This window comes from Telopea speciosissima, chromosome 5 (assembly GCF_018873765.1).
Source record: "Telopea speciosissima isolate NSW1024214 ecotype Mountain lineage chromosome 5, Tspe_v1, whole genome shotgun sequence".
In the NCBI taxonomy this organism is placed as follows: Eukaryota; Viridiplantae; Streptophyta; class Magnoliopsida; order Proteales; family Proteaceae; genus Telopea; species Telopea speciosissima.
In genome coordinates this window covers 12,863,432-12,929,529 of record NC_057920.1, presented here as the reverse complement: position 1 = coordinate 12,929,529, position 66,098 = coordinate 12,863,432, and the positions used below count along the sequence as shown (strand labels likewise).

Here is a 66,098-nt window from a genome sequence, read left to right as displayed (position 1 = left end):
GGTTTGATTTTTGCACCTTATTTTAGTGAAATAGAAATCAAGTTGAATAGAAATTTAGAAATAACTGAGGAACTGTTTCAGAATTTCTATTTCATTTGATTTAACACTCATGCTCTTGAATGAGCACATGGTTAATTTCATAGGCAAGGTAGTAATTTTATGCTAAAAATAAAACACCACCCTTCTTTTCCTAATGGTCGCACGACCACCACCCCACTCCCACCATTGTCACCGCCACCACCACCACTACTACCCTGTTAGTCGTTACCACCACCACCACTATCACCACTACAACCCCGCTACCACCACCACCACTACTACTCCGCTACCGCCACCACCACCACTACCCTTCCATCACCACCACCGCCACCACCACCACTATTGCCATTGCCACCACCACCGTCACTACTTCCACAACCACCACAACCACAACCACCACCTGTCACGCCCCTATTCCAGACAAGGAATATAATATCATATAAAGGGTGACTAGGACGACGCGTGTCATCCTACTAAACCGCTCGGATCACTGACACAGTGTCCCAACGCACAGTCATATCCAATATTAACACCATATAATATTAGAATGCAGAAAAGAGGAATATTACATTCCAAGGATCAGTAGTATTGCGGAAGCGTATAAATCGAATAGTTACAAGATGTTCAAAGCTAGATGATAAATACGGTAATTAGTTACATTTCCAATGATCATCTAATAACTATCAAAAATGGTATTACGATAAGTATTTCACCATAGGCCTTAGCCTCAAAAGTAATCAAAAAGGGATCGAGTCCCGAATATCCTCACGGCCCGTAGGCACAATCATCGCAAGGACACCCGTCGCCATGTTCCTCAAACACGGCGTCCGGTTCCTCCTCACCGATCTCATCGTATCCCGGGTGAACTCCAAGTCCCGCGAGATATCCGTCACCGCACCATAATCTAAAAAGTGTGCGCACGAGGGGTTAGCTCCAGAGCCAGGTGAGGGGATGGGAATGCACAAACACGCAATTCACATAGTCAATGATGCATGCACATGTTAAGTCCATTTTTCCACCTAACAAACAAACTAAGTCAATGGCATATGCTCTGTGACAACTCGGAGACACTGTGGGTCACTTAACTTATCGCCACAATGAAACCTCAATTGTCACGTGGGACCCTCGCCGATCGAAGCCTCCAAGACCACTCGGTGGCGGACCCACGATAACCAATACTACCATGGCGGCCTCTCCCACCTCCACGAGAATCCGGTGTCTTGATTACCCAACACCTAAACCCCTGTTGGTAAGGGTCGTAGCATAAGGGTGTGAAATCCTAGCCACAATATACTACATGCAAGTCCTATCGTCCAGAGGTAATCCGGGCGCATCAACTTTTCATCCGGTTTAGTGCCCTTACGGCCGACGGCCGCAGCATCTGATTCAACATGACATTCAACATAATTTCTTCATAAATGTTTATAGAGTTCGGGTTCGCACACAGGTACCCCGATCGAGACCCATCAAGATACAACATTACCAATCAACATTATAACAAATAGATATAAAATTATGCAATATCGCAAACATGCTTATTAATTATAATGAGTACATAATATATAGTGCAATAATAATAACAAGCCCAAACAACCAAACCCACTCACTACGTATACGCCAAGCACCACGATTATCGGTTGTCGCCTCGATCAAGCAATAAGCCACAAAAGTGAATATATTAACCTATACAAAGAGTGGAATAAGGCTACACGACGAAAGGAACGGATCCCCAAAAGGTCTCCCATAAACACTTAAGTATAAGGTTTCGAGAGGCGAAGTGGTTGCGGGGAGTGGTTTCATGCCCAAATTCTGCAACCACATGTAAATCCTAGGAAGCCGGGGTTCGGGACGGAGTTTTAGTCAAGGTCGGATGCGGATGTGGTTTCGGAATCCGAGTGTAAATCCGAGCTTCACGGGGGCTCGGGACAATTTTTGTCAAGGTCGGATGCGAGATGTGGTTTGAAAAAGCGAATCCGAGTGTAAATCCGACCTTCACGAGATCCTTCTCGGGAAGGTAATTTCGAGGTGGTTTCTTGCAGTGCGAAACCACATGTAAACCCTCACACCTTCAGGTCCAAAATCGAAGGATTCCCCTCCAAGGACCCCATTTCAAGTGGTTTTAAAGCACAAGGACTTCTAGAAAACTCCATCCTAAGCTCATTAGGGTCCAACCTTAAATCTCCCAAAAGGCAATGAGAACCCTCACATTAGAGCTCATAATGGAGTGAACTAACTCCATCATAGCTTGGCTTTAAAGCTCCATCTACTCCTAAGTTCCAAGAGAGATCTAGGTCAATCTCTCCCATTACCCAACCCCTTTTAAAACCCAAAATAGAAGAAGGAAGAAGCTTACCTACCCCCAAGATGAGAGCTCCACGATTTATGGCCCAAGAAATGGGGTCTCCACCTTCCTCCAAGCCTCTCTCTCCTTCCTCTTTCTCTTCCTCTCCTCTTTCTTTCCTCTTTCTCTCCTCCACGATTTAGGGTAGAAGAGAATAGTAAAGGAGAAGTAATGTTCTCTCTCTCCCTCATGGACTCATTTATAATAAATGGGTATTTGGGTACCTCTAGTCAAATGGGTCATGAGGCTTAATGGGTCAACCCATTAACCTATGTGGGTAAGTGGATGGAATAACCCATCATTGGGTCAATAGGTTAAATGGGCCTGCCCACAACCTCAATTAGGGAAAAGCCCATTCTTAGATGGGTTCATATGAGATGGGTATAAGTCCCCAATATACTTCCTAAAGGTACGCGGGACCCGAACTTAAATTATTCCCTTCTCTCATGAAATAGCTCGGCGGTTCAAGCCCGGACCCGCGCCGAGGTTACCATGGGAAGAATAATTAATAAGTCTTGAGGCTAGAACTTACCTTTCCCCTGTCATGGTTTATTACCCATGACCCCAACAACGCCACGCGGCAATGCTAAGCTCATCACCAACGAAATATCCAAGCGAGGTGACGGTCCGGGATGCTCTCTCTCGAACTCCTCGCTTCGGCTGGTACTTGGAGGGTAATCACGAGTCGCCGTCAACGAACTTTCCCCCGGCGGTTGAGGAATCTTTCCTCCACAGGCAAACCGTGTTGTGGTCAACGATTTTGTAGCTAGGTTTGACCATCATGGAGAACAGTCACCCGGATACATGGCGCGGTATCTACACGTCACGAGAAGAAATGATATTTAATTATATCCTGAATGCAGGTATAACATCCCCCCACCTTATAAGAAATTTCGTCCTCGAAATTTGATGTACCTTGTAGATAGGCAAGAAAAGGGTATTTCGCCCGCATCTCTACCTCTGCCTCCCAAGAAGCTTCCTCTTCCGATGGTTGCACCATTTTATCTTCACATAATGAATGGGCGGTTGCGAAGATGAACAACCTTGCTGTCCAAAATCTTTTCGAGCGACTCTTTATAGGACATGTCGCCGCAAGTTACGGTGGTTCATGCGTCAATACATGGCTTGGATCATGGACATACTTCCTCAACATGGATACGTTGAAGGCGTCGTGCACACCTTCTAAAGATGGAGGGAGTGCTAACCGATATGCCACCGGTCCAATCCGTGCAAGGATCTCAAAGGTCCTATAAATCTCGGACTCGGCTTGCCCTTCTTGTGAACGCATCACCCCTTTGGAGGGTGATACCTTAAGGAACACTTTATCGCCAATAGTGAACTCAAGGTCTTTCCGCCTCAAGTCTGCATAACCCTCGCTGGGTGAGCCGCCTTGATCCGCTCACGAATCAAGTCCACCTTCTCGCATGTTGCTGAATCAACTCGGGTCCAAGAATACGCCGTTCACCTACTTCGTCCCAATATAACGGTGTCCGACACTTCTTCCCATCTTGAGCCTCAAACGGTGCCATGCCTATAGTAGCACTGTAAGCTGTTATTGTAAGCAAACTCAATAAGTGAGAGATGCTCGTCCCAGTGCCTTGCATATCAATGGCACAAGCTCGGAGCATATCTTCCAATGTCCGAATAGTCCTCTCCATTGTCAGTCGGTTTGAGGGTGGAAGGTGTACTAAAACTCAACAGTGTACCCATTGCCTTAAAACCCCCGAACTTAGATGTAAATCGGGATCCCGATCGGAGATGATCTTGACAGGGAACTCCGTGTAGGCGAACTACATTATCAATGTACAAGCGAGCCGACTTGTCCATCGAATAGGTAATCTTCATGGGGATGAAGTGAGTCGTCTTTGTCAATCGTCAACGACAACCCATATGGTATCGACACCTCTAGGCGTGCGGGGCAACCCGGTGACAAAATCCATGGTAACATGCTCCCACTTCCACTGGAGCAGGCAATGACTGTAAGAGGCCATGAGGTCATTGTCATGTCGCCTTCACTGTGACAAGTAAGACATTTTGCCACATACTCACCACATCCCTCTTCATTCCACTCCACCAATAATATTCCTTGAGATCTCTATACATCTTCGTACTACTGGATGAATAGAATAGGGAGAGTCATGGGCCTCGCTAACACTTCCTTCCTCACGAGGGTTACTAGGAACACATAGCCGTTGTCGAACATGAGAACACTACTCTGTTAAAGTAAAATCCAGTTCCACTGCGTGTCCCCCTTGATAGCCTCAATAACCTTTTGAATCTCCTCATCGAAGCTTGGGCTGATTGAATTCGCCCTACCGAGTGTGGATTGTCTTGATAAAGCTGATAGAGATAAGGTAACACCTTCAACCGGTAATTCCAAGTCCATCCTTCTAGCTTCCTCGATGAGTTTCTCCTTGCTGCTAGTGATGCCGATGAAAGGATGAGATTTCCGGCTCGGCGCATCCGCTACTACATTTGCCTTGCAGGTGGTAATGGATAGTACAATCATAATCTTTCAACAACTCCAACCACGTCGCTGCCTCATATTGAGCTCCTTTTGTGTAAAGAAGTATTTGAGGCTCTTGTGATCACTTTGTATATTTCGCTCTTCTCACCATATAAATAATGTCTCCGGATCTTGAGGCGAAAACCACGGCGACAAGCTCCAAATCATGGGTCGGGTAGTTCTTCTCATAGTCCTTCAATTGCCGAGAAGCATAGGCCACTACCTTCCCATCTTGCATTAGAACACAACCCAAGCCCATTTTAGATGCATCATTGTAGACTACCATCCCCGGTACCATTAGGAATGGTAAGTCTTGGAGCGGAAACCACCTCTGCTTGAGCTCTTGGAAGCTCTTTTCACGGCTATCGGACCACTCGAACTTCACTCCCTTTCGGGTCGGTCGTGTCATAGGAGCGGAGAGCCTTGAGAAGTTCTCAATAAATCTCTGTAATAGCCACTAGTCCCGGGAAACTACGAATGTCTGCCACATTCTTGGGTATCGCCTGATCAACTCTCGACTTCACCTTGCCAGGGTCAACCTCTATACCCTTACCGAAATAAGGTGTCCCAATGCCACTGTTGTAGCCAAAACTCACACTTACTTGAATTTGGCGTACAAGCTGTTTCTCCCTTAGGCGTTGCAATACTAGGCGAAGATGGTCTCGTGCTCCTCCTCGCTCTTGGAATAGACCAAGATGTCATCAATGAAGACAATGACATACTTGTCTAGAACATCGTGGAACACCCGGTTCATCAACTCCATAAAGGCGGCGGGGCATTGGTCAGCCGAAGGACATGACCAAGAACTCATAATGACCATAGCGAGATCTAATCTTGTCTTCTGATATCACTATTTCGATCTTCAAGCGATGGTACCCTGACCGGAGATCAATTTTCGAGAACACCTTAGCACCCTGTAGTTGATCGAATAGGTCATCGATCCTAGGCAAAGGATACTGTTCTTGATTGTCAATTTGTTGAGCTCACGGTAGTCAATGCAGACGCATACTACCGTCCTTCTTTTTCACAAACAACACGGTGCTCCCCAAAGAGATACATGGGTCTAATGAAACCCTTCTTCATGAGGTCCTTCAATGCTCTTGTAGCTCCTTTAGCTCGGTTGGGGCCATCCTGTAAGGTGCCTTGAATCTGGGGCTGCACCGGGAATGAGATCTATCATGAACTCGTCTCGCGATCTGGTGGCAACCGCGTTAGATCCTCGGAAAGACATCACGGAAAGTCTTTCACCACGTACAACTCTTCCAAAGGCACGCTTTGGCTTGATGTCTATCACGGATGCTAGATAACACGACATCCCTCGCCAATAACCTTCGTACTTGGAGGCGGAGATGATAGCCTTCTTGGGTCTCTCCGCCTAGTACCCATAAACACAAACTCTTCACCTTGTTTGGTTTGAATAGAACCTTCCTCTCACGAGCAGTTAGGCGGCTTTGTGAGTTGATAGCCAATCCATTCCCAAAATCACATCAAAGTCTTTCATATCCAGCGATACTAAGCTTGCTTGAGTCGTGACCACCCACACCTCGGGCGAGGATCATAAACCGAGTTAAGTTCAACCTTGCTACCCGTTGGTGTACTAACTATCGGTTCTGGGCCATTAGCTTTGGTTCAATGGACATCTTCTTAGCAAAACTAGGGGACACAAAAGAGTGTGATGCCCCGAATCAAATAAAGCATAAGCGGTGAGAGCAAACAAGAACGACACGACAAGCAACAGGCAACCAATCATAGAAACAAAAACTATAATATGCACATCTTAAGAGTAGAGTGCATTACCTAATAACACCGGGATCGGCACGGCCTCTTCATTTGTCACGAATACACCCGACCTTGAGATCTATGGGCGGAGCGGGAAGAAGAGAACGCACAAGCTGCCTTGGCTTGGGGTGCCTTCAGTGTAGCTGCACCTGGAGGACCTATCATCCGCGGATGAGGACAGTCTCGAACCATATGCCGGACTCCTTGCAATTGTAACATATGAGAGTCCGGGAACCATAGTGAGGAGTTGAGGTAGGCACAGGCGCTTGCACCGCATCGACCTCCGGGCGACCGAAAAAGTAGTAGTGTAGGATCCTCTCTTTTGGAATTTTGTGGATCCCCTAGGTTCATGAGAGGTCATGGGCCTTTTACCGCTGAATGGCCTGTAATTCTCTCTCTCTGGTCCTCAATCACCTTAGCGGCTGGACCGTCTCGGCATAAGTAGGGTACTTGTGTAGCACCACGAGAAGTACTAATGCGTAGGTCTAAGCCCCTTCTCAAACTTCCTAGCCTTCACATTCTCGGCCTTCATGTGTCCGGGGCGAAGTAAAACAGCTCCTCAAAAGCTTGCTTTGGTACTCAAGGACCGATTTGGATCCTTGAAAGAAGCTCATAAACTCGAGACTCCTTCCTATCACGGAAGTTTTGAGGGAAGAAATTTTTGAAGAAGACTTCCTTGAATTGAGCCCAAGTTGCCTCTGGGTGAGTTGCCCAAAAATGGTCTTTAGAGGAGAGCCACCACGCATCGAATCACCCGGAGCTGGTAGGTAGCACACCGGATCTTGTCCGTGTCATTGCACTGTATCACTTCAAAGATCCTCTCAAGATCCCTTATAAATGTTCGGGAAAAAGGAATCATGGGCCATCTTGTAGAAGGTTGGAGGGCGATGTTTCAAAATCTCTCCGATAACCTAGCGGCATCCACCCAAGCCGGAGTCACCGCTTGGACCGAAGGAGCCACGAGTGGAAGGTAGAATAGGTCTTGGCACCTCTTGTGTCAAAGGAATTCCGGCGGTGGCTTGAGCCGAGGAACACTAGGTGCAGGAACCCACGAGGGCGGGTGGGGAGGATTGACTTGCACGGGAGGAGGCAGGGCTGCCTTTCCCTAACAAAGGCTTGGAACATAGCCGGTCATGTTTTGCATAAATTGGCGCTGCTCTTGTTGCGCCTCCTATGCTCTCGTTCCATGGATTGCAACCTATTGCTCAATAGCGCGACATCCGCATTATTACTAATTGGCGGTGCTACGGTAGAACCGTATTCAAGCCTCACGGCCTCTTCCTAGCGGAGAGCGGTTGGCATTTGGCCGTGTATTAACCATGGTTCACACCTGTTCTGATCAACACCACGATTATAGGCACAATAGCAATATTAAGCAAACCAATCAAAAATCGATTTGCAAAGGTAAACATAGGTTACGAGGGGTAAGGGAAGCAATAATGAGGGTAATAAGCATTAGAAACAAGTTGGTTAAGCAAAACGGGGTCAAAAAACCCTTTACGGCGGGTCGGATTTACATGCGGTTTCACTAGGCATCCGAGTGTAAATCCGACATTCACGGACCAAAGTCTGGTCTCGGGAAACCGCGATTCACGATCGGTTTCAAAATTGTGCATCCAGTGTAAAACCGCATGGTCCAAAGCAAATTTCTAACTCGAAACTCCACTTCCAAAACCCAAATTCCTATTTCTAAACACCCCCTACGCTCTGGAGAACCCAAAACCGCACTTTCGTTCCTTGCTCCCTTACCCTTCTAGGTGGATTTTTGGCACTCAATCCCATTCATCAACGTGATCCGATCGAGTTCGGGTATGCCCTCTTCCCTCTCTATCGATCTATCTCTTTCTCCTTTCGACTTCTCTTATGGAGAAACCCCAAAATTGATTTCGGGTTTACAAGATTTGGGTTTTTGTTTTCTCTAGCTAAATAGATGGATTATTGTCCATTCTCCATTCGTTTCCCATCATATGCAACCTAGTTGAGGTATTTCCCCCAATTTTGCACCTTCACCATGGATTTGGGTTGGATTTTGGAGAAATCCCAAAACCCTAACCAAATTCTATTTCCTTTTTGCCCAAATCGGGTTCGGTTTTGCTAGGTAGGCTTGGTGTATATAATTTGGGGTTGTCTCAAGCCATTACTTATTTATTTCTTGCAAATTGGAACTTCAAGAATCACATCTAAATTTTCTTTTAGAGATTCAAGCATTATTTACTATAAATTAGCTCCATATATTGATTGAACTAGGTATTTAGTATAAACTTCATGTTCTAGGTATACTATGGCCATGTATGTATATTGTTTACTATGTTATTCAACTTCCAACCAAATTAAAAATTTCCTCTCTGGATTTCTTAGTATATTATCTATCAATTCAGTCAACTTTGTTTGAACTAATTGCTTGTATGATATAATGCTCTCCAAGCATAATGTGGCCATGTACATTTATTCTCTATGATTGCATCTACATAGTGGCCATGCATTCCCCTTTTTCCTAACTCCTTAGACCATTCACAACCAAATTTTTCTAGTAAATTTCTCTTTGTAATTTGGTTAATCTGTTGTAGGAATCGAGGTCTAGGTTCTAATTCCTTATCTCCTTTCACTTTGTATATCGCTTGACCTTAATATCCAAGCATGGACTTAATATGTTTCGTATTCTTGGCCTTCCTTGGTTGCGGTTAGGGAATCTAAATGGCTCTAGAACAAGGCGTGCACGGGCCGAACAAGTGCCCAGTTGCTTTGGATGCACTATGGTTCCAAGACCTAGAGAAGCAGGAGATGTACCAAGACCACTTTCGCTTTAAGAGTATCTTGGAGGGAGAGATGTGGTGTGGAAGACCTCAAGGCCTACAAGGTAGGGCCGGGATTTGAAGCACTAGGGTGGTCCAACCTCCTCAACCTTCGAGCCATTCTATCCCAAGCTCGTTCGTCACTTCTACGCCAACTGCACACGAGAACCTAGGCACGCGAGATTACGGATCCTCTCTTATGTCGAGGAGTCACCATATCCTTCACGGGGCACGATTAGTAGGCATCCTCAATGTAGCTATCGGGAGAGAAGACCCTCTGCGCGCCATGGAAGAATCCCTACTCCTTTCTCGGGAGAGAGGCATACAGGGAATTATACGGGGAGCTTACACGTGGGGCATTCGAGAAGAAAGTGCTTGAGACTTCTTTTGCCAATTCTCCCGAGGATATTGGCCGGATTGTGCGGCACAACATCGTGCCTATAGCCGAGTCACGCACCATGCCTTCCATCTTCGTAGGCTATGTGGCCTATCACCTCTACAAAGGCATTCCCATCTGCTTGCCCTACATTATCATGCGGACCATGGATCATGCGGGCGAAATCCGAGGAACTTAGATTTACCCTATGGGAGGTTGCTCACTACTATTTTCCAGCATTTTGGAGTTGACTTGAGTGAGGAGGATCAAGACTTAAGAAGATCCACCTCTAGATCGTAATGCGTGGCGAGGATGCAGTGCGATGGATGCATATAGTGATGGGGAGCCATTGGTCCCGGCCAGGGGTCACGGGCACGAGCCTCGAGTGCATGGGAGCCTCCTCCTCGGCCATGTGCATGCGGCCTCTTCATCAAGACCTTGCTCCTGGTGGGTCGACACGCGGGATTCTTGCAACTCTGGGCCGGATGAGCACCGGCATGGCTCGGGGGTTTGAAGGAGTGAACACTAGGCTCGATGCATCGAGACAGACGCATGGAGAGCCTCGGCGGCGAGATGGAGGACTTGCACTCTTACCTCCATGATGAGGGCACGAGAGGAGCCGAGTAGTGATGATGAGATGGAGCATGACCTCCTGTCCATTCCCACCATGCTCTCAATGGACCCCTAGCTATTTGTCTTACCATGCAGCAAATTTATTTTTCTTTTTCTTGGTTGTAAGAATTTGAAGTCTGATTCACTGAATTTTGTTGTAATCACTCGTTTGGCTTATGGAAAATGTATTCACAATTGGAATTAAGGAATATATATATAAATATATACACATGTCTTTCCTTCCACTTGTTGTCTATTATTTGCTATTGTCTTGGCTTTCTCCTAACACTCGCACACATTCCAATTATGCATTGTTAGAAGCTTTTATTTTAGCAACCTATTGTGTAGAGTAAATCACAATTCCGCTAGGCAGTGGTCAGTGCGAGCATCTCGCTCGATACCACGTTATCACGCCCTATTCAGGACAAGGAATATAATATCATATAAAGGGTGACTAGGGCGGCGCGTGTCATCCTACTAAACCGCCGGATCAACGACAGTGTCCCAGCGCCTGATCATATCAATATTAACACCATATAATATTAGAATGCGAGAAAAGAGGAATATTACATTCCAAGGATCGGTAGTATTGCGAGCGTATAAATCGAATAGTTACAAGATGTTCAAAGCTAGATGATAAATACGATGATTAGTTACATTTCAATGATCATCTAATAACTATCAAAAATGGTATTCTGATAAGTATTTCACCATAGGCCTTAGCCTCAAAAGTAATCAAAAAGGGATCGAGTCCCGAATATCCTCACGCCGTAGGCACATCATCGCAAGGACACCGTCGCCATGTTCCTCAAACACGGCCTCGGTTCCTCCTCACCGATCTCATCGTATCCGAGGCTGAACTCCAAGTCCGCGAGATATCCGTCACTGCACCATAATCTAAAAAGTGTGCGCACGAGGGGGTTAGCTCCAGAGCCGGTGAGGGGATGGGAATGCACAAACACGCAATTCACATAGTCGATGATGCATGCACATGTTAAGTCCATTTTCCACCTAACAAACAAACTAAGTCAATGGCATATGCTCTTGTGACAACTCGGGAGACACTGTGGGTCACTTAACTTATCGCCACAATGAAACCTCAATTGTCACGTGGGACCTACGCCGATCGAAGCCTCCAAGACCACTCGGTGGCGGACCCACGATAACCAATACTACCATGGTGGCCTCTCCCACCTCCACAGAATCCGGTGTGTGATTACCCAACACCTAAACCCTGTTGGTAAGGGTCGTAGCATAAGGGTGTGAAATCCTAGCCACAATATACTACATGCAAGTCCTATCGTCCGAGAGGTAATCCGGCGCATCAACTTTTCATCCGGTTTAGTGCGGTTACCGACGTGCACGCGCATCTGATTCAACATGACATTCAACATAATTTCTTCATAAATGTTTATAGAGTTCGGGGTTAAAACACTTGGTACCCACGCAAGAGACCCATCAAGATACAACATTACCAATCAACATTATAACAAATAGATATAAAATTATGCAATATCGAAAACATGCTTATTAATTATAATGAGTACATAATATATAGTGCAATAATAATAACAAGCCCAAACAACCAAACCCACTCACTACGTATCGCCAAGCACCACGATTATCGGTTGTCGCCTCGATCAAGCAATAAGCCACAAAAGTGAATATATTAACCTATACAAAGAGTGGAATAAGGCTACGAGCGAAAGGAACGGATCCCCAAAGGTCTCCCATAAACACTTAAGTATAAGGTTTCGAGGGCGAAGTGGTTGCGGGAGTGGTTTCATGCCCAAGTCGCAACCACATGTAAATCCTAGGAAAGGGGTTCGGGACGAGTTTTAGTCAAGGTCGGATGCGGATGTGGTTTCGAAAATGAATCCGAGTGTAAATCCGAGCTTCACGGGGCTCGGGACAATTTTTGTCAAGGTCGGATGCGGATGTGGTTTTGGAAAAAGCGAATCCAGTGTAAATCCGACCTTCACGAGATCCTTCTCGGGAAGGTAATTTCAGGTGGTTTCTTGCGGTGCGAAACCACATGTAAACCCTCACACCTTCGGGTCCAAAATCCGAAGGATTCCCCTCCAGGACCCCATTTCAAGTGGTTTTAAAGCACAAGGACTTCTAGAAAACTCCATCCTAAGCTCATTAGGGTCCAACCTTAAATCTCCCAAAAGGCAATGAGAACCCTCACATTAGAGCTCATAATGGAGTGAACTAACTCCATCATAGCTTGGCTTTAAAGCTCCATCTACTCCCTAAGTTCCAAGAGAGATCTAGGTCAATCTCTCCCATTACCCAACCCCTTTTAAAACCCAAAATAGAAGAAGGAAGAAGCTTACCTACCCCCAAGATGAGAGCTCCACGATTTATGGCCCAAGAAATGGGGTCTCCACCTTCCTCCAAGCCTCTCTCTCCTTCCTCTTTCTCTTCCTCTCCTCTTTCTTTCCTCTTTCTCTCCTCCACGATTTAGGGTAGAAGAGAATAGTAAAGGAGAAGTAATGTTCTCTCTCTCCCTCATGGACTCATTTATAATAAATGGGTATTTGGGTACCTCTAGTCAAATGGGTCATGAGGCTTAATGGGTCAACCCATTAACCCTATGTGGGTAAGTGGATGGAATAACCCATCATTGGGTCAATAGGTTAAATGGGCCTGCCCACAACCTCAATTAGGGAAAAGCCCATTCTTAGATGGGTTCATATGAGATGGGTATAAGTCCCCAATATACTTCCTAAAGGTACGCGGGACCCGAACTTAAATTATTCCCTTCTCTCATGAAATAGCTCGGCGGTTCAAGCCAGGACCCGCACTTGAGGTTACCATGGGAAGAATAATTAATAAGTCTTGAGGCTAGAACTTACCTTTCCCCCTGTCATGGTTTATTACCCATGACCCGAAACGCTCGCCACGGCAATGCTAAGCTCATCACCGAGACGAAATATCCAAGCGGGGTGACGGTCCGGGATGCTCTCTCCTGAACTCCTCGCTTCCGGGCTGGTACTTGGAGGGTGTCGGCCAAGTCGCCGTCACGAACTTTCCCCAGCGGCGGTTGAGGAATCTTTCCTCCACAGGCAAACCCGTCTTGTGGTCAACGATTTTGTAGCTAGGTTTGACCATCATGGAGAACAGGTCACCAGCATACATGGCAGCGGTATCTACACGTCACGAGAAGAAATGATATTTAATTATATCCCGGGGTACGGGTATAACACCACCCCTACTTGCACAACCACCACCACCACCGCCACTACTTCCACGTCACCACTACCCTGCCACCACCGTCACCACCACAACCACCGCTACTACCCCGCCACCACCACCACCATCCTTTCCAAAGAAATATAGAGAATCTATTATCATAATTTAAACTATCAAATTGATTTTTTTTATTCTTGAAATATTTCATATTGATGCACCAAAACAATTTCAATTTATTGACCAAAAATCTATTTGTTGACTATTTCAAGAAATCAATCCAAAATTGAAATAGAAATCATACCAAATCAGGCCTTAGTCTCATATCGGGTGTGTGAGTGTGGTATGTGTTGTATATATCCATCATTTCACAGTCTTAAAAGTTAGTTAATCTTTTGGAATTGTTGTGTGATTTGTGTTATTACATTTTTTCGAAAAAAGTTGTGTATATTTGTCATTCTACGGTCCTAAAAGTAAATTAACTTTTGGAGATTGATATGTGATTTGTGTGATTACACTATCATAAATAAAAGGGGCAATTACTATCACTACCCTACACTTAGCCTATATTTACTAAAACTACCCTACCTTAAACTTCTTTTCTAAAACTACCCTGCTTTTAAACTTTGACATCTCTTTCTATCCTCATGTTTTTAAATACCCAAATTACCCTTCCTTTTCACCTAGTAATCTGTTAATCTATTTAACCTACCGTTCTTCTATTTTTTACTATATTTGTCATTAAAATAGTAAAAATTGAAAGCACCCGCCCGCTTCTTCTCTCTCCCATTTTTTACTCCAATTTTTTTCTTTAAATTTTCTATTTAATTAATTTTTTATTCAACATTTCATCGTCATCGTTCTTCTTCGAACAAATCATGGTTCTAAGTATCGATATCGTATCGCCCATATCGGGCGATACATACCGGTTTTGCTAGTCATCGATACTGTGTCGATAGCACGGTACGAACAATGGGTAAAATGGTCAGAAAACTCATTTTTTAAGTAGATTCAGGGGTAATTTTGTCTGATACAGTCGATCCAGGCCTATACCGTATCAGTTTCGTATCGATTTTGCAGGTTATTGATACCCATTTCGATACCGTGCACTAAAACCATGGAGCAGATCGACACTCTTTTAAAAATTAATTAAATAGAAATATTGAAGAAAAACCAAAAAAAACATGAATGGAGTAAAAAACCAGAGAGACAAGAAGCGGGTGGGTGCTTTCATTTTTTACTATTTTAATGACAAAAATAGTAAAAAATAGAAGAAGATTGGTAGGTTAAATAGATTAGCAGGTTACTACACAACACAATGGCAGTTTCATGAATACTTTTTTCAAAGCCATTTTCAAATTCTCTCCCCTTGTAACTCTTACCAAAAGCAACGCTACAAGTTATATCATCGGTGAGGGTAAAGAGCATCTCACTCAGATTAATTGGAGTTGGAGAAGATTTTGAAATTGAGCTAATCATTGAAGTAACTTGTTCGTCTCTAATGGAACCAAAAGATTGAACCCTCTTTACACTAAAGAGCTCTAGAACATAGACCTTCCTCATCTCCCTCCAGTAATCATTGTAAGGAGAAAAAACAATGTCGAAGTTGTTGTATGAGAGCCTTCTAGGGTCCATCCAGTCAGGCCTACTGCAACAATCAAGATCATGAGACTTCATGATCTCACTTGCCATTTCAGCAGATGAGACTACTAGTGTAGGCATGCGCCCGAGTTGCAAAAGCATGATTGGACCATATTCCTTAGAGAGTTGCCGTAGAGAGCGGTGAGGCAACTCACCAAGTTGGTGCAAGTTACCTATGATGGGAAGTTTAGGAGGGCCAAGAGGAAGGTTGGTTCTTCTCATCTGTTTGCTTTTTAGAATGAGAAGCAATGGAAGGAGAACTAGAAGGGGACGAAGCCAATCATAATCTGATTGGCTTGATTCAAGATGAGCAGTTCCCCTTATAAACACAACCTTTGCCTCTTAAAAAATAGGAAAAATTACATTGCCACCTCCTGAGGTTTGTATTAAATACAGAACGATGCCTTGTGTTTCTAAATTATACAGCCACACCCCCTAAGTGGATGGTGTTAAATAATACATTTTAAATACCAACTTTGCCCTCTTCTAATATCTTGTTAATACTCAATTGGAAATTCCAACTTTGCCCTGTTCTAAGATTATAAACCAAAACCTATTGCAAGACAAACCCGTTTTACCGTTGTCTTCATCCCCAAATTTGAAGTTCTCTCCATGGCTGACCTACAACTCCATCGCTGACCTACAAATCTACAGGTATTCATTTATACATCTATGTCTTGTCTCCCTCAACTCTTCTCCCTCTATTCTCTCTCGGATTTTTTCCCTTGCTCTCATTGAAATGCCACTAGATAGGAAATATAAACGTGAAACACTTTCCATGGAAGATTGTTGAAATGGATGAATTATTGGGTTGAGTCTTCTACTCCCACAAAAGACACAAATCTTCTTGAACCACCAACAACACTTCCTTTCTAAATGGTGTAAGTCCTTGAATTATGGCCATGTTCTCACATTGTGAGCATGTCTTGTGCATTTTCACCCAGACAGAACTTCAAAAACCAACCACCGCATCCACACATATACTGCAACTGAGAATCTTATAGAATTTAGAAAAAAGGAAGTATTAAATTCAGGTTTCCAGGGGATCGTTATACACTGTAGTTGTCCTATTATTCATGATGTACTCGTATACTTTATCAATGTAACCTCCACAACAAGCCCAAATGACTATCTGGCTATCAACCAGCTGTTGCTAAGAAAGGTTCAATAGCTCTTCCGTCATGACTTTGTTGATACCATCAACGGCTGCAAGAAACCCAGAATGAAATGATGAGGAAAATCGCACCACCACATAAAACCCCCAAATAGATTTAACAGAAATGGGAGACAAACCAGATCCCGACCCAAATCCATGTCGTTAACAGAAATTGGAGACAAATCTGTTGAGGAAGCAATTCGACAACAGTAATCAGAGATTCAGTGTGAGAGAGAGAGAACGGGGAAGAGACGTACCTACAGGAAGTTCTACGATGTAGGTCAGACCCACTCATCCAGCGACGCAGAGGATTAAGCACGAAACCTACAATATAGGAAAAATCGAAACCGGCGTCATTGTGAGAGAGAGAGGATGGGGGAGATGAAGAAAGAAAACGAAGAAGAAGAAGGAGAAGGTCGTCGCCGTTCGTCACAGATCTCGGTGATGGTCTCAGCAGATCCCACGTTGCAGTTCTTGGTGATGATTTCAGTAAATGTCGCCGGTACGGTCGTCACACTTCTCGGTTCGTGTAGCAGGCAAGGGATGGCGTTGAACATTGCCTCAGAAGATCGCCATCTTCAGAACCATAAACCCTTCAAGTTGCAGAGGAAGAAGATCGCCATCTTTTGATTCGAGTAACAAGGCAGGCGAAGGCGGTGGGAAGGGGCGGTAAGCTCAAACCCAAATAGGGGTATATTAGTCATTTTAAGTCATGAATTACCAACACTGTACCACTTAATGAGAATGATATAACGGAGTGAGGTTGATCGTAACAACTAATCAAACCCCTAGGGGGTGTGGCTATATATTTTAGAAACACAGCCACACAGGGGATCGTTCAATATTTAATATAAACCTTAGGGGGTGACAGTGTAATTTTCTCTTGATATATATGCTCATCCTTAAGGGGGAGTGTTAAAATGTATGTTGTGAGCTAGGGGTGTCAAAAAAGCCCGCTCGGCCCGAACCCGCCCTGAGCCTGGCCCGGACCCGATCGTGAATTTTCAGCCCGAAGGCGGGTTACGGTTTAAAAATTGCTTGACCCTAGCAGGGTCGGGTCAGGATCGGGTTTAGGCCTTGGGTTGAGCCTGGCCCGGCCCGGCCCGACCCTCTATTGTTTATAAGCATATGTATATTTATGGGAAGTAGTTTTCTGTACGGGAGTATGGCCTACGCCAGCACTCTCATGTGTCTATCTCTCTCCTCCTTAAAACAAGGGGGCAGAGGTGTCTTTTCACATGGGGAGGAGAGAGATAGACTCATGGGAGTGCTGGCATAGGCCACACTACCGGACAGAATTTTTTCCCATTTTTTTATATCCATACAATATATACTTATACAGATATTTATATTATAATTTTTCTTTGTCTAACATTAAAAAAATAAAAAATTATAAATAAAACACTCAAAAGCCTCAAAACCCTAAAAGCGATTCACATTTCACTCACCCCCATATCTTTTCCTCCACGCCGTTTCTGCAAATCTTCTCCAAACGAAACAGCCTAAACTCGTTATCTTTCCCTTCTCTTTGTCTTCTCTTTCCCCTTCTCTTTCCCTTCGGCCTTCCATCTTCCCGTTGTGCGATTTCTGTAAATTATCCCTACATCGAAAAATAATAGGGAAGAATCGTTGAACCTGAAGGAGTTTTGAAGTCTGAAGGAGTTGAACATCTGCAGCTTTGAAGGCGATTCTGGAGGGGAAGGCTTCATCTATCGTTCTCGTTTGGACTTTGGAGGAGAAGGCTGACGAGGAGAACTGCAAGGCGAGTTTGGACCAATTAGGTATGTCCGATTGTTCTTCGTCTTCTGTATCTCTCTCTTGGTTTTGTCTCTCGCTCTCTTTTCTTTGCTCTTTCTCCTTTTTTTTTTATTCTTTTCACTGGGTTGAACCCTAGAAGGGGTTACTCAAAGTTTTAGAGGAAAAAAAAAAAAGGGGTGGTGGGCGTTTTCGCTGGGAATCGACAGTGGTTTTTTTTGTTTTTTAAAGTCAAATGGGTGGGGTGATTTTCAGTGAAAATTGAAGAGGTTATCTGGTTTGGGGTCAAGTAATTGGATGGGAATGAGAGTCGAAGGGAGGAGCGTTTTGCTGTGGAAGTCCAGGGTTTTTGTTTGCTCGCTGTTACAGGCTTACAGCAGGGGGTAATATGTTTGTTTGTTCGCTGTTACAGGCTTACAGCAGGGGGTAATAAAAGGAGAATAGGTTGTTACTGTTGGAATCGGAAGGGGGGTTGGGGAGATGGGGGTGTTGTAGATAATTTTTTTTACAGCTCTCTGTGGCAGAGGGCAAAGGCATGGATGACAAAACTGGGTGTAGAATGTAAAACAGATATCTCTTGAACTTTTGAATTAATGGATGGAAACAGATACATACCCAAATCCATGTCTTTTCTTAGATAATTTTTTTTCTTAAATTTATTTTGGATTATTGAATATTTTTTTGTGTGGCATTTAGTAACCCGACCTTCGGGTTAGTGTGATGGTTACAGAGTCATGAGATTGATGATGCTTCCCCTGTTTTTTGTCAGCTTAATGTGACACTAAATAATGATATGATGTAGTATGAATCCTGCTTTCATAAGGTTTCAAGAGAGGTGGATTGGAGTGGGTCTTAACCTTGGTTATCTTCGGCATGAACTACTCAAACTCTATACTCAGAATTTTTTATTTTTGTATAAGATGTTATATTGGTTAAGGCTTTAATAATCTTAAGTTGAGTATTGTGAGCTTATTGCCCTGTTTCTTTCTCTTACTTGGCTTTTTGATCGGTCATGGTGTTTGAATGTAACATGATTGGTGCCTTATCGAGATTGACCATAGGACAATCTATCGAGATTGACCATAGGACAATCTATCGAGATTGACCATAGAACAATCTAACGAGATTCATTGGGTGCACTGTTTATAAGCTGTTGATTTTTACTGCTTCAAATTAAGTTAAAATATTTTACTTGCAATGCTGACAAATCCTAGAAAATTACAATCTGATCAACTTTGACATAGTAAAAATTACAGGCATAAGAAAAATCATTTCCAAAAAAAATAAATAAAGTCAAGGTCTGGGTCAGGGACAGGGTCAATCAAGGCCAACCTGACCCTATCAGGGTCAATCAGGGCCGGCTCGGGTTAGGAAAAACCCTGGCAGAGTCGGGTCAGGGTTGAGGGTTTCTTGGCCCTGCCATGGTTGGGTTGGGTCAGGGTTTAGGTTAAGACCTCTAGGGTTGGGTTAGGGTTTAGGGCAGGCCAGGCCCAACCCGACCCATTGACACCCCTATTGTGAGCCCAAAACATAGTTCTAGTCTCGAGACTCCTTTTAGGCTCCATCATGAGGGCAGTCTTATCTTTTTCCTTTCCCTAATCCCTAATTCCTATATGTTTATCATTCTTCTCCCTTGGTGAATACAGTTGACTCTTGGCTGCTGCAACTCTTTTCTCCCTTCTTCTTCTTCTCCTCTCCTTCCCCTTCTCTGATTTCTGCAGGTAACAGTTCTATTTCATCGTTTTGGGAAAACCTATGAAACTCGTGACGTAACCTGGAGCTTCTACAGATTGAAATCTTTTTTCTCCTATTCTATATTTCAACTTTGTATCTTTAGACCCGTTCAGTGAAGGTTTCTTTGCTAAAAAAAGTCTGCTATTGTTAGTAGTTTATTATTCAGTAAAGCATGAAGAATTCAACTTCTTGTGCTTGATTAGATGTTGGGTTGAAATATTTTAATTTGTTCCTTGTTCAGTGTTTATCGAATATTTTCGCAAGCTTCCTCAAGTATTGAATAAGAGTTGTTTCATTTCGTCACGAATATTTTCACTCTTTTTTTTTTTTCGAGTTGCCTGACCCTGAATTATTCCTTATCTCACTTTCTGGGTATTTCTTGAGCATAAGTCTTTCTTGCGCTTTACTAATTTGGGGTTTGCTTAAATCTATTGATGCAGGTCTTGTTTGCGACTATCTGCGTTTGATATTTTCATCGTGTTATTATGGCAACGCGTAAGTTCACAAGTTATTTATGATGTTGTTCGGAATCTAATGTGTTTATCTGAAGCTTACAAGTGCTTACGGGGTATTGTATTATTAGAGTTGAATGAATCTAATGTGTTTATCTGAGGCTTATAAGTGCTTATAGGGGTATTATAATGTATTATTAGAGTTAAATGAACAATGGCCCTGTATGGATTTTGTCCAACATTCTATATAATCCATAAGGTGGTCTCCACTTTGAAAATCTGTTGTTGAAGCTTTTCCTAAAGACTGAAACCACACAAAAACATAAATAAATCCAAGGACATATAGGAGATTTATTCTTCCTCTAATAAGAATCATAGAGGAGCCAAATTGCCATAAAAAAAATCAAAGTTAGATGTGGAAATATGTGTTTTCAGCTTCATGGTTTTCAATAACTGAATACACATTTGGTGATTCAGGCAGCAATGAACATAGAAAACGAGGGAAAAAGAAAAAGAAAAGGGACTGTAATCACCTTACTGGAATCATTTGAGTCCCTAAGGAAGTCCTGGACCAATGTACGAAGGACGTGCATTTTACTTTATATATTATTAAAGTTCAAGCCAATACTTCATAGTCATTTGTAGAAATTCATTCCATGAAGTTGTACGCGTTATTCTTTTCTTCCCCTGCTATTCTATATCTCATGTAAGTGTTCATGCTCCATCATGGATATGTCTCAATTTGACCATTTATCTTTGGGCCTGTGAAGCTACAGAGCTCACAAGAGCTTCCTTGATGTTTCACAGGGTGAAATGTTTATAAAAGACATAAAATACAGAAACTAGAGTAATGAATCATAAGTTCTCAACTTTACTCTCATTTTCCTTCAGCCCAAAGTGATAGGATGTGCACTTTACCCTTTGCAAAGCTGATACTACCAAGATAACTCATTGATATCTTTTTGTGTTTGGCTTAAGAAACTGGGAAATATTGGAGTATAATTGGACTATTCTATCATGGAAACTTTCCTATATTCCTACAAAAAATGTTTAACTGAAAGAGCCCTTGGGATTCACACTGCAAGTGGTCTATTATGGCCTGCTAAACTATCTCATTTACTTCTGTCAGTGTATATAGAATTCTGGAAGTTCAGTAACAGCTTCTTCTACTCTTTTGAGATCTTTGAAGATGGGAAACCCCCTTTATTGTTAACACCTTAGAGATAGGATCTACTGTGTTTGCATTCTCTTCAATGATTCCACTCTTAATTTCTCTCCCCTGCTTCTTTTTGGCCTGAAATGCAGTTAGACTTTCAAGATTCCATTATTCCCAATGGGCTAGAGTAGTGGTTTGTATCTCTTGTTCATTTGACATTTGAGGAATGGAATTTTGTTCATTTGAAAAAAAGAACAGCCCCTGTATTTATCTTCCTTTTTCTTTTCTGTGTGTTCATTGACTCAAGTAATCTGGTTAAGGGGAAGTTTAGATTCATGCCATGGACATGTTCCTGGTGCAACTGTTGTTCCTTAGAATGGAAGCTAGGGAACAGCGGGAACACTGGGAGTGCATCCCTACATGAACCCAAACAGTCCCTACTAGGTTGTTCAAGTCTGTGTACCTTGTGTAGTTTACCTGAAAAAGGAAGTTCAATTGGCAACGTGAGAAGCTTTGATAAATTGATACTGTGTAATTGACATTGAATACACCCCTCTTCTTTTCCCATTCTTTCCCAACTTGCTTTGACTGCCTTATTTGCGTGGAAAGTAGGCATTGGAAGTCTGGAAGACCTAACATCCCAAGTTCTTTTTGGCTATTCTTTGATGAGTAACATAGCCATGCAGCTAAAGTTAAAGTATAGACAGTTTTTGAACAGGTTAAAAACTGTTTTAGAAATTGTGTAGGCATCTTTCTCGTTTTTGTTTCTGTTCCATTTTTCTCATCCCTGCCTGATGATATGAGAAAATGGCTCATTTATGGGTATATAAGTAAGTAAAATGTTCCAAATTCATTTTATGTTTGTCTTATTGTATCTTATCATTCCTTTTATATATGCTGTTTAATGTTTATTACTCTACTGTTTGACATTTCTGAAGATAATTCTTTTATATGATGAAACCTGTGCAGGACTCCAGTTTGAGAACTGCTGTGAAGTAGGGGTTTTCTCCAAGTTGACCAATGCATATTGTTTGGTTGCCATTGGAGGTTCAGAAAGCTTTTACAGGTTAGTATGTTCATGCTGTATTAACCTAACTTTCTTTCCATCGCCATCTTGTGTTAAGAATATGATGATGATTTTCTGATTCTCTTGCAGCATATTTGAATCTGAGCTAGCTGACGCTATTCCTGTGATTAAAACATCCATAGGAGGCACTAGAATTATTGGTCGGCTATGTGCTGGTAAGTGGTGGAACTATAAGATCATTTATGTTAGAAGTGGATAACCAACTTTTCAATTTTCACAATATGTTTTACTCATGTATTGCTTATCATGGCAGGAAACAAGAATGGGCTTCTCTTGCCACACACTACCACTGACCAAGGTAAACTTTTACCACCATAAAGTCACTGGAGCTGTAGATTTTTTAAATTTATTTAGCTTTTTTAAATGAATAAAGGAATTATTAAGAACAAAACAAAGAAAAATTTAAACAAACACAGCCTGAATAAAACTGGTGAACAGAAAAAAGCGACGTAAAATGATTAGGATGGTAAAGAAGGCCCACATAAGGTTGTTGTGTTCTGAGTAATGCAAATTGATATCCAAAACTAGGAATTCAAGAGGTAGGATTTGCATGTTTTGAACTCCAAGTGCAATACGGCAGATAGAAAAATAGAAGCAGATATGAACGGGGGCAGAAGTTATATAACAGAATAACACATAGCCGATAAATAAGTAAGAAAACAGAATTTAAACATAAGAAAAATATCAGAAGTTAAAATGGACAGATTTGAAGAAAGAAAATTTTGATTAATCTGAAAATAGTAATCTATTGCTTCTTGTAGTATATCAGATTTATCAATTTAAATTGAAAATTCAGAAATCTCCTATGATATTAGGGTGCTGTTAGCTAAGAAAGGGTTGGAAAACTGACTTGAATAATTGAAGGAAATAAGAAGATAAGTATAGAAACAGATGGGGTGCAGGACTCCACCTGCTGTGACCTAGGAATCCACCTGAGGTCCTTGCTAATCCACCTAAGTAGAATGTAAGAAATCCATTTAACTTGTAGAGAAATCAATTTCCGCCTACATGAACCACATGGCATAGACAACAGAAACAGTATTGCTTCAATAATGAAATTCGTATGCTTGAATGTCTGGTATATAGGTATATATAGAACTCTCAAAACTCGGCTCCCATCATGACTAGAAATTGCCTAATCCTAATACAACTCAATCTACTATTTGTTCCTCCAATAATAGACTGAAAAGAACGTAAACCAACTATTAAACTGATTAGGAAATAAAGAATAACTACAGCTTCAGCATTCTTAATGAAAATAGGGCCAGATTAACCAATTTGACATTCAATTCTTCATGCCACCAGGAAAAAAACTTAAATTCTGTATTCCTCAACTTGACCCAAATTATCTGCCCATTAAAGTGGCTTGTTACAAAGAATACCCTTGGGACCAAAGGCCCAATACCTATATAACCCCATCCAAGGTTTATTTTGACTAAACTAAGCCTTTTTCTCGGATTTCTTGCATTAATATGCTTTATAGTTTGAATAATGCAAAGTCGACCTCGAACCTGGGAAGCCAGCGGGAGAGCGATTGCAGTAGGATCAATACAATAAAAGGAACAAAATTAAATAACTGAAACTCTTTTTTTTTATTACTATTTGTTGGATAACCTAGGGGGGTGAATAGGTTATCACTAGTGGGTTTTGCCTCTTTTTCGATTAGTCACACAAGTAGGTGAATTATGAATTAATTGATTATAGCGAGCATAAGTACATGAGGCACAAGGTTTATAGTGGTTTGACTTCAAGAGTCTACATCCACTCCTCTCAACCAGTCTGACTTTGTCAGGCCGGTTGGTGTAGAAATGCCCAGTTTGGGTTGTTTTTGCTCTGGTCTTTTGGGGTATTTCCAATATTGGTCCTTTCATATATTTTTGACCATTTCATGTCTCCTTGGGCATCTCCTAGGGTCCATCTAGGCTTAAGACATAAATAAGTATGCAATGTTATGAGTGTGTCCTCTTTTCTTTGTATCCAATCTTATTCTTCAAGCTTGTTTCCTTCTTTGTCTTTAGCTTTGCTTATTTTCTTTTACTTTTCTTGGTCTTATATATCACCATTGCATTTCTTCCTCATTTGAGTTACTACAAAATATCATACTTGAATAGAGGGTTGTGAAACATCTTCAATTGTTTGTTATCATCAAAACTTAGTTGAAATCAACCTAGGAAAGTGGAATTTCCCAACACTATTTTCTGTTTATATATGAAAGAAGAACATCAAAGGATAGGAAAGAAGAAGAAAGGGATATATAATGGGTGATACGAGCAGCAGCTATCTCAGCCCATCATCCTCTCTCACCCAGGGCTTCTAAGCCACGGTATCTAACCGTTGCCACATCTCACAGCTTCATCAATAGCTCTTTTTCTTCGATCTCTGTCTCTTTTCTGTTCAGCCACATATATGTAATTATAATAGAACACCCCAATCCTTGAGTAAGAAACTAATTAATAAAATCTACAAAATTGAAACTAGACTCTAACTAGGATTCCCAATTAGGATTACAACTCAAATAGGAAACTAAACAACTGTCCAATAATAAAAATAACACCAAAAATCAATTCCTTAAGCCAGCAGTTCATATCAACCCCCAAATCACTGTTCACGTGAACACAAACTTTTTTTGGGGGGGGTTCTTCATGCTTTGATCTACATCACTGAACCTGTTTACCATTTGTCATTTGTAGGTTAGCTGTAGAATGCCAGTGCCTAGGTTTGATTCAATTGCAATTAGCTTAATAGTGACATTGATTCACCAAGTTTGGAACTTGGAAGGTTGATTTTAGTTTCTCAGTTCAACATCTTACATCATCTTTCATGGAAAAGGACAAGAAGAAAAGGAGCATCCATATTTGCTTTTCTTAGTTGGATGGGCATGTAGTGAAGCTGATGCAGATTCATCACGAAATAGGGCTTGTTTCATTGGGAATAAGTCTAGGGTTAGGTTACATACATGTTGGGCCTTTGATCCCATGGGTTTCTAATGTAATAGGCCTCTTTTATAGGCCTAAAATATGGGTATATAGGTTGCATACGGGATTAGCCTAATACTTAGTTTATTTTTATGTTTTTTAATTGAACCGGTTCAAATTGGTTGCATCCAATTGGTTCAATTTAAGTGATCATGTGACTTGGTTAAGTGGTCATGTGACAACTTAATTGGTCATGTGATGTAAGTTGGGTTGGATTAGGACTCTATAAGTCCAGCCATGTTTTGAGTCTATTTCCTTTAGTATTCTAGTTTCCTAGTCAGTTTAAGTTACCTAATAGGTTAGGGATAGGGTTAGGTCATTCGTTTTTAGTGTCTAAGTCTATTTTTGAGTCTTCTATATAAGTTTGTAAGGGAGGCCAGCATTACATACGAATTTGATTAATAAAAATTAGCTATATGCTTGCTGCCATTGCTGCTACTCTTTGTGAGTGTATATCTTTGTGGATCTCAAGGTGGTAAAGGGTAGGTGGACTCCTGTGACTCTTGGCATTGTGAAGATCGGGAGGCTCTTTCAAATCATCAAGCTGCTGCCATTGTCCTACAATACAAAGAGTTTGAACCTGTTTTCTTATTTTAAACATTCTTCTATCATCCTTCATCTTCCCTTAGACCTAATCCACAGTCCACTCCATCCATCAAACCCTAATTCTCCATTAAACCTGCATTCCTACCTCCACTAGGATTCCCCCATAACTCCTGATTTAGCCATCAATTTCGAACCCTACTCCCAGCCTATATTCCCCACACCTCTACCTACACTCGGCCTTAAACCTAGCCGTTAGTCTCCTCTACAACCCCTCCATTCCTCCACTCCATTAAACCTCAAACCTGCAACTCAATTCTGTCTAGAATTGCAGAATTTTAAAACCTTCCCAAATTCAATTATTTTTATCCCATAATAACCCCCTAGACCTGCATATTAAAGTCATATAAGACCCATTCCCAAATTCCCATCCTAAACCCTAGAATTAGCCTAAAACCTAGAGCTGTCCATTCGAACCAGCAACCCCTTTTGCTATTGATCCTGTTGTCTGGCTCCTAGTAGGTCTCTTACCTATCTAGGACTACATTAATTGGGGGGGTGTTCTTCTTCATGCTTTGATCTACATCACTGAATGTGTTTACCATTTGTCATTTGTAGGTTAGCTGTAGAATGCCAGTGCCTAGGTTTGATTCAATTGCAATTAGCTTAATAGTGACATTGATTCACCAAGTTTGGGACTTGGAAGGTTGATTTTAGTTTCTCTGTTCAGCATCTTACATCATCTTTCATGGAAAAGGACTAGAAGAAAAGGAGCATCCATATTTGCTTTTCTTAGTTGGATGGGCATGTAGTGAAGCTTGTCCATAGATATGGTGGACGATTGTGGTAGTGTCAGCAGGGTTATTCCCAAGACTTGTGATGACTTCTTCTTTAGGGGGGCATCTTGTTGTCACTAAAATGGTGAAGTGAGAAGTTCTAACCTTCTTTTGATTGCCCCTTGTCTTATTCCCAAAAGTTGATTTAATGTAGGGGTAAAAAACGTTTTCAAAATAATTTGAAAGTGACTAGTCATTATTAAAATCTGCTCATTTTTCGAGTTGGCATGTGAAATGACAGGATTTACCCTCATTGGAAAAAAGTGTGTTATTCTAAAAGGGCAAAAAAAAGTAAGGTTGCAACCTTTTTTTTCATCACCCTTGGTTGCAACAAGATTTTTCTTTTCTTTAAATAGAAAAGAAAAAGCTTCTCAGTCTTCAACCTATATTGGTATGATAGCATGATATATGAACTTCATCTCTTAAATCTTTATGAACCTAGTGTCTCAACATCTGGGATCCTAAAATCAAGAAATGAACTATAGGTGGATTTGGTTGCTGGTTCTAACTTATAATCAGTTGGAAGATATGCAGACAATGATAATATAGGTGATAATTTCTGGGATTTTTATTAAGTGCACTTACAGGGCAGACTGATATTGATGAAGAAGAGGAATTAAAAGACTAAGGGGTAGGTTGAAGATGACTTGGGAAGAAGTAGTGAGAAGTTATGAGTGGCTTTGGGTTGACAGCAAACATGGCCTTAAATGTTGTTGAATGGCGGAACAGGATCCAACCCCACAGTTGGGAAAAGGATTTGGTCAGTGGAGTTGTATGTGTTTTAGGGTGGTTGGGCTCTCTCTTGTACTTGGGAGGTTTTCCAGAGTTGAGCTAGGTTTGTGTTTATGCTTGTAAATTTTTCCTCCTTAGGACTGAAATCCTAAAGGCTGCACCCTTGGCCCCAAGCTGTTGGGCTCAGGAGGAGAAACTGAGAAAAGAAAACTATCCTCGCTATCGTAAACAAGTATGTCTTTATGTTACATGAAATGACAGTCTTGTCAAGACAAACACAAAGTAAATAAGAAGTGGGAAAGCCAGAATAGGGAGTGTGTATGTATATTTACTGTCTGGAAATATAAATATATTGTTTGACATAACATCTTTGCTTGCTTATTTATTTATTCCATTCTAGAGCTTCAACACTTGCGGAACAGCTTACCAGATCAAGTTGTTGTTCAACGCATCGACGAACGTCTCTCTGCTCTTGGTAATTGCATAGCTTGCAACGACCATGTTGCTCTTACACATACTGATCTTGACAAGGTAAATTTATTATCATTCTTGGGTAACTGTTCTTCCTGTACAAAATCTGTGAAGTTTGAATTTGAGTGGTAATTAAGTCTCTGCATGTTACTTCCACAAAAGTAGGTGTTGCGTGTTAGAGGCTTTGTAGTGATGTAGCTTTATTTTCATTTTATAATTTGCTTGGGGTAATTTTTATCAGGAAACGGAGGAGATGATTGCAGATGTTCTTGGTGTTGAAGTGTTCAGGCAGACGATAGCAGGAAACATTCTTGTAGGCAGTTACTGTGCTTTCTCCAACAGAGGTGGATTGGTATGGAAAAAAATCTTTCCACAGTTCATGCTTGACAAGCAGTGTATTCCTTTGACTAATCACTATGAAAGTCTGATGAAACAGGTCCACCCCCATACATCCATTGAAGACTTGGATGAGCTTTCTACTCTCCTGCAAGTTCCTCTCGTGGCTGGTACAGTTAATCGAGGTAGTGAAGTCATAGCTGCTGGTATGACAGTCAATGATTGGACTGCATTCTGTGGGTCAGACACTACAGCAACAGAGCTTTCTGTCATTGAGAGTGTCTTTAAGTTGAGGGAAGCCCAACCAAATGCCATTGTTGATGAAATGAGAAAATCGTTGATTGACAGTTACGTCTGAGGTTCCAATTCGCAATTGTTGCGCAGGTAAAATGCAAGAATCTTTTGCTTATATTGCAAATCTTATAATGGAGTTGTGCTATTTTCATTCTTAATGGTTCAGTTTTTGTAACTTACTACGGTGGATTCTTGTATGTAACTCTAATTTTTTATTGGACAGGAGTTTGACATTTGATGCATACTGATACCAATACATGCAAACTCTTCTTTAGTTGGACCCCTGAGATGAACGTCTTGCGACCCAAAATTGCTTTTTGAAAGAAGTCTAAAACTTTTCATTCTCTCGAAGAAGGATTATAATGATCTGATTATGTATGAGTGGCAATATAGCATACCGTTCTTAATTTTAAGGTATATTATTATCCTCAAACGGATGGGATTTGGAGATCTTTCTAGGCCTTCCCCCACCCTCTCCCAAAAGCATGTATTGCCTTATTTGCTTCCAAAAATCTTCCCCCCAAGCATGTATTACCCTGTTTGCTTCTAATATGGTGCTTCAATGATTTACAAAGAAACATTTCATGGTGAAGATAATCTAAGAATTGGTATTATTAATATATTTTGATTCCCAAAACTTTATCCGGGTTATTATTATTTTTTTGGTGCAAATCTGTTTCTTGATTTATTCATTTGGATGGTTTTATGGATGAGATCATCTATTTCTGCCATTTGGAAGAGTGACTTGAAAATTCTTACCATTGGATAAATTTGGGTATGCGCTAAAGTGGTCTCATGTTAAATTCCATAAAGCATGATAGTTCAAGCAGGGTATTGTAGATTCTCTGCGGCCAGATTGCATGGAAAAATTGGCGGTCCACCGATACTGATACGAATCAGCCATACCGATTCATCAAACCAATTCATCAAACGATGCTTTATACTGAGAAGGCCTCAATTTGTTGCATATAATCTACAATGTCACTGCAAGCTCCTGCTAAGATGAAGGCACCCGATTCATTCCTTGTGATCAAACCCTTTGTTTCCAGAATTTTTATCACCTGTGGTTTCCCTGCCCGTATGGTTCCCTAGTGCTTCTAATAAAAAGAGGGTAGACCCCACCCGGGTATTGTTTTGGGGTTGAATGGTCATTTCAGCTCCCTTATGAGAGGAATTGCACAACTGTATCGATCAGAACCTCAGGGGATAAAGGTCCCTTGTTTCCATCACCTGTTCTTTGTTGAAAGTACATGTGAATAGAAGAGGTATGCTTCTCCACACAAACTGACAAATCAATTATTATTTAGAGGATCATATGTGGATTGGAAGGTTACATAAACTCGCCATCCCTACTACTATAAGTCTATCAGTCCAGATCCTTTGCATGTATGTGCGTACGAGTGAGAGGTAACCACCAGTCCCATTTTAGCCATTTACAAGAGGAGGAAGGGTATTAATGGAATAAAAAAAGACAAGTGATTACCTTTCACATGTACGTTCAACTGCACTTAGTGATCCATTAGTCCATCGACCTTAAGAATTGATTTGAAACGGACAGCATCCTGGGTTTTAAGGTGTGAGCTTGAGTGTACTTTTTTCTTCCTTGAGCTTGGCACCGTTGGATATTAGCACGTCGATGTGTTGAGCTTGCAAAGCCGCATTGCAGTGTTCTTGATTGAATTTTTGTTTGATAAAAATTTTGATCCAATTCATTAATCTTTGAAACTCTCTTAAACAAGACGTGGTCCCGTTGCTACTGAGTAACTGTTTCCTTAGGTCTATCATTCTCACAAGATTTGGATCTTCTCCAACGAGGCACGCGTCCAATGAGCATCTAATGTGTGCATCGAGATGTGTGTTGACATGCATCTTGATGCACATACAATAACCCCAGCTGTCAGCTGGCTCATTGGGCTCTCCAATGCTTTGGAGAGGATCATGATTCCTTTCTCACATGCATCCAGGGTGCAAAAGTAGGAATTTAGCTCGTCTCCAGGGAGCCCAGCACTCCTAGGGTGTTGCCAGCCATTGAGCTGTGCCTGCACACATCCCTAGGCATGCACCAAGATGTGTGTGGCACAACTCAACCATTAGATGCCTCCTAGCAGCACCCTGGGCACACGCCTCCCTAGAGACGATCTTGATCCAGTCAGAGTTTAAAAAATGGGTAAAGCGGATCAGGAATCAACCGATTCTGTGACCGGTTTTGACCGATTATATTTGATTCAAATTGGGGATCGGCACTTAAAACAAAACCAATTTGCCAAAAAAAAAGAAAAAAACTTAAAACAAAACCAGACAAAACGAGTAGCTTGGCGGGAGAAAAACAGTCCAAAACAAACAATAAATTTGGTGGGACCGGATAGGCGCTCTTGCGTTTCCACAGAGAAAGTGAGAAACCCTCATGAGAATGAGATAGGAAGAGAAAGATGACAAACGTTGCCAGCATATGCTCCATACGTTCTACCGATCCAAATTTCCTGGTTTTCAAACCATCATCATCTATTCAGCAACATCCATGGCAGTTTCTCCACCTCAGAACCCACAAAAAATTACTTTCCAAACCCTTATCCCAATAATCTTTTTTCACCTCCCTCCCTTCTATCTCTGCATCAATTTCAACTCCGTACCCAGTTCCTGCAAAATTTCCTTCCCTAACTTCTTCTTCAATGGCAAGTGAGCTCCCAGGGAGACGCAACTCCAATTCCCAGCTCCTGGAAGAGCTTGACGCGCTAAGTCAATCCCTCTACCAATCCAACCCCACCACCCGAAGAACCGCCTCCCTTGCTCTACCCCGGACCTCTGTTCCCCCAATCTCATCTACTATTGCCGCTGCTATCACCAAAAATGAGGACGACAGACTCGAGCCCAGGCCTCGTTCCAGGCGCATGTCCTTGTCACCATGGCGATCCCGGCCGAAGCTCGATGATGAAGAGCAACAGGACAGAGCGACTATGCCGTCTGACCGGCCGCAGCAGTTGAAGAAGTTTATCGATGATAAACCTGCTTCAGCTGAAAAGAAGGGAATCTGGAATTGGAAGCCGATTCGAGCTCTTTCTCATGTCGGGATGCAGAAGTTAAGTTGTTTATTCTCTGTTGAAGTAGTAACTGTTCATGGTTTACCGGCATCTATGAATGGGCTTCGGCTTTCTGTTCGTGTCAGGAAGAAAGAGACCAGAGATGGGGCAGTACAGACGATGCCCGCTAGGGTCTTGCAGGGGGCAGCAGACTTCGAAGAGACTCTCTTTGTCAAGTGCAATCTCTATTGCAGTAGTAGTGGTGGCAGTGGAAAACAGGTGAAGTTTGAGCCACGGCCATTCTGGATTTATGTCATTGCTGTTGATGCTGACGAGCTTGATTTTGGAAGAAGTTCTGTGGATTTGAGTCTCCTGGTTCAGGAATCCATCGAAAAGAACTTTGAAGGAACACGGGTTCGGCAATGGGATATTAGTTTTGATCTGTCGGGAAAGGCAAAAGGAGGAGAATTAGTCCTGAAATTAGGATTCCAAATTATGGAGAAAGATGGAGGATCAGGAATTTATGGTCAAGCTGTTAGTCCGGGAGCCGGTAGAGGTACAGATTCCTCGTCTTCTTTTGGTCGTAAACAATCCAAGTCTTCCTTCAGTATTCCCAGCCCAAGAATGTCTCGCAGAATGGAACCCTTAACTCCTTCAAAGACTAGAACATCAATGGATTTTCAGGCAATGGATGACTTGAATCTTGATGAGCCAGCTCCTGCTCCTTCTACTTCCTCCTCCATTCAGAAACCCAAAGAGATGGAGCCGGACATCGATGACTTCGATCTTCCAGATTTTGAAGTTGTGGATAAAGGAGTTGAAATCCAAGACAAAAATGAAGCAGAAGAGGTAAAATCTGAAGACACTTCAGATGGGAGATCAGTTTCTAGTGAGGTTGTTAAGGAAGTTGTGAATGATCAAATCCACCTAACAAGATTAACAGAGCTTGATTCAATCGCTCAGCAGATCAAAGCTCTTGAATCTATGATGAATAGTGAAAATTCAGTTAAAACAGAGGATGAAACTGAATCACAAAGATTAGATGCAGATGAAGAAACGGTAACAAAGGAATTTCTACAGATGCTCGAGGACGAGGAGGCTAATGAATTCAAATTTGGTCAACCTGACATTTATACACTCAAACTGGAAGCTGCTGAAGAAGATGCAGCGGCTGAATCCAAAGTTTTCCTGTCAGACCTTGGAAAGGGCTTAGGCTCGGTAGTCCAGACAAGAGATGGGGGTTATTTAGCTGCCATGAATCCTTTCAATAATGAGGTAACTAGAAAAGAAACTCCAAAACTTGCGATGCAGATCTCAAAACCATTGATTCTTCCATCACACAAATCCATGAGTGGGTTTGAGATCTTTCAGAGAATGGCGGCTCTTGGAATTGAAGAACTGAGCTCAGAAATCCTATCTTCAATTCCAATTGATGAACTGATAGGTAAAACAGCAGAACAGATAGCTTTTGAAGGCATTGCTTCAGCAATCATCCATGGAAGGGACAAAGAAGGCGCTAGCTCAAGTGCAGCTCGTACCATTGCAGCAGTAAAATCCATGACAACTGCAATGAGTACGGGCAGGAAAGAGAGGATCTCGACCGGAATTTGGAACGTGAGCGAGCAACCAGTGATGGTGGATGAGATTCTAGCTTTCTCAATGCAAAAAATTGAATCTATGGCAATCGACGCTTTGAAGATACAGGCAGACATGGCAGACGAAGATGCACCTTTCGATGTTTCTCCACTTGTTGAGGGTACAGAAATAATCAGGGGGAAAGATCCAAGCCACCCCTTGGCCTCTGCTGTTCCGTTTGATGATTGGTTGAGAAATGGAGGTCTAACTACCTCCAAAGGTGATCCCGGCAAGCCAGAAATACTCACACTATTGGTGGTTATCCAGCTAAGAGATCCATTGAGGCGGTATGAGGCAGTAGGAGGACCAGTAATCGCACTGATTCAGGCCACACATGTGGATTCGACAGGGTCCAAATATGATGAGGACAAGAGGTTCAAAGTAGTGAGTTTGCATGTTGCAGGTTTGAAGGTGAGGGCAGGAGGGAAGCGGCCTCAATGGGATGCTGAGAAGCCACGACTAACTGCAATGCAGTGGTTGGTTGCATATGGACTGGGTAAAGCACGAAGGAAGGGCAAACACATCCAAGCAAAAGAACAAGATTTACTCTGGAGCCTTTCTTCACGCATAATGGCAGATATGTGGCTAAAGTCAATGCGAAATCCAGATGTAAAATTCCCCAAGCAACAATAGCTGTAGCATGTATGGTCACTTTAACCTGCATCATGTTTCACTACATATGTAAACATGTAATAAGGAAAATGTATGCTTCGGTACACATGTGATCATGTAATAAGGTAAATGTATTTGTTCATACAAGCTTTCCTTCCCTAGTAGATTGTGCTAATGCAAATAAAAGCATAAGAATTGGTGTCTAGGAATGGTCCTGTAGCTTGTTGGAGTAATTTTGCGCTTACTGTTTGGTTCCAATTGATATAAGTCATCATTAACTTCCTATTTGGCATGAACAAGAGCGGATTTCTTTTTGCCTTTTCTCTAACACCTACACAAAGTAGAAATGAGAAACAATGTGAGAAAACCCTGTTTAGCAGTATCATTTATGATTATGATTCTAAATAGGAAGCGAGAATAATATAGGTATTTATCTTCCTTTTTCTTTTCTGTATGTGTCCATTGGCTCAAAAATCCAGTTAGGAGGAAGTTTGGATTCGTGCCATGGATGTGTTCCTGGTGCAACTGTTGTTCCTCAAAATTAGATTCAACATTCCAAGGAAGCTAGGGAACACAGGGAGTGTTTCCCCTACATGAACCCAAACAGTCCCTACTAGATTGTACAAGTCTATGTACCATATGTATATTTTAATTTTTACCTGAAAGAGGAAGCTCAGTTGACAACATGAGAAGCTTTGATGAACTGATACTTTGTAATTGGCATTGAATACTCCCCTCTTCTCTTCCCATTCTTTCCCAACTTGCTTTGACTATTTTATTGCTGGGAAAGTAGGCATTGGAAAGACTGAAAGTCTAGAAGACCTTAACATTCCAAGCACTTTTTGGCTATAAAATGGTGAGTAACATAGCCATGAAACTAAAGTTATGTTATAGATCTAAGAGGTTTTAAGTATAGACAGTTTTTTAACAGGTTAAAACTGTTTTAGAAATTGTGTAGGCATGTTTCTCATTTTTGTTTCTGTTCCATTTTGCTCAGCCCTGCCCCCATGATATGAGAAATTGGCTCATTTCCGGGTATATAAGTAAGTATAATGTTCCAAATTCATTTTATTGCTGTCTTAGTGTATCTTATCAGTATTTTTATATGTGCTGTTTGAGGTTTAATACTATACTGTTTCACATTTCTGGCCTGCACATTCAAGATTCTTTTATATGATGAAACCTGTGCAGGACTCCAGTTTGAGAACTCCTGTGAAGTAGGGTTTTCTCCAAGTTGACCAATGCATACTATTTGGTTGCTAATGGAGGCTCAGAAAGCTTTTACAGGTTAGTATGCTCAAGCTTTATAAAACTACCTTTCTTTCTGTTGCCATCTTGTGTTAAGAAGATGCCGATGGTTTCCTGAGTCATTTTCTGTATTTGAACCTGAGGTAGCTGATGCTATTCCTGTGGTTAAAACATCCATAGGAGGCACCGAGGCACTAGAATTATTGGTCGGCTATGTGCTGGTAAGTGGTGAGAGCTATGAGTTCATTTAGGTTAGAAGCTGATAACCATCCTTTCAATTTTCACAATATGTTTTGCTCATGTATTGCTTATCATGGTTGGAATCAAGAATGGGCTTCTCTTGCCACACATTACCACTGACCATGGTAAACTTCAACCACCATAAAGTCACTGGAGATGTTTTTTTCCTTTTCTAAATGAATAAGGGAGTTATTAAGAACAAAAAACGGAAAAATTTAAACAAATTGGTGACGGAACAAAGCAATGTAAAATGATTAGAATGGTAAAGAAGGCCCACTTATGGTTGTTGGGTCTGAGTAATGCAAATTGATATCCTTCCCAAAACTAGGAATTCAAGAAGTAGGAATGTAGGATCTGCTAGGGGTGGAACTCCAAGCGCAAAAGGACAGATAGAGAAAATAGCAGCAGATATGAAAGGGGGCAGAAGCTAAATTAGCAGAACGATACATAGCAGATAAATAAGTAAGAAAACAGAATTCAAACATAAGAAAAATATCAGAAGTTAATATGGACAAATTTGAAGAAAGGAGAACTTCGATAAATCTAAAAAGAGTAATTTGTTGCTTTTTGTAGTATATCAGATCTGTCAATTAAAATTGAAATTCAGAAATCTCATATGACATGAGGGGTGTGACTAGGCCAAAACAAGAAAACAGAGTAGGTATGTGAAACATGGAACTATGGCAGAGAATAAAGTAAGAAATAAGACTATAATTTGAGAGAGACTGATAAGGAAGACTTTGGTAGTTGAATGGGAAAACAGGAGTGCTGTTAGCTAAGGAGGGGTTGGAAAACTGTCTTGAATAATTGAAGGAAATAAGAAGATAAGAATAGAAACAGAAGTGGTGCAGGACTCCATATGCTGTGACCCAGGAATCCACCTGAGGTCCTTGCTAATTCACCCAAGTAGAATTAAGAAATCCATTAAGCTTGTATAGAAATCAATTTCCACCACCATGAATCCACATGGCATAGACTAAACAGAAACAGTATTGCTTCAATAAGGAATTTCGTTTGCTTGAATGTCTGGGTATATTGGTATATATAGACTCTCAAAACTTGGCTCCTAACATGACTAGAACTTGCCTAATCCTAATACCACTCAAGCTACTACTTATTCCTCCAATAATAGACTGAAAAGAACATAAACCAACTATTAAACTGACTAGGAAATAAAGGATAACTACAACTTCAGAAATCTTAATGAAACTAGGGCAGGAATAACCAATTTGACTTTTAACTCTTTGTGCTACTAGGGAAACTTAAATTCTGTATTCCTAAGCTTTACCCAAATTATCTGCCCATTAAAGTGACTTATTACAAAGAATACCCATGGACCAAAGGCCCAATACCTATATAACCATATCCAAGGTTTATTTTGACTAAAATAAGCCTTTTTCTCTGATTTTCCTGCATCAATCTAGTTCATAGTTTGAACCTGTTAACCATTTGTCATTTGTTGGTTAGCTGCAGAATGCCAGTGCCTAGGTTTGATTCAATGGCAATTAGCTTAACTAGTGACATTGATTCAACAAGTTTGGAACTTGGAAGGTTGATTTTAGTTTCTCAGGTCAGCATCTTACATCATCTTACATCATCTTCCATGGAAAAACGACAAGAAGAAAAGGGGCATCTAAATTTGCTGTTCTTAGTTGGATGGGTGTTTAGTGAAGTTTGTCCATAGATATGGTGGATGATTGTGGCAGTGTTAGTAGGGTTATACTAGAGATGTAAACAGATAGTCGAAAATCCGTATTCGATCCTGGTTCGTATTCGTTTATGAGGATTCGTATTCGGAAATTCACTATCCGGAAACTATCTGAATCCGTCCGAAACTAATCAAATACAAATATGGTAATCCATGTTTTCGACCGATTATTATCCGATTCGTTTAGCTATCCGACGGTATTAAAATATCCGAAATAAAATATTCGTATCCGTCTATCCGTTTAAGTTGCCTTCTTGGATTTTGTATTTTATTTATAATTATAACTTAGTAGCTAGTAAGTTAGAAAATATGATTGTTTTATATATATTACTATTTGACTATGATAGATGTTATCATATACCTATTAAAAAAACATATAAAAACAAAACAAAAAGTAGAAATACATAAAAAAATGTAAATAAGACAAAAAAAAAAAGAATTAGGAAAGCCAAAAGTCTAGATGGAAAGCCAAAAGTCTCGATGGAAAGCCACAAGTAAAAATGTAAATAAGACAAAAAAAAGATAGGAAAGCCAAAAGTCTCGATGGAAACTTGGAAAGCCAAAAACCTCTTTGAAAACTGAAATCTCGGATTCTCGGTCTCTCAACTCTCAACTTTCAAGACTCTCAAGTATAACCCTAAAGCTCAATGTTCTCTTTGCCTTCCATTCGTTGTGACTACAAATCTACAATCCCTCTCTCTCTGGTTTCATATACATATCGTTTCATGCATTCCTGCGCACATCTTCGTTGTTACAAGAGACGCTGTTCGCATGCGCAATCACCAGAGAGCAAATGTCGAGGTAAGTCTCTCTCTCTCTCTCTCTCTCTCTCTCTCTCTCTCTCTCTCTCTCTCTCTCTTCTCTGTTTCATATGCATCGTTTTCTTCTTTATAGCATTACCCTTGATGCCATTTCTACCATTATAATTTCTAGCGAATCCATCTCTTGGATCGTCCTCTGAAGTCCCAGAACTCATTGTTCAAGTTGTCGATCTCAAGCTTGTCGGCAACAGATTTACATGAGTTTCTATCTTTCAAATTCTGTTTTTTTTTTTTTTAACTGTATGAATCTGGTTGTTGTATGTTGGATTTGTTATTAGTCTTATCTATAGTATCACCTATTGCTTATATTTGTTGGGTTGTTCCATATTCGGATACTGTAGGTTTGGTTGGGTTTTAGATCAGGCTTTTCTGCTTTATTATATTCCTTGCATTTTATGTATTATGTGATACAGGATTTCAAATCGGTTTGAAAAACGAAGTGTAATGAAGTCATTTCTAAGAAGAAATAAAGCTCAATAAATAAAAAACAGTAAGCGGACAATCGGATAGAAACATTCGGATATTTGGTATCCGCTAAACGAATCGAACCGGATAATATCCGGAATCCGTTTAACAAGTCGAATTCGAATTTGATATTGTGTTATTATATTCGGCGGATATTCGGATCGAATTCGGATAGCGGAATTGTAAACGAATTCAAATTCGGATAGTACCCAATCCGATTCGAATTCGATCCGTTTACATCTCTAGGTTATACCCAAGATGTGTGGTGACTTTTTTTTTAAGGGGCATCTTGTTGTCACCAAAATTGTGAAGTGAAAAGTTGTAACCTTTTTTTGATTGCCCCTTGTCTTATTTCCAAAAGTTATTGTAGGGATAAAATTGCTTTTTCAAAATAATTTGGAAGTGACTCGTCATTATGTCATTATTAAAATATGCACATTTTTCGAATAGGCATGTGAAATGACAGGATTTACCATTATTGGAGAAAAAAGTGTATTATTCTAAACGGGCAAAAAAGTAAGCTTATGTTTTTTTTTTCACCAACCTTGGTTACAATAATATTTTCCCTTTCTTTAATTAGAAAAAAAAATCTTCCCTGTCTTCAACCTATATTGGTATGATAGCATGCTATATGAACTTCTTGTCTTCAATCTGTGTGAACCTAATGTCTAGACATCTGGGACCCTAAAATAAAAAAAATGCTACTTCTAAGGAATGAATTATGAGGTGGATTTGGTAGCTGATTCGAACTTCTAACGAGTTAGAAGATCTAGAACCAATGATAAAAAAGGTGATAATTTCTGGGATTTTTTCATTAAGTGCACTTGCAGGAAGACTGATATTGATGGAGATTAGAGGAATTAAAAGACAAAGGGGTAGGTCGAAGATGACTTGGGAAGAAGTGCTGAGAAGATATGATAGGCTTTTGGGTTGACAGCAAACATGGCCTGAAATAGAGTTGAATGGCCGAACAGGATTCAACCCCACAGTTGGGGAAAGGATTTGTTCAGTTGAGTCTGTGGTCAGGGTGGTTGGGCTCTCTCTTGTACTTGGGAGGCTTTCCAGAGTTGAGTTAGGTTTGTGTTTATGCTTGTAGGTTTCTGTGCATATTACTTCCACAAAAGTAGGCATTACCTGTTTGAGGCTTTGTAGGACGATTGATTTGCTTGGGATAATTTTTATCAGGAAATGGAGATGATGATTCCAGATGTTCTTCGCATAGAAGTGTTCAGGCAGACAATTGCAGGAAACGTTCTTGTAGGCAATTGCTGTGCCTTCTCCAACTCTTGCTTGACAAGCAGTGTAATCCTTTGACTAATCACTATGAAAGTTTGTTGAAACAGGTCCACCCACATACATCCATTCAATACTTGGATGAGCTTTATACGCTTCTTCAAGTTCCTCTCATTGCTGGTACTGTTAATCGAGGTAGTAAAATCATAGCTGCTGTATAACAGTCAATGATTGGACAAAATTCTGTGGGTCAGACACTACATCAACAGAGCTTTCTGCCATTGAGAGAGTCTTCAAGTTAAAGGGAACCTTAACCCAATCGTCGATTGACAGTTATTCTGAGTTCCAATCCACAAAATTTGCGTAGGTAAATGCAAGATTATGTTGCTTATATTGCAAATCTTATAATGGAGTGATTACGCCTTTTCATTCTTAATGGTTCAGTCCTTGCAACTTACTAAGTTGGATTCATTTATGTATAGCTGAACCCTAAATTTTGTTGGACAAGAGTTTGACACTTGATGCATACTGAATGTAGGTATCTTGTTCCCCTCCATGTAAACAAGAGAATAAAGAGGGCCGGGGGGGGGGGGGGAATTGACATAATGAGTCAGCATTCAAACAACTGCAATCCAGGGCTTTAATAGATCACATGAGCTTAGGGTCTATTAATATAGGTGTTTTCAATTACAAGAAGCATGCATTCTCTAATAATTTTTAGAGAAACTATTGTTTTTGTTTGAAGAACTAAGATCATTGAAGAACAAGTGATTTTTTTCTTTTATAGTTGGTAGTTCATACAATTGAGATAGGTCATGAAATTTGACATATGGTCTATCATTTGTATCCAATTGTCTAAATGATCAATGAGCAATGTAACGACAACAATGAGTAAAATGTCGAGTAAACTTTCTCCTACGCTTATATTTGGCTTGTTTTCTTCTGGTACGAGTCATCATGGTGAAGATAATCTAAGATTTGGTGTATTATCTATATCATTTGAATTCCCAAAACTTTATTCACGTTATTATATTTTTAGGGTGTGCGTATTTCTAGACAAGCTCGTCTAGATTTCTTTAGATAGAATCTATTTTTTAGTGATTTGGAAAATTTTGACCATTAGATATGGAAGGAATGATCTGGATTGACCACATGTAATCATATTTAAATTCAATCATTTACCCTCCCGTGTATGTCAATGTGTCCCCTTGTCATCCATTCACCCTCTTGGTAGTTTTAAAATTTTTATGTTTTATCCTCATTGAAGAAAAAAAATGTGTGTTATAAGTGTAAAAAAGTAAAGTTATAGATAGTAACTCTACTTTTCTGTCTTTTTAACATTACACCATTTTTTCCTAATAAAGGTAAATATTGTCATTTCACATGTGTATTTGAAATATATGCATCACAATAGCACTTGTTAATTTTGAAATAATGATGTGTCACTTTCAAATTAGGACAAAGTTTTCCTCCACTATGTCCCGCCACCATCCTTAGGGTTCACAAACCCCTATAGGTTTTAGTATGTTCCCCTAAAAAACCCTCCCGATACCCGTGCGCATTTGAACTTGCCTTAGTGAAAGGGATGAAGGATAACTTGGTCCATCAAATTATGTTATATCCTTAAAAGAATTTTTGGCAATAAGACGAAAGACAATTAAAAAGACACTACATCTATAAGGTGTATTCAACACGTCCAATAAATTAAATCTTAATTTTTACACAATTAACTAGATTGATTTTCTTTTCCATGGGTTTTACATGGAAATTGCGACTCAGTCACTACTTAGGTGGATCAGCTGTGGCTAGCCTGGATTGGTATCGGCATTGGATCAGCCGGCTGCATCGGTATCGATTGAGGCCGATATCGATACTTGGCCGATCCTGGATCGAATATTGCTATAAGGGTAAAATCGTATAAAAACTTAATTTGAAATGAAAAATAGGTATAAAATTAACTGATTTAAACCAATACCGTCCGATCTGGATCAATATCAAATCAGTATCGGTCGAGACCGATACTGATATTGATATCTCAATTCCTGGTGGGCAGTAGCTACTAACTTATATGAACACAAAACCTATATGGTAGTTAGTTTTGTTGAAACATTTAAGAGATATAATTAGGGTGTGAATTTGGAACTAGACCGAATCAATCAAACCGAATCAAATTTGGTTCAAACTCGTTTTGAAAATGTAGAAACCGAGTTCGGTTCCGGTTTTAGCATAGGAACTGAATCAAATTTGGATACTATTCTGTCATAGTATATTAATACATTGTGGTATATAACTATATATTACTAATATTAATATTAGATCTTATAATACTACTATATTATAGTTTATGGACTGAGTATAGTAACTACAACTAAAGTGTGTAAGAACCAAATTTCGAAACCGAATCGAATCGAACAAGTTCAGTTTGAGTATCAAATTTTAGAATTGATTCGATTTCAAATCACACCAACACTACGGAACTGAACCAAAACCGAATTGAATAATCGATTTACACCCTTAGAATATAATATATATATAATTGTTTGAATCGTTTTTCAATGAAGTGGAATCAGTAATGAAATTGGGCTCTCCCAATTACCATTCTGATTTGTGGAATCGACCATAGAATCGCTCTGAATTGACCAAAATCCTAAAAATTGGACCGGTTTTTTGAAACGTAAATAATCAAGTGATTCAACCATTACCACATGAGCATAGATGAATCACTTTTGCTTTCTTTTTCCTCTGGCTACTAAGATGTTTTCGTTCGCCATATTGTCCTTTGCGACAACATAATTCTGATCCAATCGGAATCAAAGATTGGATTCCAATTCTTAAAACCATGGTTGCAATTGAAACATCACTAGGAATCATTGTGAGGTCCTGCCTTGGACTTAGGGTTTTAAGAATCAGATCGAATCCGTTGATTCTGACTAACACTGATTCTCTCTAATCTGACTCGGGCCGAATTTGTATGGGAAAGCCCTAAATGCTCTGCTCCATGCCGATTCAAAAACCGATCCAGATCCGATTCCAGATTTCTTGGACCTATGATAAAAAGAACTAACTAGTAGTGACAGAATCACATTTCACTAAATTGAATCACAAAAAATGAAACCTTGCACACGAAAGGATGGGAGGACGGAAACAAAAATACCATGGACTACATGTTACATTACAGTATCGACAAAAACAAACGTTCATGAAAGGAGAGTGTAAAGGAGTACAAGTGAGTCCCTCCCTCGAAGAACCGCTCCAGTTCAAGCAAAGCTTAGCGTCTTGGCGGCATGGCAAACAGAAGCTCGAGATCAGGTGGGTTGAAGTAGCCATTATTGGGCGGATCTCTGCTTATCTTCCCATAATAAACTGCTTTCTTCTTTGGTGGCGGCGGGCAAACCATAGCATTTGGGATCCGATACTCTCCACGCTTCGGGGTCTCCCAACCTCCTTCTATCTTCTCCAATCCCTTCTCCATCTCCATCTCTCTCTCTCCAAGGCTAGTACAAGTAGTAGTAGTAGTAGTAGTAGTAGAAGAAGAAGAAGAAGAATGACAATGTCTTGTCGTACTTTCAGAACTGAGTAAGAAAGAAAGATAAGAGTGAAAAAAGGTGAGGCTTAAGCTCTACTGTAGAGGAAGGGACAGACGGGGCTTATTTATATAAATCTTGGAAAGGGTTTTGGATTAAGATTCATGATTTTGATTTGAACGCAGAGATAGGCAAAAGTGGAGGGAAACTGAAAACATGTGGGGATCGTGGCTTATTTCAGGAGCTGATACTTGTAAGTTGACCTAACTCGAACCCAGATCGTGACTGAGTTCGTGACGTCGTCGTGCGGTCGAGCCAAGTAGCCACGTTGGTAAGTAGTAACTAATAATACTTTTTGCTTCTTCTCTTTCTTCTTCTTCGTAGATAGAGAACGGAGGTAAAATGAGATGAAATGAAATCTCGTTGCTTTGGAAGTGAAGCTTCTCCAATATTGAATGATCCTCAGGCTTTCATGGCCGCGCTTATTTGTCCGTTACTTATCCTCCCAAGAAGGTCTCGCAAGAAAGGTTATGAATTCTCTATACCTGGACTACTCCACGGACAATTCCTACATGGGTTTCTCCCAGAAAGTCTCCAAAGCAATGAAAGCCTGCGGAGATCTCCAATCTATATACGATGCTCGAAAGCTTCATGCTTACCTGATGTCCACGGGTTTTGGGTCTTCAATTTTCCTTCAAAACCATTTATTGAATATGTATTCAAAATGTGGCTCAATCGAAGACGCACGACGGGTTTTTAGTGAAATTGAGAAACCCAATGTTTTCAGTTGGAATACGATGATAAATGGTTTGGCAGATATGGGTCGGTTGACTGAGGCAATGCATTTGTTTGAGGAAATGCCGGACAGAGATTCTGTTTCTTGGAACTCAATGATGTCAGGTTATATGCAAAACCTGCAATATGAAGAAACTTTGAAGGTTTTTGTTTCCATGGTTCGAGATTTTAATTGTAGACCGGATTCATTCTCTTTCTCCTGTGTGATGAAGGCTTGCGGTATTCTTCAATTCCTTGAATTTGGTTCGCAAGTGCATGGTCTTGCAGTGAAATTTGATTTTGTAAGAGACCCATTTGTTGAAACGTCGGTTCTTGATATGTATATTAAATGTGGATCTATGAACTCGGCCGATCAAGTGTTTCACCAGCTACCCAATCCAAGTCTTTTTTGCTGGAATAGTATGTTGTTTGGCTATTCAAAATCTTCTGGCGTGAAAAAAGTACTCCAATTGTTCCATCAGATGCCTGAGCGAGACCATGTATCATGGAACACAATGATTTCAATCTTGTCCCAGCATGGGCTTGGGGCCCAAGCTCTTTCTATGTTCATAGAAATGTGGAACGAAGGTTTTAGACCCAACTCTATGACTTACGCTAGTGTTCTTAGTGCTTCCACTAGCATTCTTGACCTGGGATGGGGTAGACATCTTCATGCCCGTATTATTAGATATGAATCAGGAGTTGATGTTTACATGGGTAGTGGTCTGATTGATATGTATGCAAAATGTGGATGCTTAAAAGAGGCGAAGCGGGTGTTTGATAACTTACTTGAACATAATGAAGTCTCTTGGACTTCTTTAATTGGAGGCTATGCACAATCAGGCTACGAAGAAGAAGCATTGATGTTGTTTAACCAAATGAGAGAGGTTCCAGTTACCACAGACAGGTATACTCTTGCCACTGTTCTAGGCATGTGTGCAAGTAGAAAAGATATTTCTGTTGGGACACAACTTCATACCTATACAGTTAAGATTGGACTGGACTCCTCTGTTCCTGTTGCAAATGCTCTGCTTACAATGTATGCTAAGTGTGGAAGTGTTCAAAATGCAAACCGTGTGTTTCACTTCATGCCTGCAAGAGACATAATATCATGGACAGCAATGATCAGTGCGTTGTCCCAGCTGGGTGATATTGACAGAGCCCGAACATACTTCAACAAGATACCTGAACGGAATGTAATAACTTGGAACTCAATGTTGGCTACATATTTACAATACGGGTTTCAGGAAGAATGTCTGAAATTGTACACTCTGATGCTAAGAGAAGGACTGAATCCAGATTGGATTACTTTTGCAATTGTTTTTGGTGCCTGTGCTGACGCTGCAGTACTTAGACTTGGCAACCAAATTATTGCTCAAACTACAAAGTTTGGATTCAATTCTGATGTGCCAGTTGCCAATAGTCTTGTAACAATGTATTCAAGATGTGGCCGCATCAATGAAGCACGAGAAGTTTTTGATTCAATAATCAATAAGGATTTAGTTTCATGGAATTCCATGATGACAGGTTATGCTCAGAATGGTCAAGGGAAGAAAGTGATTGAGATTTTTGAAGAAATGTTTAAGGCAGACCTGGCACCTGATCATATAAGCTACATTGCCATTCTATCAGGTTGTAGCCATTCAGGACTCATATCAGAAGGTCAATATTATTTTGATTCCATGACCAAAGATCATGGACTCTGTCCAAGGTCTGAGCATTTTGTGTGCATGGTTGACCTTTTTGGTCGAGCTGGGTTGCTAGAACAGGCCAAGAACTTGATTGACAATATGCCCATCAAACCAAGTGCCAGCATCTGGGGAGCTCTTCTTGGGGCTTGCCGCATCCATGGCAACACAAAACTGGCTGAATGTGCTGTCAAGAACTTGCTTGAGTTGGATCCAGAAGATTCTGGAAGTTATGTTCTTCAAGCCAATTTATATGCTGATGTGGGCAGGTTGGATGGTGTTGCAGAAGTAAGAAAATTGATGAGGGAGAAGGGAATTCGGAAGAACCCCGGTTGCAGCTGGATTGAAGTTGATAACAGGGTACATGTGTTTACTGTAGATGACACGAACCACCCACAAATCAATGATGTCCTTAGGATGTTAGAAGAATTAATTAAGAAGATAGAAGATACAGGAAAATATGTGAACAAAATTAGTACAAGTAGAACTCAAGGCTACCATAGCGAGAAGCTTGCAGTAGCTTTTGGGTTGATCAACTTGCCTCCTTGGATGCCAATCCATGTTATGAAGAATCTTCGGATCTGCACAGATTGTCACATAGTGATGAAGTTAATATCTCTTGTCACCACTAGGGAATTGATTGTGCGGGATGCCCTCCGTTTCCATCATTTCAAAGAAGGATGTTGCTCTTGTGGGGATTACTGGTAATCTATGGTATGTAGAATATCTTCTCATTTATCAGATCCTCCCCACCCCCCCTTTTCTCTAGCCCTCGAACTTGTTCAGTAACTATGTTGTTTTATTCAGGGAGCTCCAATAATATAATGTAAAGGAGAGAAGCAAAACAAAACAAACCTTCCAGATGTTGGACTCTTACATATAGTAATGGCAGCCATTTAAGTTTGGAATTTTCTGAAAATCATAACTGTTTCTTTCGTTTTTTTCCTTCTTTTTTTTTTTGGGGGGGGGGGGGGTGGGTGGGTGGGGAGATAAATACAAATACCTATATTATTTTCACTTCCTATTTAGAATCATAACCATAAATGATACTTCTAAACCGGTTTTTCTCACATTGTTTCTCATTTCTGCTTTGTGTACTTGTTAGAGAAAAGGCAAAAAGAAATACACACGTGTTCATGCCAATGTAATTAGAAAGTTAATGATGACATAACAATAGGAACCAAACAGTAAGAGCAAAAGTACTCCAACAAGCTACAGAAAATTTCTAGACACCAATTCTTATGCTTTTATTTTCATTAGTACAATCTAATAGTGAAGGAGAACTAATGTAGTCCTAGATTGGTAGGAATCCAACTAGAATCCTATAACCAGGATCTGCTATGAACATGGTAGCTCGGCTAGGTCAAATAGGTATTTTTGGTTAAGTTAGGGTTAGGGTTTAATGGGGTCTAGGGTTTGATGGTAGGGTTAGGTCAAGTTGATGTTGGGGAGTCTTCCAGTGAAGGTCTTGTTAAGTTTTAACAAGTCTAGACTTGTTAATTAGATTCGACAGCAAGGTTAGGGTTTAGGTTTTTTAAAAGAGGAGAGGATGGATTTCTAGGGCGTAGAGGGTCAATTTCAGATGGGACTTGGGCCAAGTTTTCCTTAGTATGAGAGGAGAACTCGATCAGGTTATGGTGTGATTTGGACGGCTGGTTTGGTCTAGGCAGAATTTAGGTCTTGGGAAAATTGAAACAAGAGGGGGAAATCTAGGGTTTGGATGATGGAAGGTTAGATTAAGAATGATAGGGGTTGGGGATGATTCAAACTTACTAAAATTGCAGAATTTCCTGGACAACAGCTTGTTTGAATGAGATTCTGGAATAAAAATCCAAACTTGAACTAGAACTTGAAAGTAGAGCTTCAATAGAACCACCCGAGCTTCACACTGCAAGGCGTCTATTGGATCAAACACCAATCCCACCAGCCTTGATCACACACAAGACAGTCTTCAGCAATGAAGAATAAGTTGCAGAGCAGCGTGACTGCGTGAGAGAGTTTTCAAAAATCTGAGGTGAGAATCCCCTCCCCCCACAAAATTTAGTTTATTTATAATGGGCCAAAGGCCTACTCCTAACCAGCCTAGAAGGAATGACTTCCCCTAGCCGAGCTCTATTACATAGCCCTCATTGTCTATGTGGATGATATTGTGGTGATTGGAAATGCCAAAGCTGAAATAATGAGATTGAAGTCTTATTTAGCCCAACAGTTTGAGATTAAAGATCTTGGACATTTGAAATATTTCTTGGGAATTGAAGTGTCCAGATCTAAGAAGGGAATAAACATATGCCAAAGGAAATTTGTGCTAGACTTTTGAAAGAGAAGACAAGCATGTTGGGATGCAAACCAACAAACTCTCCTGTTGATCATAATCACAAATTAGAGGAAGATTGTGAACCATACCAAAGACTTGTAGGAAAGTTGATTTTTCTCTCTTTGACTTGCCCAGATATCACCTATGCAGTTGGGGTGGTGAGACAGTTTATGCATGCTCCCAAAAATGGGCACTTGGATGCTGTTTACCAGATCCTCAGTTACTTGAAGTCCTGCCCAGGAAAAGGCCTTGTATATGCCAAACACAACTATTTGAGAATTGAAGGCTACACTGATGCGGATTGGGCTGGTTCAGGTTCAAACAGACGATCTACATCAGGTTATTGTACATTTGTGGGTGGTAATTTAGTCACTTGGAGGAGCAAGAAGCAACCTGTGGTGGCCAGATCTAGTGTAGAGGTTGAGTTTAGGGCTATGGCTCATGGAGTTTGTGAACTCCTATGGTTGAAGAGGCTAGTCCAAGAGTTGGGGTTCGATGTTGAAGCACCTATGAGACTTTATTGTGATAACAAGGCTGTCATAAGTATAGCCTATAATCCTGTGCAACATGACAAAACAAAGCATATTGAGGTGGACGGGCACTTCATCAAAGAGAAGATTGACTCTGGCTACATCTGTATTCCTTTTGTTAAGACAGGCGATCAATTGGCTGACATCATTACCAAGGGGCTTATCCCTAATCAGTTGAGTGCCTTTTTATGCAAGCTGGGAATGTATAACATTTATTCTCCAGCTTGAGGAGGGGTGTTAAGAGTTTATGTAATAAGGGTACTTTAGGAACTAGATTGTTGTCTAGTTGCCTTATATTGTAATTTTCCTTTTGTTACGTTTTACCTCCCTAGGGAGGTGTATGTAATTCCTTTTTTATTATTAGTGAAGTAATATAAGTGTGGTGGAGTGAATACTCCTACACACAACATTGCACCATCATCTCTATTCTTCTTCTTCTTCTCCAACCTTCTAATTTCATCTTTCTCCTTGTTCTCCTACATTCTTTAACTTCCAACTATTTTATGGTACTGATAAAAAGAAGTAAAAATTAGGTGAACCCCATCAAATGTGACAACATTTATTCTGGGTTAAATATCCTCTTGAGGGAAGGAGGCCCTTCTGCCCTTTGGAGAGGATGGACTGGGAAGTTTCTTGGATATGGTGTTCAATGCGGCTGCAGATTTGGTCTATCTGAATATTTCAAGAAGCTTTACTCTGATGTGTTGGTAGATCAGAACAGGAGCTTCATCTACTTCATCAGCAGTGCATCTGCTCAGGTTTTTGCTGATGTGTCTCTCTGCCCTTTTGAAGCTGTCAAAGTCCATGTTCAAACACAACCTAATTTTGCTAAGGGCTTGGGTGATGGATTTCCAAAGGTTTATGCAACTGAAGGCCTCTCTATGGGTAAAAATACTTGCATCTTTACATTTCTTCTGTATATCTGTTGATTCCTAGGTGTTTAAAGGGTTACTCTACTTTATCTGATTTCAACTTTTACAAGGGGCTTTAAGGTATAACCAGTCTCAACCATTCAACTAGGAACCAAACTCTACAGCAGCATTAATTTATAATAAAATCAGTAAATTACAGCAAGCAAATCAGCAATAAAAAGTAACATTACACCTGAACAGTAAGATGCTTCAACTCTTGTAACCTTCTACAGTTGATAACAATACTTTGAGCGATGTCTGACCATCGAAGAAACCAACAGAACATGATTCTGATCCATCGTATGACAGAGAATAGCCAGAAAATTCAGAAAATAAACTGGTTACAGAATTAGTAACTAGGAAGTCCTGATGGGACTGATCTTCCGATCGAGTATAGGTCTTCTAGGCCTAACAACTCTTCAAAGTTGCAGCATCAACTGATGGTTAGATGCTGGAATACAGTATGGTAATGGATCTAGGAAGTAGAGGTCCAAAATAGCAACTATTGCCTATCACAGTTCCAGCACTTGGATCAATTTGAAACTAAGGTCGAAGGAGGGCCTCTAGGAAGGTAATGCCAATCTGCAACAGATGAGTATATCAGCAGTTTCTGGAACTTAAAGGCTTCAGCAGATAACTCCAGGTAACAGATGCCACAGGTTGTGTTTTTTTGAAACTCAAGCTCTGAACTTTGTTAATCAATAACAGAGCCGTCATCAAAGATCCAGCAGTATGAACAGGTCTCATTCATGTCTCAGTTGATGAATACAAGGCAAGGCAGGATATAGAAACTAAGATAGGGTAGATGGTTAAGCCTCCCATTCAACCTAGACCTCTCTCCTCAAGGTCTTTCACCTCACATAGGACTCTCTCCTACACTGTATCTCACAGTCATGGTTAATAAACCATACTTTTCTTTTCATTCAATCGTTGGGCTAACAGCCCTCTCCTTTATTGATAGCCATCAAAACAAGCTTCCTGTTGCGTGGGAGATGGATCCCTTACAAAACACAATCTAATGAAAATAGAAACTTACATAATTGGAAATAAATAAAATAGTAACTGAAAACTAAATGGCCTAGATTGCTATTAACTCCTAGTTACACCAATAGTAATTGAGAACTAAACAAAAACTTCCTTGTAACGCACTATAAAATAGAAACATAATAAAGAAAATCTTCTAAAAAGTCTCCACGCAAGGCTAATGAGTCCCACCAAATCTGAAGAAATCTCTCCTTTAAATCTTGGTGTTCGATGACTACAAAAAGACAGAATATGGACTTGAATATGGACCTGATATATGGTTTAAATAGATCAACATATGGGCCCACAACTAGCTTGATGAGGACATAATCTGGACAGGCTTGTTCTGCTTTGGGGTCAAAATCTTCGATGTAGTTGCTCTTTCCTTGTTCTGTGCATTCTTCTTCTTGTTGTCCTATTATTGGAGTTGGATGCATTATAATGCATCATATGCTACTTAAACATGGCAATGCTAAAAAGGGCATACCCAGTGCATGAGGCTTCCGCCACTGCAGGATCTAGGGACTGGGGAGGCTCATAATGTACACTGCCCTACCCTCGCTTCGCGGAGAGACTGTTTCCCAACTCGAACCTGTGACCAGTGATCACTAGATCACAATGGAGCAACCTTACCATTGCGCCGAGGTCCAGCCTCTCTTAAACATGGCCGTGCTAATTTGGAGGGCTAGGATCCGTGTAGCCGATCCCATTTAGTTGTTTATGACTGAGTTGTAGTTGTTGTTGTTGTGTTCCTTCCTTTTATTTTTAGGATTTTTGTCAAATGCCCCCTTGAAAATGCCCATTTGTCCAAATGCCCCCTTACAACTTTTGTAATTGCAAACTCCCCCTTATTCTCAAAACAATGTAGCACTTTGGTCCAATCCGTTAGTTTAGGACGTTATGTTCAAACAGTTGGATTTTTTTGACCTTTATGCCCTTGATATGGTAGAATGACCAAATTACCCTCATTAACACTCAACTCTGCAACTCATCTTCCAAACCCTAGCGCTAAAGTTCACAGCCTTGTAATGACGTCGAAGTTTGGGGATTCTTAGCTCTCCCGGTGTTTCGGGAGTTATCGGCAAAGTTCACGGTGACCTCAGCCTTCAGATACAACTTTCATCACCGGGATTCTGAGCTCTCCCGGTGAAGAAGTCTAAATTCAAAACTCTTGCAGAGTTTATTATATCAAGAAGAAAACAACAGGGGAGCCTCTCTATAAGCCAAAGAAACAAATTTATAATATGACCAACGAGCAATTGAGGATTCCTTCGAAGAAGAACAGGAAAAACATATAAAATAACTTGGAAAACAATGAGATTGTTGCGGAAATTTACAAAATTCCCTTATTTTATCTCCTACAAATTTACAGATGATCGACCCATAATAATAAGCTTTGATTGACTTAAGTCAAGATACTACAGCTAGAAATCCATGAACCTAGTCAGGGAATAGAGATCTTCGAAACATTCTCAGCTTGATTCCAACAAGATGACGATGCCATCGCCGCTGACAACGAAGAGGAAGACACATCCACCGCAACTTCGTTCAGCTTCTTGCGGCAAAGGAAAAAATTCCTGGACCCTAGTTCTTTCAGCTTCTCCACCTGATTTAGACCTATTCCAATCAATACAAATGTATCAGAATTCCTAATTCACCTACCCAAATCCCGATAGAAGAAAAATAAAGAAAAAGAAAGAAAGAAAGAAAGAGAGAGAGATCCGATTTCAGATTTACTTTCTAAGCTAAACTGAGAATAATGGAGGTCGAAATCCGCAGGGTCCGTCGTGGGCAGCAAAGGCCTTCTCCCACCTCTCTGATTCCTGCTTCTCTGTATCCCTTTGTGTCATCATCTCTGTCTTTCAAAGGTTTGGTTTTTTGGATTTGTTTTCTTTTTGGATTTTGAAAGAGAAAGAAAAAGCAAACTTGGAAGAGGATTTTTTGGAAGCTGGGTGGTTCAGAATAGAGATTCAGTTTTTTTTTCATTTGTTTTTTGAATATATTTGCAAAGCTTTTGTTAGGTTTTTCATCTTTTAATTGAAATCAGGGAGCGTGAAATCAGATTCAAGAGAAAATATTGGCCTGTGGTTACAAGTTCTTCTTGACATTATAATCATCACCATCTCCAAACACATCATCATCCTTTTTCTCTGAATCCATATACCTGTAATCCGCATCTTCATACACACCCTCTGAATCCATATCAGACCCAGAACCCTAGAACAGAGGAGGTTGTTCAATAGGGCTTAATCACCTCAACCCTACGCAGATTCAGCAGATTGAAGCCCAGATCCAGCTCCAACAGCAAGTTCAACGGTGACAATGTGGTCCGTAGGATAATTCATCAGAAGGCAATGTGGATTTTCTGGGAACGAAAGATTGTAAGGTGGAGAGCGCACCATGCCATCATTGACAGAGAGCGATGAGTCTGCAACTAGGGTCTTCGCTTGAATCTGATTTCAAGTTCTCAGATTTCAACGAGCATGGGATGAATCGGAGTTCATATTGCAGAAGTAGAGATCGATTGGGTTTGGAAGATGAGTTGCAGGGTTGGGTGTTAATGAGGCCAATTTGGTCATTCTACCATCAAGGGCATAATGGTCAAAAAAATCCAACCGTTTGAACATAACGTCCTAAACTAATGGATTGGACCAAAGTGCTACATTGTTTTGAGAATAAGGGGGAGTTTGCAATTAGAAAAGTTGTAAGGGGGCATTTGGACAAATGGGCATTTTCAGGGGGGCATTTGACAAAAACCCTTATTTTTTTTATTTTGTCTTTGCTAGGATCCATGTAGCCGACCGGCCCAACCCCATTTAGTTGGGATAAGGCTGAGTTGTTGTTGTTGTAAATGTCAATAGGAAAAACTCAATTGTCACTTTTGCACCAAGTAGCAAGAGGGTCCATCCAGGAATTACATATCTCCATAACTCTTGATCTACTCAGTCAACCCATCTCTGTGTTTGATCATGGTCCATGATGCTGTGAATATGTTGATGCATTTGTCTTGGGGATATGCTATCATGTCAATCATTCTAATGCAATGTATCAATGTTTTCCATCAAATACAAAGCAACATGTTTTACACCATTTGGACAGATAACAGCCTCCATTTTCTGTGCTGATAACCCAGTTGAACTAAGAAATTGGGTTACATCCCCCCAGACCTCCTTTCTGAACACCTAGTAACTGTTTTCCAGTTCTATGAAACTAATGAATATTTCGAGTTAATTTCATGTCAAAATCAGTTTTTAATGGCTTGGTGCTTTCTGCTTAAGGTTACGTCACTAGGACCTCTGCTGGTCTCAATTGCATGGGCAATTTGTTCCTTGTGCAAAAGATCTATGGCTATCTGCCTATTTTCTGGGGTTGCTGGTGGATACACATTACACAGTATCCAGTCTGGTTTCGACACAAGATTCTGCCTCTAGTTACTAGCTATAAGCTTGACCGGTTTGCAGTTATATACATCTTGATCTTTTCATGTTGTAGTGGTCTATATATCCAAGTAGCATCTTTTATTGTCTGTACTATTTATTGATCTCTCTTTCTCAATATTTAAACATGTCAAGGACAGTTTCTATGATTATGTTTTCAATATTTGAGCATTCAGCGGACTTTTTATATCGTAAAGTCATTCAAAGAAGGAAAGAGAACTGCTCAAAAGCTCAACAGCTCAACAGCTGGGGGTGACGTGTAGCTGGCTATACAGCTGGAGCTGTTGGTACCTTTATTTCTAATCCAGCTGACAATATTGTTACATCTCTTTATAACAAAAAGGCTGATAATGTGGTGCAGGTAATTGCTTGTTTGTCAACCTGTTCTTTGTCCACTTTAACCTCTTGACAAACTGAGGGCTTATTTGGGTTTTCATTATCCTCAGGCTGTGAAGAATATTGGGCTTGTGAATTTGTTTACAAGAAGTTTACCTATCAGGATCACATTTGTGGGACCAGTTGTAACTTTGAGATGGTTATTCTATGACACCATTAAAGTATTAACCAGACTGTAAGTTCATCTCTCTTTCTTGTTTTAATGAAATATCTCATAGCCTCATTCGTTATTTGAAAAAAATAAACATTCTTGTCTCTGTTTATTTTTTCTTTTCCCCCTTTTTGTGGGTATGTAACATGGTAAGCTAATACTTGAAACTGTGTAACATATGTTATTGCCTTAGGATATTAGATAATCTGTTACAAATAATATAACTTCGTTTTCTTTCTATTAATTGTATCGTATAGATAGATTATTAGGTTTCTCTGTGCTTCTTTTTATTATTTGAATTTCTGTTAAACAGTGGATCCTGTACTGCATGGACCATTCTTAATTGCTTAAGATTTTTCAAATATTGGAGAGCAAGGATCCATGTAGCCGATGCGATTTAGTTGGGATAAGGCTGAGTTGTTGTGGTGTGGTGGTTGATAACTAGTTTGTTTTTACCTCATTGATAATATAGCAGTTTTTTGGGGATTTTGGAAAACAGTTATGGATTGGGAACTTTCATTTAAATGGACGAGGAACAATTAAATGTATAAGGTACCGAAAACTCGCCCAGTAACTGAACTGTTTCGGTGGTTGGATGATCACCCGGTCACCTTGGTTGAACCAGAATGAACTCACCCAGGACTATTACCTGGAACAGGTCTCAGACATTTGTTTTACTGTTTTAGTACATTAGTGGTCCATGGGTTGACCAGGGTCAGGCTGGAACGGATCTTTAAACGTATATATAAGGATTGGCAGTGTCTTACTTAATAAAACCAATTTTCAGTGGCAATCTATTGGCATGGATTGTTGCAAAATTTCACCATCGTATGCGAAAAATGTTTTTAAGTTATTCATAATTCATCCAAAAGAGGACCTTTATCTCAAAATTTCCTCCACAATGAAGTGACTTATAGATTGTATTGTTCTTATATTTCTTTCAGGCCGACAAGTGGAGATCTTAAAAGCCACTTAAGAAGTGAACTAAAATGATTAAGCTGTAAGTGAACAATCATAGTTCAACCATGCTAATCTATGATTTAGAAACCATTTCTTTCAATCAGTGAGATGGAGCTCTATGTTTCTTCACTTGTCCATAACCAGTGTTTCAGTGGAGCTAACTATTGAATTACTGAAATGCATTTGTACCATGCCATATGCAAATGTCTGGTAAAGTTCAAAACTGGTGAAGATGATGCCTGCTCATCATCTAACTGGATGATGAATTTCAGACCAATCTGAATTATGTTCATTTCCTTCAATGCTTACAAATTAAGGATGTTAGCCAGTTTGGTTTCTGTTTATCTGTTTGGTTTTTAATCGGAGATACAGGTAACACCTTCTTTCTGTTTCCCTTGTAGATTAAGTTTTCTTTCACCCATGTTGTATGAAGTCGAAAATACCTTTCCCTTGTCCAATCAGACTGTCAGTTCTTATGGTTGAAGAGATTCGTTCCATGGTGAAGAGAATTCGGCCCTTTGCTTTTACTTTGGATACAATATATCTATTTTTGGTGAAAATGAAAAAAAATTCTTTGTACCCAGTGCACGAGGCTCCCGTCATTTCGGGGTCTGGGGAGGGTCATAATGTACTCTGATGAAAACGAAAACAAACTAAAATTAAACAGTCAGAAACCACAGTTTTCGACATCCTCTTGTACCACATTCCTCCACTTCGAAACCCTCGCTCACTGAGATAAGTATTGAGAAACTCCCATAACAGAATTGTTACACATCTTAACATCAAAGTTTTGATACTCAAGACTACACAAATAAAGATCAAGTAATGTTTTAAAACACTCCCAAGGCCAAACCACAGCCTTAGCCTTCGGGATCATCTTGGCCGTCGTCTTTGAATGTGTCCACACCTTTCCTGACTGAAATCCTATCTGCAAACCTGCTTCGACCTCTTGAAAAAGACCCCTGGCTTCTGCTTCAACCTCGCCTCCTGTCACACCACATTTAAATCTCACAAAGATAAACTTGTTTTGATACAAAATCAAAATAAACAATTAGTTAATGAGTCATAAACTTCCAGAAAATTTAACTACTGGTGAATTTGTGGTAGGTATGTTCATGGTACCAAGAACAACATTTCTGTTAGAATAAATATTACTAGATTCACCATCCGAAGGAGACAAACGGAATGGAGATAACTGCAAGTCATTGATCCATCAGCATATACTCTAACACTATTAGGATTAGGATTAGGATTGACCCCTTAGAACGCTACTTGATTTTGATGAATCCAAATTAAGTATAAGGCAATTGCCATAACACAAAAGAACCACTGGAGGTCGAATTCTGAAAGATCATTGTTGTTGAGCAGACATACATATACTCTGACATTTTTTTTCTTCTCACCATAGCCTCAATCCCTCACTCGAAGAAGGAGAAGCAAAATATTAAAAAAAAAAAAAAAGAAAGAGAGTTTTCCTCCACCTATAGAGGATGGTTCACCCACCATTCTAGCGTTCATAAATCCCTATAGGGTTTTGTATGTTCCCAAAATACCTTCCATCTCACATCCTAAATAGAGTGAGGAAGTTTGTAGCCTTCGGCAGAGCCTATCTAACAGCATCATGGTCAATCAATTGCGGTTGAGGTCGTCCAATCAATGATCCCATTTATTGTGGGTGGAGGAAAACTCAGTCCTTAAAAAGAAATGACTCCCTCTGACCAGGTTTGAATCACCTGACTTGCTAGATTTTGAAAATAACGAGTCGAATAAAAAAACCTAATTTTCCAAGTATGCCTTGTACATATCTTTTCCAATTTTTTATTATCCAATTAAATGAACAAAACCCACACCTTGGCGTCATCTTTCATGCGGGGTTCACATGATCTTTTAAGTGGGATTTTGATCATTTAAGCGTATGAAATATGGCAAGTTGTAAAGGAATCTTGACTTGTAAAACCTGCCCCCATGGAAAGAACAATCCTACTTCCATGGAAAGTACCACCCTGTCCTAATGGAAAGACAGAAATCCCACTCAAGTTGATGTTTGTGTGTGCACTCCCATTGGCTAGTGTATGTGCAGACTCTAGAGGCCCAGGCAGCGTTCTCTCGTCTGTTGAGGGAAAAAGAAGGCTGCTTGGTAGTTGGTACCCACTCCGCCTAGATACATTGATGGTGAAACGACCACCCACCCCCATATTGGATGTTTAGGCATGTGCTCCTATAGGTCCCTGCATTGGCGCAGGCTGCAAGGGGCTCGCAACCAAATAGTGTTCTCTCTCCCAATAATTGAATACAAAAGTGGCCTTGCTACGTGAGCCACTACTATAGGAATCACTTTTGCTTTGTTTTCCTCTTGCTGCTGCTGCTAAAGTGATCTTATAAAATCATACTTGACAGGCAAACCCATACTTCCAAGACGATGTCGATATTTCCAAATTTGACACGTGGATCAAGCTCCATGTAATGCTATATCCCTCCTCCCCCAATATATGTCCTTTCATCCATCTTCTGTGCACCCTCTTTGTAATACTAAAAAACTATGAATCATCTAAGGGTGTACCCATTGCATGAGGCTCCCGCCATTGTAGGTCTGGAGAATATCATAATGTACATAGCCTCACGGTCCTTACCAACTTGGATTGGCTAAAACATGACATATGGGCAAGGGACCTTGGGTCCGTCCCATCCACAAAATTTAGGCCCATCAAAGTTGCTTCGTTGGAGATGTTTGATGTCAAACACAATTTTTGAGTGATTGTCCTGTAAAGAGAATCTCTCCAACCTGGCTATTAAAATGTTATGGCGAGCAGAAAAGGTAGAAGTTTGAGATGCCTTAAACAGGCCAACTTATAGCAGATCTATCACATCAACGATGGCAACTTTATCATTATACAAGTACAAATTAATATTTCAGCTTATAGCTTGATACCCGAGCAAAAAGTAGCTACAAACAATAGCAAATCCATATATACAAACACTAAATGTCAGTTGATCAAAGTCAGAATCCTTAATATCAGAGAGAGAGAGTCTATAAAACATACTAATTCACAAAAGTGGACACTGCTCAGACAGGAGTAAGAGTTATGTTTGTCACCGCCATGAACTGCACCAAAAAAATTTGATAGCAGAGAAAAAGTGCCACTGCTGTAGTAGTATCAACTGTCAATGATTTGATCAAACCCAATTTGCATTTTCATTGGAAAGCCTAATAAAGGCAACTAACCTGAAGTAAAAAAGATTAACATGGTTGAACTATGATTGCCCATTTACAGCTTAAGCTTTTTAGTTCACTTCTTCCAAGTGACTTTTAAGATCTCCACTTGTCGGCCTGAAAGAAATATAAGAACAATACAATCTATAAGTCACTTCATTGTGGAGGCAATTTTGAGATAAAGGTCCTCTTTTGGATGAATAACTTCAAAACTTAAATTTTTTTCCCATAAGATGGTGAAAATTTGCAACAATCTATGCCAATAGATTGCCACTGAAAATTGGATTTAAATAATTCCATTCAAGTATGAAGACAATTACTCTAAAACTAATCCCCACAAACTGGATTGTGACACCACCAATCCTTATTTATATGTTTAAAGACCGGTTCCAGCCTGACCTTGGTCAAACCATGGACCACTAATGTATTCACTAAGACAATAAAACAAGTGTCTGAGACCTGTTTCAGGTAGCAGTCGTGGGTGAGTTGATTCTGGGTCAACCAAGGTAGGCTGGAGATCCAATGACCAAAACAGTTCAGTTACTGGGCAAGTTTTCTGTACCTTATACATTTAACTGTTCCCTGCCCATTTAAATGGAAGCTTCCCAATCCATAACCCGTTTCCAAAATCCCCAACTCTGTAGAAAACTACTAAATTATCAATGAGTTGAAATCTATCTCTTTATCAACCACAAATATTGTAAAATCTTTGATTATTTAGAATGGTCCATGCAGTACAATATCCCCAGAACAACAAAAATTCTATTTTGCTGAGTATTATATTCATGGGCCAAATAATAAAAAGAAGCATAGAGCAACCTAATAATCCATTTATACGATACAATTAATAGAAAGAAAAAGAAGTTATTATACTTGTAACGGATCCTCTAATATCCTAAGGCAATAACATATGTTGCCCAGTCTAAAGTATTAGCTTACAATGTCGCATACCCATAGAAGGGGAAAAGAAAAGAAAAAGTAATAAACAGACACTAGAGTGTTTTTTTTAATAATGAATGAAGCTATGAGATATTTCACTAAATCATGAAAGAGAGATGAACTTACAGTCCAGTTAATACTTTAATGGTGTCATAGAATAACCATTGCATGGTTACAAGTGGTCCCACAAATGCGATCCTGATAGGTAGACTTCTTGTAAACAAATTGACAAGCCCAATATTCTTTACAGCCTGAGGACAATGAAAATCAAGATAATCCCTCAGTTTTTCAAGATGTTAAAGTGGACAAAGAATAGATTGACCAACAAGTAATTACCTGCACCACATTATCAGCCTTTTTGTAATAAAGAGATGCAACAATATTGTCTGCAGGATTAGAAATAAAGGTACCAACAGCTCCGGCTGTATAGCCAGCTACGCATGTCACCCCCAGCTGTTGAGCTTTTGAGCAGTTCTCTTTCCTTCTTTGAATGATTTTACGATATAAAAAGTCCACTGAATGCTCATATGTCGAAAACATAATCATAGAAACTGTCCTTGACATGTTAAAATGTAGAGAAAGTGAGATCAATAAATAATTGGAAAATCTTGTGTGACCAATTGAATGCCAACCTGTTGTTTTTCTATCCAATGGAAAACATTGATGCATTGCATTACTATAAACAGACAATGATTGACCCGGTAGCATATCCCTAAGACAAATAGAGGAACATATTGGTATCATCATGGACCATGCATAGTTGTCACGGCAACTAGGCGACCCTAGGCGTTGTAGGGGCACCTGCCTAAGCGTGCAGTATATGACTATATGTAATATAGCAATGATCATTTTATAAAATTATGCTTATATACAATATGGAAGTCATATCAATGCAAGTATGATAAAATTATGCTAGCAATGACCTAATATGAGAAAATCAACATATAATAAACAAAGCATAGGATGTGATATAAGGATATTCATAAAAAAAAACAAAACAATAAACATGAACCAACATAAACTTGTGATGTGTCAACAAGGCATGCTGTCGTGTTGGTCCCAAGAAAGAGCCTGGACGCCTAGGCGACAACTTGAAAACTATGGGATTATGGCCAAACACAAAAATGGGTTGACCATGTAGATCAAGATTAATGGAAGTATATACTCCTTGGACCCTCTTGCTACTTGGTGCAAAAGTGACAATTGGGTTTCCTTATTGACATAAATTTTGCAAATTGGCATGCACGTTTAAGTAGCATATGATGCATTATAATGCATCCAATTCCTATTTCACAATGGAAAAACAAAAGAAGAATGCACAGAACAGGGAAAAGGCAATTACATGGAAGATTCCGACCCCAAAGCGGAACAAGCCCCTTGTAAAAGCTGAAATCAGATAAAGTAGAGAAAAGGGTAAAAACCTTAACAGAAATAGAGAAAAAGGTAAAGACGCATAATTTTGGATTTATTACCCAGAGAAGCCTTCACTTGCATAGAACTTTGGAAATCCATCACCCAAGCCCTTAGCAAAATTAGGTTGTGTTTGAACACGGACTTTGATGGCTTCAAAAGGGCACAGAGCCACATCAGCAAACACCTGAGCAGATGCACTGCTGATGAAGTAGATGAGGCTCCTGTTCTGGTCTACCAACACATCAGAGTAAAGCTTCTTGAAATATTCATATAGACCAAATCTGCAGCCACCTTGAACACCATATCCAAGTAACTTCCCAGTCCAACCTCTCCAAAGAGCAGAAGGGCCTCCTTCCTTCAAGAGGATATTTAACCCAGAATAAATGCTGTTATACTTGATGGGGTTCACCTAATTTTTATTTCTTTTTTATTAGTACCATAAAATTTTCTGTACTAGAGAAGAGAGTAGAAAATGAAGCTGAAAATTAAGATGCCCTACAGAAGCAACTACTTAAAGAGATCAACCAATCCAAAGAGGAAATAAAATGATTAAAGTAATATCAAAATTTACTCTTAACTCCAATAAAATTGACAAATTTTATGAAGCTAACAAGTTATCCTACATAAAAGTGTCAAAAAAAAATTGTAATATATGAAGAGATTTTTCTTATGGTTTACGTTTGTTTTGACACAAAATGCCTGGAAGTAAAATTAAGTAGCTCCTTAATTTTACAGTCTTCAAATAAAATAGTGGGTCTCACTGAAAACTTTACATCTCTTATTTACATATTTTGATGATAGTAAAAGAAAAAAAAAGTACAATCTTTTCCTCTACTTCCTCCCATTTTGCATTGGAACAAACAGAGACACAAGGAAAAATAGAGATAATAAAGAGCTTTTTTTCCCAGGAGGAGAAAAGGATACAGTAAGAAATTGAATAAAAGAGGCTAGAGTACAGTTTAAAAAACACAAAATCTGAGCCTTGGGTCCTATCTACAAACAATTTGTACATGTGGCAGCGGAAGATGGCATCCATTAATCAACTGTGTTTTGCCATGGTAGCCATTCACACTCTAAACAATAGGGAATGTGAAAATTAGAATGGTCATCATTAGTAGGCGATAGATGCAACATATGGTGCAGTAAAGGGATGATACAGAAAAAGAGAGCACACTAGGTTCATCCAGAGGGTCCTCCAACGAATTGATTACCTTGTCAGTGTCAGCATGGCATAGAACCCTTGTGATTGCAGGTTTCGAAGTATGCAGCGGTAGAACATAGAGTTTTTTAAAAAAACAATAATGGATAATAAAAAGTTGAAAAGAAGATCCTTCAGATAGTACATGATCATTTGAATTCTTTTCTGTTTCTGTTTTGTTCAGAACTTTAATATCGCCTCAAACTAATCGATATTTTAGATTATGATGAGTAATCCAAGGACAATTTAAACTTGACTTGTTCAAACTCTAGTAAACCATCTGGAATGAGCAGCTCAAAAGCTATCCTTGCATTGGATCAACTGTTTCCGAGATAATACAAGTTGGTAGTGTGATTCCATTATTGTTAACTTCATCTTTGAGACCTAATTAGACATACTCTTTTCTGAAAAGTGACTAATGGAAAGAGATTTAAGAACTTGATTGACTTGGCGACAGGACTGAATAAAGGCATTTGGAATCTTCCACATTGTCAAAGAAATTTGGGTTTTGGCAGCTTCAAAAGATACCACTAGGGGGTTTGTTTAAGAATCATATGTGATATGTATAAGGGGAAGACCAAGCCGTGGTTAATCTTTTTCATCATTGTTCTTCTAACTCGTTTTTATCAATCAATATACTTGCTGGGATAACAAAATGTTGAGTATTATGGCTAACAGTCAGGATTTGCAAGAATCCAGAACCCGCCCATCTTCAAGATCAAACTGTTCTTGATGAATGCTATGACCAAGCAAACAAATATATATCTCTGCTCCACAGAGAGATGTATACAAAATCACAGAGTTCAGCTAATTTATCAAGAACACCCGTCAACAATGGCTGGATTCCGAGATCATACTCACCTGCATATTCACTTTCAAGACGTCCAGAGGAGTAATAGCGAGATGGGTCGTCCCCGCACTGAGCATTCCCCCCATGGCGCAAACCCCGTAATAAGCTGGTGAGAATTCCTCACAGAATCTTCCATCAACAGCTCTCATATTAGCCGCCTTTGGTTGTTTGTAATTCCTCTGTACTAGAACGCCTCTGTTACCTTTTTGTTGTTCCAATACTTTCCCTGCCTTCCCTGCCAAACCTAAGCCACTCAATAGACTCGATTCTGCCGCGAAGAGACTGAGACTCTCCTCCTTCTACTCCTACTAAAGACCTTCGAAAACTCCAAAGCATCCTCCAGGGTTCTTGGAGCTGTTTCGGAGAGAGGAAAATAAAAGGACGCTTCTGTATGCTTCAAGTTTGAACAATATCGATTCCATGACCAGCTTCGCTCGCTGGAGAACGAGAAGCCGAAAATGGAAAGGGTGGGCAAATGACCCTTTCATGAAGAAGTAAATGAGAGGATGGAAAACCTCCATGCACCAGAAGCCAGAGCGCGCCGAATGAAAGAACCTAAAGTGCTAAAACCCTAAACCCTCCCCTCGTTAAGGTTTGAGGTTTGACTCAGAAGTCAGAAGTTCTTCGAAATTCTGCTGACGCATTGGAGTCATTTTCGTTGAAAAAACAGAGGTGGAAGGCTTACCAAACAAACCCTTGGAATTATAGAATTGAAAGGTTACCAAACAAACCCTAAGAATTTTTACCCCAAGGGGAGGGTGGGTGGGAGGGGAGGGGGTGGGGTTCAGCTCAGTTGGCGAAAGACCTACCCCCATCCCCTATCCCCCCCCCCCCAACCCTATTAAAGCTCTCCAATAGGTGATCCGTCTCCATCAATTCTGATTTGATTTCGATTCAAATCATGTCGGAATCGTCTGTATTCGTCTTGGCCATAGTCGATCATACTTGAGTAGCATTTGGTATGCATTCTCTGATGTATTGCTCATGAATGCAAAGTTAACCTAGAATACATTTCAAAAACACATATCAAACAAAGTCTTAGTTTGACGTAAGAAGAGAGATAGACATAAGGATGCGTTAATATATATATGCTATACACAACGAACAGGGGCTATGATTGCTTCATTGGTGAGAGCGCCCAAAAAAAAAAAAAAAGGAATAATGTTGAAGACAACAAACGAAAAGTACCGAGTTTCCTTCCGTGAGAAGATGGGAATGGGTATCAGGAGGATATTTTGGAATATACAAAAAACCTAGGAAGGGTTTGTGAATCCTAGGATGGTGAGTGAACCATCCTCTATGGGTGGAGGAAAACTTTGTCCAACAAAAAATCTATGATTTTATTTAATTGTAGACCGAACATATGGTCTATAAATAATATATGGATTTCTTAAAATCAAGACTTAAGCAAAAACACCGAGTCAATAAAAATTGGATCGACTCAAACTTAGTCTTGTCATTTCTTAAACCTAGGTGAATCTTCATGACTTCTTACTAGATTTCATGTTTTTTTATTAGACTCAGGTGATTCGCCCGAGTCAAAACATGATTTTCTAACTATAATTTTAACTACGTATTAAGAAAATTAAAAATCTTAAATTTTTAGAAGAATTACTTGACCTGATTGTAATGAAAATCTGAGAGAGAGAAAAGCTTTTCACTCTAGATTTATTATGTCACACCTACCATCCTCTTTGTGGTAAGAGCATGACATATTTGTTCCAGGTCTCCACTTAGTTTGTATGAATTGTAATCTTATCTCTTTTTTTTTCTTTTCAATTTTTTTAATATTATGCTAACTATTTCTATGAAATGGATTGATAATTTTTATAGAACATGTCAAATTTAATGAATTATCTCAATTTTATCGTCCTATCATATATGTTATAATCGATCCTCTTTATGTTTCAATTGTTCAAAACTTTTGAATGGAATCATTTTCAAAGCCTTCTAATTGTCCAAGTTTTCCCAAACAAAACTTGGCTCTTCTTTCAGTTCTAAAAACATTAGATAAAAAAACAAGGTGGCAATGGTCCAATAAGTCTGGCCCATGCATGGGTGGGCCTAGGCCTAGCCTGACCCAAGGCCAAGCCTTGGTGGGCCACCTCTTAGGTCCAATACCCCTTCTAGGTGACCCAACTATAAGACCTTTTTTCCATACTATATAAAGAAAAGGTTTCCATCAGACTTCCAGTTGCTCCTATTTTTCTTTTTTTTGATAGGTAAGTCCCAAGGAGATTTGAACTCATGACCTTTTAATTAATTATGAGGTGTTGGTCTTTGCCAACTGAGCTAATCCCTTTGCGTTCAATTGCTCATAGTTGGATTGATTCGAAACCCCTTATTAATATGTCATTTGTCAAATTTAATGATCTATCTCAACTGTATAGCCTACCATAGGCAGATGATAATTGATAACAAGCCTATCTAATTTGGGTCCCAATATATGATAGTTTTAGGTTCATAACATGTGGTAGTTATTAAGGCTTGGGCCTTGTTGGCCTTAGCCTAGACATTGGTCTGGCCTAAACCCTTTGTACCAATTCTAAGCCCAACCCAACCCAGCCCGGCAAAATGCCACCCTATTATTATATGACAAATATATTGGATTGACTAATAGGGTTTTTTTTTTTTTTTTTGGGGGGGGGGGGGTGGGTGGTGACAAGGAAGGTTATACCAAATTACAAGTAACCAATTAGTAGATGATGATATGGATAAAATGTCAACTTATTTTGAATGCACGGGGAACACCTACGTGACATTTGAAAGGGAACTGAAACTAGTAACCCGTCTCTCTAGAAAACCAATTAACTTTGGTGTGTTGTCATTTTTCCTCTCTATCATTAAATATTTGTTTTACAACAACTATTCAATCTTATTCCAACTAAATGGGGTGGGTTACATAGATCCTTGCAAAAATGAAATAATAAAAATAAAAATAAAAGAAAAAAGTACAACAACAATGGCAGCAACTCAACAAAATCCTATTTAA

General features: G+C 40.1%; 4 protein-coding genes and 1 long non-coding RNA gene across 9 annotated transcripts; 4 read left to right on the top strand and 1 right to left on the bottom strand.

The window, feature by feature from the left end:
• The first annotated feature begins 20,050 nt into the window (after nucleotides 1-20,050).
• On the top strand, nucleotides 20,051-40,046 carry LOC122661520 (eukaryotic translation initiation factor 6-2). 2 transcript variants are annotated; one of them, XM_043856937.1, is made up of 8 exons: nucleotides 20,075-20,421; nucleotides 22,504-22,600; nucleotides 22,691-22,776; nucleotides 22,875-22,919; nucleotides 28,108-28,238; nucleotides 28,420-28,530; nucleotides 28,615-28,898; nucleotides 29,032-29,217. In XM_043856937.1, exons 1-7 carry the CDS (start codon nucleotides 20,412-20,414, stop codon nucleotides 28,870-28,872), a joined length of 738 nt encoding a protein of 245 aa, XP_043712872.1. In that variant the 5' UTR covers nucleotides 20,075-20,411; the 3' UTR covers nucleotides 28,873-28,898; nucleotides 29,032-29,217. The 2 variants fall into 2 exon arrangements, with proteins under 2 accessions (XP_043712873.1, XP_043712872.1); XM_043856938.1 differs by lacking the exons at nucleotides 28,615-28,898; nucleotides 29,032-29,217 and adding an exon at nucleotides 39,898-40,046 and having other exon boundaries at nucleotides 20,051-20,421.
• LOC122661517 (protein PLASTID MOVEMENT IMPAIRED 1) lies at nucleotides 31,231-34,305 on the top strand. 3 transcript variants are annotated; one of them, XM_043856934.1, is made up of 2 exons: nucleotides 31,231-32,104; nucleotides 32,207-34,305. In XM_043856934.1, the coding sequence occupies exons 1-2, from the start codon at nucleotides 31,478-31,480 to the stop codon at nucleotides 34,091-34,093; spliced, it is 2,514 nt and encodes an 837-aa protein (XP_043712869.1). In that variant the 5' UTR covers nucleotides 31,231-31,477; the 3' UTR covers nucleotides 34,094-34,305. The 3 variants fall into 3 exon arrangements, 2 of the variants coding, with proteins under 2 accessions (XP_043712869.1, XP_043712867.1); XM_043856932.1 differs by having other exon boundaries at nucleotides 31,231-32,664; nucleotides 32,701-34,305; XR_006332896.1 differs by having other exon boundaries at nucleotides 31,383-34,145; nucleotides 34,186-34,305.
• A 3,760-nt stretch (nucleotides 40,047-43,806) lies between the features above and the next one.
• On the top strand, nucleotides 43,807-46,609 carry LOC122661518 (pentatricopeptide repeat-containing protein At2g13600-like). The gene has a single exon (XM_043856935.1). The coding sequence runs from the start codon at nucleotides 43,842-43,844 to the stop codon at nucleotides 46,479-46,481; it is 2,640 nt and encodes an 879-aa protein (XP_043712870.1). The 5' UTR covers nucleotides 43,807-43,841; the 3' UTR covers nucleotides 46,482-46,609.
• Nucleotides 46,610-54,211: 7,602 nt separating this feature from the next.
• Nucleotides 54,212-55,510, top strand: LOC122661522. 2 transcript variants are annotated; one of them, XR_006332898.1, is made up of 3 exons: nucleotides 54,212-54,349; nucleotides 54,435-54,559; nucleotides 55,480-55,510. It is a non-coding gene; the product is annotated as an uncharacterized LOC122661522 (long non-coding RNA). The 2 variants fall into 2 exon arrangements; XR_006332897.1 differs by lacking the exon at nucleotides 55,480-55,510 and having other exon boundaries at nucleotides 54,435-54,614.
• Nucleotides 55,511-58,544: 3,034 nt separating this feature from the next.
• LOC122661519 (mitochondrial phosphate carrier protein 1, mitochondrial-like) lies at nucleotides 58,545-63,323 on the bottom strand. The gene is made up of 6 exons (XM_043856936.1): nucleotides 63,118-63,323; nucleotides 61,118-61,467; nucleotides 60,988-61,031; nucleotides 59,982-60,196; nucleotides 59,772-59,896; nucleotides 58,545-58,823 (listed from the first exon to the last, which is right to left on the bottom strand). Exons 1-6 carry the CDS (start codon nucleotides 63,253-63,255, stop codon nucleotides 58,778-58,780), a joined length of 918 nt encoding a protein of 305 aa, XP_043712871.1. The 5' UTR covers nucleotides 63,256-63,323; the 3' UTR covers nucleotides 58,545-58,777.
• Nucleotides 63,324-66,098: the final 2,775 nt, after the last annotated feature.

Excerpts from the sequence above, each read along its gene's own strand:
- LOC122661520 (XM_043856937.1), top strand. Across the intron at positions 22,920-28,107 it reads ACACACTACCACTGACCAAG|AGCTTCAACACTTGCGGAAC; the intron begins GTAAACTTTTAC and ends ATTCCATTCTAG. Across the intron at positions 28,239-28,419 it reads CACATACTGATCTTGACAAG|GAAACGGAGGAGATGATTGC; the intron begins GTAAATTTATTA and ends AATTTTTATCAG.
- LOC122661517 (XM_043856932.1), top strand. The coding sequence starts at position 31,478 with ATGGCAAGTGAGCTCCCAGGGAGACGCAACTCCAATTCCCAGCTCCTG. Across the intron at positions 32,665-32,700 it reads GAAATCCAAGACAAAAATGA|GAGATCAGTTTCTAGTGAGG; the intron begins AGCAGAAGAGGT and ends CACTTCAGATGG.
- LOC122661518 (XM_043856935.1), top strand. The coding sequence starts at position 43,842 with ATGAATTCTCTATACCTGGACTACTCCACGGACAATTCCTACATGGGT.
- LOC122661519 (XM_043856936.1), bottom strand. The coding sequence starts at position 63,255 with ATGAGAGCTGTTGATGGAAGATTCTGTGAGGAATTCTCACCAGCTTAT. Across the intron at positions 61,032-61,117 it reads GCAAGTGAAGGCTTCTCTGG|CTTTTACAAGGGGCTTGTTC; the intron begins GTAATAAATCCA and ends ATCTGATTTCAG. Across the intron at positions 59,897-59,981 it reads AGGCTGATAATGTGGTGCAG|GCTGTAAAGAATATTGGGCT; the intron begins GTAATTACTTGT and ends CATTGTCCTCAG.